The sequence below is a fragment of the Vombatus ursinus genome, unplaced genomic scaffold, assembly GCF_900497805.2.
Source record: "Vombatus ursinus unplaced genomic scaffold, bare-nosed wombat genome assembly UNPS02014784.1, whole genome shotgun sequence".
Lineage (NCBI taxonomy): Eukaryota > Metazoa > Chordata > Mammalia > Diprotodontia > Vombatidae > Vombatus > Vombatus ursinus.
In genome coordinates this window covers 15,296,893-15,368,981 of record NW_020954562.1, presented here as the reverse complement: position 1 = coordinate 15,368,981, position 72,089 = coordinate 15,296,893, and positions in this window count along the sequence as shown.

Genomic DNA, 72,089 nt, shown 5'->3' with positions numbered 1-72,089 from the left:
CCCTGTGATGAAATGTCTGCTGGCAGGCAATGAAAACCAATAACCTTAAGAAGGAAAAAACAAACAAACAAACTTAAATCACTCAGCTGAACTTTTAAACTTTATAAAAATCCTTCTCCTTTGTGAAGCATTGTATTTGCAAAGGGCATAATGGTGCCTCAAGGTCTTTTGATCTATCTTTAGGTAAAGTATGCTGACATCATTTACAAGAAACCAAATTCAAGGTCATTATCTGTATATCCAAAACACCAAAGCCATCCTTAGTAACAGACAGTCACCAAACAATCAATAAAGTCACAGAAATTTAAAGATGTAGGAGACTGCAGAGGTTTATCTGGGCCAAGCCCCACATATTAAAGATGAGGAAAATAAACCCAGAAAGATCAAGTGATTTGTTAAAGATCACCATGGAGTTAGTGGGGGCATCAGAACTAAGTATGAGTTCTACTGATTCCCAATGCAAGTCTTTTTCCATTATGCCATGATCAGAAAAGACAAAGCCCACAGGCCAGGATTAGTGGAAATTCATTCTTTTAACATAAAGGAGTAGACTTTGCAAGTATCCTCTTTGAAATGCGAATGCTCCAAGGTCGGTGATGAGGTGCAATCAGTCATTGATACCTTCTTGTGAATTACTTTATATGACACCTTGTTGAGAGTGAGACAACTTATTTTGAAATTTAAGGAATCACCAAGGAGAACTGCCTAGGATGTTGTAGTTGTCGTAGGAGTAAAAAGCGGTGGTAAGGAAAGGTGAGGTGAAGGTGACTGTCTCATTCATTTATTTATTCAATGAACATTTGTCTAGCATCCGTACCATACAGAACACTGTGTTAGGGATAAAAATAATAATAATTGCTAACATTTATGTAGCTTTCTTACTATGTGGCAGGCACTGTGCTAAGCACTTTACAATTATTATTTTGTTTGATTCTCACAACAATCCTGGAAGGTTGTGCTATTTTTATCCCCATTTTTCTCATGAGGAAACTGAGTCAGACAAAGGTTAAGTGACTTGCCCAGGGTCACACAGCTAGTGAATGTCTGAGGCTGGATTTGCTTTCAGATCTTCCTGATTGTAGGCCCAGTGATCGATCCACTGTGCCATAGAGCTGCCCGTAGGTTGGGGGAAGATAGTTTATAATATAATAGGTTAAGGTAAGACTTGTACACACACAAGTAAAATGAAAATTGGCATTTTATAAGTGTAAAAAGGGCAAAAGGCCTACTTCACAGTTTTGCCTAGGACTAGCGCTACAAAGCAAATTAGGATTTTCATCAATCTGTGTGTAAATATAGTTTGTCAGGCTAGGATAGGGCAGCAAATGAACTCTATGGAAAACGAAATAAACCTCCTTGAAAAAAAAGGGACCAGTGCTGGGTTGTTGGTGATTTTATTGTTTATTTATTTATTTTTTTACACTCACTTGATTGAATGTTCCAGGTGAGCCAGGAAGTAAGCACTGGATGACATTTCACACACATTGGGCTCTTGTCCCTTCTGGTACAGATGCAAATGTAACAACAGCCTCAGACAAAAGGGACAGTTCTTTTTTTTTTTTTTAGGCAATTGGGGTTAGGTGACTTGCCCAAGGTCACGCAGCTAGTAAGTGTCGAGTGTTTTGGTCTGAGGCCAGATTTGAACTCAGGTCCTCCAAACTTCAGGGCTGGTGCTCTATCCACTGCGCCACCTAGCTGCCCCAAAAGGGAGAGTTCTTGAAAGCCCACCAATTCTTGCTGTGCATTTCAAGGCTGAAGGTTCCCTGAAGCGTGAGCTAGCCAAGGTGACTCAGTCTAGGAAAAGAGGTGTGAAACAATAACATGAGTAAGCTGTGACCAACCCCCGGCATTCTTTTTCGGTGGCGGGACTTGTGTTTTTGCATTCTCATGGTCTCAGTGCCTGTACAACCTCAACCCAAATGTTGCATTAACATTATTAACGTAACATTAGCAGAGAAAGACAACAATTGTTTGTCCTGGCAATCGATGTCTTTGGACAATAGTCCCCCAAATGCCTCCATCTTATTGTTTGATACTGACCCATAAAATGTATCACAACGATCCAAAATAAGGGAAAGACATAAAAATAAAACCAGTCGCAAAATCATTTGGAAATGAGGTAGAATCTGGAATGGCTTTAAGTTAACATGCAAAACCTCTGTAAACTCAGGTTGGAGACATGACCCTTCTTCTTTTCATTATTTTTTATGACATCTCTTAAATATGTAAGGACGACAATTGAAGAATGATTGGCTCTGCCAGATCACGAGTCCAAAGCTAAAACATTCCTTTAATGAAGGATCAGAGGGCTGGAAGGGACCTTTCAAAGCTATTCAGTCCATCCTTCCAATAGTGAGAGACTTTCATAAAAATATCATTGGATGCAGGAAGGTCTTCACAATTCTAGAATTCTCAGAGGATCAAACTTTTAGAGCTAAAAAGGACCTGAGAACCCAACTAATCTCACCTCTTCATTTTACAGATGGGGAAACAAAGGCTCACAAAGGCGACATGACATGCCTGAGGTCACAGAGGTAGTAAAAGGCAAAGCTGGGATTTGAACTCAGGCTAATGAGTCAGCTAGCATTTACTATGTGCCAGGCCCTGTGCTAAGAACTGAGGATACAAAGAAAGGCAAAAAACATTCCATGTTCTCAAGGAACTCACAATCTAACAGAGGAGATAACATGCAAACAACTGCATATAAACAAGATGTGTATGAGGCAAATTAGAGAGAGAAAGAATTAGAATGAAAGGAGATTAGAACAGTCTTCTTGCAAAAGGTGAGATTTTTAGCTGGGACTGGAGGGAAATTAGGAAAGCCAGGAGGTGGAGATGAGGAGGGAGAGAATGACAGGCATGGGGAACAGTCAATGCAGATACACAGTTAGGAGATGGAGCATCTTGTGTGAAGAACAGCATGGAGGCCAATGTAACTGGATTGAAGAAGGTGAGATTGGGGGGGCAGGGAGAGCAGCAAGGTGTAAAAAGACTGGAGGGATAGGAAGGGGCCAGATTGTAAAGGTCTTCAAAAGTCAAACAGAGGATTTTATGCTTCAACTAGAAGCCACTGACACTGAGTGGTGGAGTGTGTGTGTGACATGGTCAGTGATGCTTTAGGAGGTTCAGTTTGACAGGTGAATGGGGAGAGACTCAAGGCACAGTGATCAACCAGCAGGCTATCACAAGTATGACATGGTAATGGCCCACACCAGGGTGCTGATAGTGTCAGAGGAGAGAAAGAGAAGTGTGCAAAAGATGCAATGAAGGCAAAATGAACAGGCCATGGCAACAGTTTGGATGTAAGGGTGAGAAATGAAAGGGTTAAGTTTCCACATAAGTAGATAAGAAATCAGCACAGACAAGCTAACTTGTCGGTGGTGATGGTGGTGGTGGGGGTGATAACACAATTCTAGGTACATAATGTATGTTAGGGACGGGGCATATAAGGAAGATTGTAACCCAGAAGGATTAGGACCAATCCTGATCCAGAAGGGAGGAGTTAGGCAATTACTAAATATAAAGCTTGCTCTGAGCTTCTTTTACCTCGTGCATTTCTGTCCTTCCAAGGAGGTGCGCCCGCTTCTCGTTTCTCAAGAGAATTGAAAGGACGCAGTTCAACCTCCTTAATAAAAAGTCTTTGAGACACCAGTCTTCAGAACTGAGTCTGGATTCATCTTTATAACATAAGGGATGAGAGTGAGTAAAGAGCTGAGGATAACACCTAGGTTGTGAAGCTGGGTAACTGGGGAAATAATGATGCCTTCAACCATAATGGGAGGTTCAAAGACATTAGGCCCATAGCATGTAGCATTGGAAAGAACTCTGAGTCTTGAATAAAAGAACCTGAGTTCAAATCCTAGCCCTGTAAATGACTGTCTGTGTGACCCTGAGTAAGCTTTTTAATTCCTCTACAACTCACTTTCCTCACTAGCAAAATGAGCGGATTGATCATGATGAGTGATCTTGAGTGATCTTCCAGCTCTGAATCTATTTTACAAATGACAACACTCATTTAATGAGTTAGTCTGTTTTGGCAACCAAAGTGAGGATGGATACCTGAGGAAGGATGGAATTATTTGGGAGAAGGATCAGATGAGAAAATTTTGTCACTTTGAAGTTTTACCAGTCAATTAATCAAGTCTTTATTGAGCATGATGAAGGAGCTGTCAAGGAATTCACAGTCTAGTCGGAAAGAAAGATTGATCCAAGTCAAGTCAGGTCAATAAGTATTTATTAAGCACCTACCAGGTTCCAGTCATTGTCCTAAGCACTGGGGATACAAAGAAAGGGGGAAAATAGTTTCTGCTCTCAAGAAGTTCACAGTCTAACGTGGAGGATATCCTTGCAAAACAATTATGGAACCATGCCAGACAATGACACATGTAATTAAGTGCTTATCTGGGAGTGATGCTGGAAAAATAATAAGTGTTGTGTGTTTCTCCACTCTTCCTCTTCCCTCCTCCCACTACATGTCCTTTGGTATTATCTGTCAAGTGATCCCACGACCACCAGCCATGAAATTCCTGGGAGACAATGATCTACCACGGAGAGAACGTCTAAGTTCTCACTGGATTGGCTTTGAATGATGTAAGTGGAACCTCTCATTCACTCAGATCTGTGTATTGATATAGCAACATAATACACAGTTTGTATGAGGCTAAACTGAGGTTTGGGTTTGACCTGATTATGGTGCTCTACTGTAATTATGAAAAGACTAGCTGTCCTGTGCAGTGATTCTATTCATCAGACTTTTCATCTAACTCATAGAAAAGGATACTGTTTGTGGTTATGATCTGCAGGACCTATGAGCACCATGAAACAACTGGGGTAGGGGCCTTACCCAATGTCTTGGTTCAGTATGTATTGATGCCATACCGGTTTGTTTCCCTGCCTGGTTTTACAAGTCAGACCTTTGTTGCCCAAGGCCAAGATTTCTATGCTAACTACTCTGGGAGCTGACCCCTCTGACTTCTGGGTCTTCTCCTACCTATCTATCTTGCATCCAGCAAGGCTGGTCTCCCTAAAATAAATACTGTTTCCATTAGGGTTATTCACTGGCTGAAAAATATTCAGTGTCTCCCTAATTCCTGCTGCACTGAATCTAAACACCTTTTTAAGAACTTTACATATAAACTGTCTCCACCTTACTTTCAATTGTTCTTCCCATTGACTCTCCATGGATTTAGGCCCATGCTCTCACTGTCAAGTAGGCTGTGCTCATTCAGGAGAATGTCATCCCTTTGCCCCCTCTGCCTGTGCAAATGCTACCCAAGATAATTCAAACCCCACAACTGCCATGAAGCTTTTCATAACCACCTAGTCCTTAGTATCACCCTCCCTTCCAAAAGCACAGAGTGCTTATACTCTGCCCTTGGATAATATACATGTATATAATATATGCATACAGTTTAGTGCTTAATTATGTGCTGTCTTTCACATGCTTTAGTCTTGTCTCTCTAGCGAGACTGAGATCAGAACCGTATCTTATATTTATTGAATAGCTCCCTGAGTATTTGTCACTGTCCTAGGTCCTCTTTACTCTCTACCTACACTCTCTCTGTGATCTCATGAACTGTGATGGGTTCCACTCTCATTCCTATGCAAATGACTTCCCAATCTACATATTCAGAGTTCATCTCTCTCCCTTTTTCATTCTATCCTTCAAACAACTGCCAGATTGATGTTACTAAAGTACAAGTCTGACCATGTCACTCCTCTGCTCAAGAAACTTCACTGATTCCCTGTTACCTCTAGGATAAAAAACCTTTTCTCTTTGGAATTTAAAGTCAATAGTCAGTAAGTAGTCAATAATCATTAAGTGCCAGGCACTGTGTTAAACCCTGGGGACATAAATTTTTAAAAAAACGATAGTCCTTGCCCTCATGGAGCTTCTAATCTAATGGAGGAAGACAATACATCAAAGGAAGCTGAACAGGGAAGGGGACCACCAAAGTGTACCTGGCTTGGGGATATGTGTAATATGTGCATTCTGCTTGAAACCAAGCAGACTAGCTGATGGAAAATGAAGAGTTACCTGGAAAGTTCTGAGCTTTGGGAGTAGTTTAATTCTCCTCCCTTCCTCCATCCATTAGAGAAGGTGTTGAGCATCAAAGTTGGCTCAATCTCCATGATGATGAGATTTCAGGTGATGAGCTTATCCTGAGGAAGGCTGCAGCTTGTCTTCCCAGTATGATCTTGTGTTCCTCCAGCTCTACCCAATCTAAATTACGTTAACTATAGTGTATTGACCCTTAGGTGATTCTCCTCCCTCTTCAAGGAGTTCAGCACCTGAATCCCTGTTTTCCTCACTTAGCCAACGCTTGCTTTTATACGAGGGGAATTTAATAATAGATGCTCCCTCATGTTCCCTCACCTCTCAATTCCTCAGTCTCCTTAAATCCCATGACCTCCTCTTTCACTACACTTCAATCACACATAGGGATGACCACACTCTGTATCTTCTTATTACCCCATGAGGTACACTTTAGTAATTAGAAATTCCTGCATGCTCTGTCATACAACCTGCTATCACTCTACCTCTCTTCATGCCTTCTACATACACTTGTACACTATTCTTTGCCTTCACTGAGACCTCCATTCTCTCAGGCCATTACTCATGCTCTCACTTCATAGGCCTTTCTCTCCAACCTCAACTCTGTAGTTAGCCATTTCAGCTTCATATGGTCCTCTGCTCTTGAATTTCTTGTCCCCTTGTACTCTCAATGCTCTTCTCTTGCCAAACCTCAGGCTTAGAATGCTTCCACCCTCTGACTCCTCTACTTATTTTCATGAGCTGCTAAATAAAATGGAAGGAAATCCCCAACTGTGCTGACCAAGTGTATTATAAATTCATGCCATCCAACCTCAACTGGGCTCTCACTATAGCAAAGGATTCCTTTTATTCTTCCCTAATTGATTCCCTATCTCACTCCCCACAAAAGTTTTCCAAACCTTCTCTTCCTTTCTCAAATCCCCATTTCTTTCAGTTGAGGAACCTTGCTTTTACTTTACTGAAATAATTGAAGCCATTTGATGTGAATTCCTTCTTCTCCCATCCTCTCCATCTTAAAATCTCTTGATATGTCCCAGTCTTTCCTCCTTTCCTCTAGTCTCTGACAAAGTGACCCTCTTCCTTGCCAACCCCTCTACATGTGCCTTTGATCCCATTCCTTCATATCTGCTGCTTTCTCAAATATCCCCTCACGATCTCAAATCTTTCACCTCTTCCTATCAATAGGTTCTTTCTCTATTGCTTTCAAACATGCCCAAGTTTTTCTCATCCTTAAAAAACCTTCACAAGACTCAACCACCCTCAAGCTATAATCCTTAGTCTTTTCTCCCTTTCTCAGCCACACCCCCTTGAAAAAAAAATACACACCCATAGCCTCCATTACCTTTCCTCTCAACCCTTTGCAATCTGACTTCAGAAGACCTTATTATGAAACTGAAACTGCTTTCTCTCAAGTTGTCAGTGATCTGACAATCTTTCTGTCTTTATCCTTCTGGACCTATCTGCTGCACTTGACATAGCTGACCATCCTCTCTTCTGGAATACTCTCTACTCTCCGGGTTTTCATGAAGTTTCATGAAGTTATTCTATTCTTCTGGTTCTCCTCCTACCTCTCAGATCACTTTCTGGGTACTTTACTTTGCTGACTCATTATCCATAACATACATCCTAACTGTGGGTGTTCTGCAAGGTTCTGTTCTAGGCTTTTTTCTCTTCTCACTCTACATGAAATTCTCTTCTCACTCTATATGAAATTCTCTCTTGATAATTTCCTCAGCTCCCATGGGTTGAACCATCATCTCTCTGCAGATGATTCACAGATATGTAGATGCATGAGAGAGAGGGTTTGTGTGTATACACTTACACATACACACACACACACATCCAGTCTCCATCCCTCTCATTGATCTTCCATCCTACATCACAAATTTCCTATTGGACGTTTTAAATTGGGTGTTCCAGAGACACCTTAAATTCAGCATGTCTAAAATGGAAATTGTTATGTCTATCCCCAAACACTCCTTTATTTTAAACTTCCCTCTTTTTGTTGAAGTCACTATCATCCTTCCTGTGTCCCATATTTGTAACCTCATTGTAACCTAGGCATCATCCTGAATTCTTCCCTCTCACTCACTGCTTATAGCCAATCAGTTACCAAATCTCAGTGTTTTTACCTCTACATTTCTCATCCTCAACCCCTTCTCTCCACTTACATAACTATCCTCCTAAGTTGAGGTCCACATGATTTCTCATCTAGATTGTGACCACAGTCTCCTAATTAATCTCTCTGCCTCAAGTCTCTCTCACTCTAGTCCATTGTACATCCTGCTGCCAAAATAATTTTCCCTAAGTGCAGATCTCACCATGTGACTCCCCTGTTCAATTGGTTCTCCTGGCTTCTTATTCCAGATAAAATATAGACTCTTCTTGTTTAGTTTTTAAAGCCTCACACAAACCTACTCCCAACTATCCTCTCAACTTCAGTGGATATTATGACCTCTCCTACATTCAGAAATCCAGACAAACTGGTGTTCTCTCTATTCTTCACATGCAGCATTCCATATCCCACCTACCTACCTTGGCATTGTCTGTCCTCCATTCCTAAAGCTCACTTTCTATTTATTTCTGCCTCTCAAAGTCTCTTTCATCCTCCAGGAGGCAACTCAAGCACCATCTTCTGTATGAAATCTTTCCTGGTCTGTCCCTTCCCTCCTAGCCCAAGTGGCTTACTGGTTGCTCCATATATGCACAATTCATTCTCAGCCCTTAAGTCTCATTTCCACCTCTGCAATCCCTCCTTTGCTTCAAGGTTCTGCGTAATCACTGCCTCTTCTAACAAGCCTTTCTTTGCTGATTCCCCCAGTGGTCAGTGATCCCCCTCTCACCCTACCCCCAGAAAGAATTTTGTATTTACTTTTTTAATGCAATTACTATTTAGTATATTTGCTGCTTCTTTCATCCCTAGCAGAGTACAACCTTCCTGAATGCAAGGATTATTGATTTTTGTCTCCAGCACCTAAAGAAATTTTAAAAAGTGCCCAGACCTGTGATTTTATTGTAGGGAAATCCTGGTGTGAAAACTCCATCTACCTATCACTGCAGATCAGCAACCACTGTGCAACTTTTGTTCTTAGGGAGTTGCCTGGGGATACTAAGACATTAGGTAACTTGCCTAAAATTAGCAATAAGCCTTCATACATGCTTGTTAAATTGAAATTGAATTTTATTTTGTATCTCTTATTATGTGGAGTTTTACTAATGGGAAGGTTCATATACATACAACATCAGAATGGAAAAGCACTCCATTTAGTCCCTTGATCCTCCTCCTATAGTGAGTAGAATAATAAAATGTCAGAGCTCTGTGAGACCTTCTAGGTCATTGAGTCAAATCATCTCATTTTATAGATGAGCAAATCAAGACTCAAGGATATTAGGTGAGATGGTTAATGGTGAGGCTAGGACTAGCACTTAGTACTCTAGAAAGCTGTGATCATGGCTCTATTTGCACCATATATCCACTGGGCACTGGCCTCAGGGGTCATGCAATCCATCTTTATTAATTTACCAATAAGTCATTTACCTAGAGGTACTGCTACGTGAGACTACTAGGCTTTGCCTCAGGGTCCCTAAATTTATAATGCTCTGAGAGCACTTGTACTTCTTTAAAGATAGAAACAATTGTACTTAGCACCTAAGTTAGCAGGAATAATGACTTAAAAAGAGGAAGAAGAAGAAGAAGAAGAAGAAGATGATGATGATGATGATGATGAGGATGATGATTCTGAAGAAGAAGAAACCACCACCTGGCTTCATTCTGCCCTGGTAGTCTCTGTAGCAGTTGGTTTGAGACATCTCCCTGCCATGGGACAGAGCCCCAGGATCCCTTCTTGTCATGTGGCCTTGTGTCTCAAGGTCTAAGATCTCTGAAGATGCCTCCCTCCCACCTCAAGTGTACATCTTTAAGTTTTGTCCTAAGGGCATATTGTGGTACGAATCCCAGGTGCCAAATTAATAGTTAAGGCTTTGAATTTACCTGCTTATATGTTGACTAAATGGTAGTTCAGTGATCAGCAATGATTTCATGTGGTCACATGTTCTGCTTAAATGTTCTCAATTTTAGATTGTCCACTCTTCAAAGGCAAGGATGTTTAATTCTCAACGAAGAGCAATAGTCATTGTGCTGGGAACACTGGACTTTGAGGCAGGAGGAATGAGTTTGAATCTCAGCCAGCCCTAAAATTCACTGACTGTGTGACCTTGAGAAAATCATTTAACCACTCTGAGTCCACAAACTAGAGGTGTTGTGAGGAAAACACTTTGTAAACCTTAAAAGACTCTAATAAAGCTGCTGAAGAAGAAGGAGGAAGATGCAGAAGAGGAGGAAGAGGAAAATGAAGAGAGAGAAAGAGGAAGAAAAGGAGAAGGAAGAAGGGGATAGAGGGAGGGAAAATGAAAGGGGAAGAATTAAGAAGAAGCAACTTCACCTCCCTTAAATCTTTGGCTCACATTCTTGGGGACTGTGGTTCTTGGGACCTTGCCTCCATGTCCTCATATCCCACCAATGGCTTTGTTCTGGGGGGAATTAGATAACAGCCAGTATTGAAGTAATCAGAAGCCCTCTGGAGAGAGCTCAGAAGTTTGGGGGGAGAGATGTGTGCTTCTTTTCTAGCAATGTGTGACTCAGCAGCCACAAGTTAGCATTTTGAAAATAGTTTTGGCTGATGGGGGAAATCATCCTGAAATGATCGGGATTGTTATCTGTGAGTGGAAATAAAGAGTCATTTGAGTACAGGCTAAGGTAGAGTGGAATGGGCTTGGGTGGGAAGGAGGTATTTAGTACAACATGGGAATGTTTCTTTAACTTCTGCCTGTTTGGAAATCAATATGTATATATCAAGGGATCTCCTTAAAATGGTTACCCCCCCACACACAATGGCAGATTCTTAACCCATTTATTCCTTCTCATCTTGAACAACTCTTGTACATGCCCCCCCCCCAGAGGCCTGACAGAGTGTGCTGGAGGCCTTCTTCAAGGTTTGACAGCACAAGTAGACATAGCCTATCCATCAGATATCCCTTCCTCAGTCCATATGACCAACTGACATCCTTTTCCAGTTACACATCTCTCTGATGATATCATAGATGGACTCTGCCCCAAGCCAATCCAAAAGTCCTCACCATTTGCAACAGTTTCTTTTCTCTTCTAGTCTGGAGAACAGAACCAAATTCAGAGAAAGGAAAATTGGGATTCAGTCTCCTAGGTATTTCAGGGGGAAGTCAGCCCAAGATGGATTGGAAACTCAATCGGAAACAGAAATTATTCCAGATGTGACAGATAGGGAGCTGCCTAAGAGAACAATGTGGGTGCACAGGAAACTCATCCACCAACTCAGATGTTTAATAAGATAGAAGATGGAAGTAAGAGCAAGTAACGGAATGAATAAAAAAGAGTAGCTGATCTTGTAAAAATATTGTCAGGAACACTAAATCTTAGAATGACCTGAGTGTGGCAAGGAATGTCAAGGATAAAGAAAGGGGTTAGTGTTTAGCTATGCTGAACACAAAAGATAGAACAAAAAAAAAATAGGACCAATAGACTCATGAAGATGAGTCTTCCTAGTTCCAAGGCCAGTGCTCTATCCAAGATGGAAAGGGAGATGAGAGTGGGTAAAAGAAATGAGAAAACCAAACTATCTAGCTCACATTCATTCTGTTGTCCCTTCAAGGGAGAATGATCTGTGCATTTTGAATGGCTAACAGAGAGTTAAATCTGCCAGAAAATGAAATCATAAGAAAGAGTAACTGATTATCCTCCATGGGTTGAAGTAACTAAGCCAACTTGAAATTAATCCTAGGACATTACAGGAATGGGCAGATGAAAATGCTGAGCCATAGTTGGTAATCTTTGAAAGATCACAGGGAAATGAAAGAGATGCTCCAGACCTGGGAAGGTCCAACCTTGAAATGTAAACCACCTCACTGCCTTCGCAAATACAGTTATCTTGTACCTATATAAAGACTAGCTATTATTACCTAAACTTTGCGTCTGTCCCAGTGTTCTGCACATAGCTACTATTATTAGCTATTATTAGTGCACTGCAAGCTTAGTATAAGTAGATAATATGATATGGCAGACAAAAAGGGAATGTTCTCATATAATAATTATCCATGGTTGTCTCTATTTTCTTTGAATATTTTTTCTCTTTTATTGTGAACTTGATAACCACCAAATACACAAACATTACAATATACAAAGAACAAGTAAGAAAATCGTATAAGAAATTGTAAGCATCTTTTATGTGAAGTTATATTTTAAAAGGTTATATACCTTAAATTTAACAAGATAGCAACAAAATCATTCTCTTTGTGTACCCTTATGCACCTTCTCTTCTTTTGTACTTTAAAAACGTTTTATAAATACTCTTTTTCCATCTCTATAACTACCCATTGATCTCCCCTCCACCTACCCACTCCCATACATAGAAACCCTCTCTTCTAACAACTAGATAGTCCAGCAAAACAAATGAACAGATTGATTACACCTGAGGTCACATATCTTATTCTACATCTTTAGTCCCTCACTTCTTTGCCAATCTTATCTTTTCCCCCTTCTATTAGGATCATTTGGGCTAAGTGGTGTAGTGGGCTTAGCATCAAGAGGACTCATCTTCATGAGTTCAAATATGGTCTCAGACACTAGCTGTGTGACCATGGGCAAATTATTCAACCCTATTTGCCTCAGTTTCTTCATTTGTAAAATGATCAGGAAAAAGAAATGACAAACCACTCCAGTATCTTTGCCAAGAAAAGCCCAAATGGGATCACAAAGAGTCGGACATGACTAAACAACAACATTAGGTTCATAAGTTCCATGAAAGGAGGAACAGTATACTTGCCCAGGGTCACATGTTTAGTATGTGTAAGAGGAAGCTAGATAGCACAGTGGATACAGTACTGGACCTGGGGTCAGGAATTCCTGAGTTCAAATGCAGTCTCAGACAATTATTAGCTATATGACTCTGGGCAAGTCACTTAACCTCTATCTGCCTCAATTTCCTCATCCATAAAATGGGAAAAATAATATCACCTAGCTCTGAGGGGTCTTAATGAGGATAAAATGAGACAATATTTTATAAGCACAACTTTTGTTGTGTTATGTCTGATTCTTCATGACCCCATTTGGGGTTTAATTGGCAAAGATACTGGAGTAGTTTGCCATTTACTTCTCCAACTCATTTTTCAGATGAGGAACTAAGCCAAACAGGGTTAAGTGATTTGCCTGGGGTCACACAGTTAGTATATGTCTGAGGTCAGATTTGAACTCAGGAAAATGGGTTTTCCTGACTCCAGGCCCAGCCCTCTGTCCACTTCACCACCTCACTGCCTTTGCAAATACAGTTATCTTGAATCTATATAAAGACTAGTTATTATTACCTAGGCTTTGCATCTGTCCCAGTGCTCTGCACATAGGGTTCCCTTAACCTACGATTTTTTGGATTGCATTAAATTGATTTGAACATGAACTGAGGGAGAAAAAAGATCATTTCCAGGAAACCGGTCCTTTCTACTTTCTCCTGAGATGGTGCCACCAGCAGTGAAATGCGGAATGCCTCCTTTGTTAAGTGTGCACAGTTAACCACCTTCCTTCATGTTTCTAGTGAGATCTTTCCAAAATCCACAATTGTAATTTCAAAAAGTTCCAAAGCAGAAAGTTAGCATTGGGGTTATTTTATTAGATGCTTCTTTGGATACATATTTCTCTGTTCTCGTGTTAATTCATTTTAGCATTCCTTGTAGTTCCCCCTCCCTTCCATTGCTTAGCAAACTCTCCCCTTTTGATTTCCTCTCATCCAAAACGTTCCACCCAATTCGAGTCATGGTGGTTATTGTATACTGATTCCCCCAGCATCCTACTTGTCTGAGGTGTGAATGGTGGTGGGTAGTATTCCTTTCAACCAGCAGAGGGCGCTGGCTGGTCAAGCCTGGGTCTGGGTTTGGCCACACCAGGCTGCTACACTGACTCTTCCAGAATTGCTTGTAGAAGAGTTGTTACTTGTTTTGTCTTTGCCTCCCAAGCACCAAGCACAATGCCTGGCACATCTGGTCAAGGATAGCGACTGAAGCTGTGATTTTGTTAGCATGAGGAGCTGCCAATGAGGAAATTCCCTCTTAACAATGCAGGTCGGCTCCTTTTCTAATTATCTTGCCTAGATCACCAAGAAGATATATTACTTGCCCAAGGTCACTCTTCCAGGATGTGTTAGAGGCAAGGCTTTACCTCAGGTCTTCCTGACATTGAAACTAACTTTCTGCCCACTACCATACCATGCTACCTTTCACAACTGTTATAAACATTTCTTCCATCACTTTCTTAAGTCTAGAAAAATCAATAAAACATAAATCACGCCCTTATGTGGAGAGTTTGCTGATTTCTGGGGTGTACATGCACCCATTAAAAATTTAACAATTGCCTCATCAACTGATTTGAGTTGGCTGCAGCACAGCCTTGCCTGTTTCTAACCTAGGGAGGATATATGCTAACTCAAAAGAATGAAAGACAACCTAGTTGTAATCTCCAGGGTGTAAGGAAGAGCCTTAGATTTGGACTCCAAGGATCTGATCCAAATCTCAACTCACCAGCTGTCTGGTCTTGCGTTCTATGGGCCTCTGTTTCCTTATGTGTGAAATGAAGGAGTTGAATCCCTTCTAGAGATAAATCTCTGATCTGTGATCCTTTCTGGAAGAAATAAAGAGAGTTGTTCATCTGAGGTGCTTAACAGATTATTATCATATCTAGATACTGCCCTCTAAACCAGGGAAAAAGCATAATCTCTCTAGGCCATTCACTTTGAATTATTATTTGCTTTTTTCCCAATTTTTATGATTTTCAAGGATCAGCAGCCTAATGCACTAGCTTTTCCAATCTTTCTTTAATTTGAAGATAAGGTCAAGCTCTATCTGTAAGGTCAGAAATTTAGAGCTGGAAGGGACATGAGGGATCATTCTAGTCCATGAATTTCATTTTACAAACAGGGAAACTGAGGCCCATCCAAAGAAGGGAAGTTGTTGTTGAGCCATTCAGTCATGTTTAACTCTTTATGACCCTGCAGACCATACTGTCCATGGGGTTTTCTTGGCAGATATACTGGAGTGATTTGCCATTTCCCTCTGCAGAAACAGAGGTAAACAGGGTTAAGTGTCTTGCCCAAAGTAACACAACTAGTAAGTTTCTGAGACTGGATTTGAACTCAGGCCTTTCTGACTCAAGGTCTGGCATTCTATCCACTGAGCCACCTAGCAGCCTTTCCAAGAAGGGAAATAACTTGTCCAAAGTCACACAATAAGTGGCAAAGCCAGGATTTTCACCTGGGTCCTCATATTTCACTTCTTCTAAAAATGGGGTGAAATATAGTTATAGATAGCACAGCTGATCAGAGGATCTACTTTTTTGTACAAGATCTGCTACTCATTAGCACTGTGACCTTGTACAAATCATTTTGCTTCTCTGGTACTCAGTTTCCCTGTCTGCCAAACAAAGGGGACGGTCTCCAGATGATCCCTAATGTTCATTCTAGCTCTCTCATTCTATGGCTCTCTGATCCTAATCCCATGGCCCCTAATACAAAGAGGTGAGAGGGCAAAGCTTTGTCATTTTTCTTCTCCTCTTCTTCCTTTTCCTCCTCCTTCTTTCTCTTCTTCCTTCTCCTCTTCCTCCTCTTTCCTGTTACTTGTCCATAACCTACTTATTACATTTGGCACATGGCACAAAGTTCCCAGCTGTACTCTTTCCTGAATTTGCTTTGAGTTAATGGATGACAATCCCCAAGCCATGGCTGGGCCAGTCCCAATGAATAGTGCCTTTTTGCAAAGCTGTTTTGTGCTGTGTCCAAAATAACTTTGCATAACTCATTATTTTTCTTTATTGACTCTAAATAAAGAAGCATGTCATCCGATAGTTTATGAAGTAATGCACACATGCTCTTAATATGAGAAGCACCAGCATGGGGCTTGGGAGATTTTAACCATTTGGTCTCTCCCCCTCCCCCTCCAAAAACTTCTCTGAGGCAGAGACTTAATGGGCCACTCTAACAATTTATTAGGCCGGGCTGGGGCTGGCTTTATGTCTTTTGTTTTTTAAAGAGCCATAAGATGGAAACCTTATTTCCATTTTATGGAAGAAAGGTCGTAGTTGGTAGTTGTCAAAGGTGGATGTTCAGGAAATTGGGCCTGTTAAAGATTCAGGGACAGTGCAGAAACCATTTTTTGGTACATTCATGCAATCATACAAAGAGAATGCCCCATTCCAGCAGTTGACTCACACTGAGCATCTCGGCAAACCAAATCCGGAAACCTTAACAACAGCAGTCAAGTCAAGGTGGCTCCAGTGGTTTTGGACATGCACCAACAAGTTATCTTTATTAATGCATTCAGGGGAAAAGTCTCTTTTTTATTACATTGTTTCCTTAATGATAAAGACAGTAATGGCATCGAAGGCAAACCCAGGGAAGAAATTGCAGGCTTTTGGCAGCCAGGTTAATTTCCCTGTGCTTTCCTCATAGGGTCATGACTTGGCACTGTCCAACTCCCTGGCTCCTGCCTTTAAAAAGCAGCGGGGTCCCTTTTTATCCCTTCTTCCTTTTCTTGAGTTCTTTCTCACTCTTACTCTCTCCCTTTCTGCTGCTTCTTGAATGCTTCCTTTGACATTTTCTTGGCTTTCGCTGAAATTTTGACACATAAATCCCACTTGTCAAATGATATTGTAAAACAAGTATCCATGTGTCAGCACATAGCCCAATCATCTGGGGACCAAAGAAGAGAATAAGGAACACCTTTATGAAGTCTTTCATCTACCTCCAGCCATCTGCAAGTAATTGTAAACCAGTTTCAAATGGAGCTTGGTTAGTTGGCCCCATCACACAAACACAGTGAAGCCAGGGGCCAAGAGTCCTCAAAAACTGTTACCTTGGTAATGAGTAGATAAAACTGTATATTTAAAAAATCTTCCATGGTCCAAGTCATTAAGAATTGGTTGGATCTTCAGAAATCTATTTTCAAAGGAACAAGTTCCACCAAAGAACCACAGTCCCTTAAGATGCTGCCATCGACCAAATATGGGGGCCCTTTCTCCCTTACCTTACCTAAATTGCAAGCAGAACTAAAAGAACTGAGGCAAAGATTTGATGACACTTCTTATATTTTTTCAAATATCCTATTAAATATGGATCAAAGATTAAGAGCTAAGAGGGACCATAGGCGTCACTCATTCCAACCTTCTCATGTAATGGATGAGGAAACTGAAGTCCAAGGTTGAAACCACGTAACCAGGGTCACTTAGGTGACATACGTAGCTGGGATTTGATCCCGTGCTTTCTGATTTTCATCTGATAAGTTGAATGATGAACTGGAATAAGAATTCTATAGGATCATGCTTATCAGAGTAGGCTATAGGCAAGGGTGTGACTCCCCCCAAAAAATGTATCATGGCACACTTTAAATTGAATCTGCATTATTAAAATTTTATACATTAATTTCTTAAATCTAGATAACCAACAAAAAATAAATCAAGGCCCAATTTATAGCCTCTGCTGATTTCCAAGAGGTAAATGCTCACACTGAAAAATCAACAATTAATTCTTAAGTACAAGCTGAGCACCCCTGGTCCTAGGCAATGTTTGGAAGCTGGCAAAGTTGATTCTTGGTGTATCTTCTACATCTTTTCTCTGTAGTTCCATTCAGGATTTTTCCATGCCAATACCTTGTACCTTATGTCACCTCACTAAGACCCATGGCATAGAAAATTTTCTGCGTGCTCCCTTATATCAAAACTCATCCAAGTTATAAACTAAGGTAACATATATAATGGAAGGAGTGCTGCCTCTGGAATGAACAGGTAACCACTGGCCACCTGTATGGTCTTGGGCAAGTCACATGACCTTTGCAAGTTTTATTTTCCTCATCCATAAAACAAGGGGATTCTGAGGCCCCTTCCCACTCTAAACCTATGATCCTTGATCTAAAAGCCTGATATAGTTGCTTTTTCTCTGCAAGACAATCATGAGTTATAATGAGTTTATATAATTTGTGCAAACTAAAAATTAAATAAATATTAGGTCAAATAAATTAGATCAAATAAACTAATTGACATGACTAATTCATTCCAATGGGTCATCATCTTGTGGATGTTACTAGTCACACTGTGACCTAAGTTAAAATGCACATGTCTCCAGAATGTTTTTAAAGAGAAACTCTATTAATAAGCATTGTTTTGTTTTGTTTTTGTTAAAGTTTGGGTCTCCCTAGCTTGTCCAGACTAGAAATACAGGGGCTACTCAAGGTTCCACTCTGATTGACTCTGGAACTTTGCCCTGCTCTGTTTCCAACTGGGACCAGTTTGCCGTTCTTTAGGCAAGCTAGTGGACCCCAATCCTGGGTGCTCACCATAATAACGCTCATTTTAGTTTGGACAGTAGATTGGCTTAGCCCACTGTGACTCAAAACTCCTGAGCTCAAGAGATCTGCTAGTCTTATCTTCCTTGGTAGATGGGATTACAGGTATGCACCACCACTCCTAATTCAATGGGCATTTCTTAATGGGGGAGGCCAAATTGACATTAAAACTCTGAACTTAGTCATTGTAAAATAAATTGATGGCCCTGGAGAAGAAAGACCTGGGTTTAAATCTCACATCTGACACTCAATGGTTGATTGATTTGGGTCAAGATAGGTCACCTTTCCTAATTCCATGAACAAGAATTATCCTTCCCCTCAGAGGCCTTTCTTGTCTCTAAAGTGAAAAAAAAAAACAAAACAAAACAACAACAACCAGCAACACATGTATACTACCTACTTCAGAGGTTTGTTTTCCTCCCCATAATTTGATAAATTCTTCATCCTCTTGCCTCTCTCTCCCCCTTGTTATTCTCATTCACTCCTATGGTTTCAGTAACTACTTGTATGCAGTTAATTCTCAAGGCTTTAGCCCCAACCTCTCTTCAGAGCTCTAGACTCTGACTCTAGATGGGCTATCTGCCTGTATCCCCACCTGCCTATAGGATAACTCCACTGGGACACCCCCACAGCACCAAGTAGTCAATAAATTGATTTGGGAGTACTTTTCCAGTGATCCTGCCCACTCCAGGCAAAAAACTAATGATACTTATGACTCCTACAGTATGCACTTCCCTAACTCTTCTCTAACTATGGAAATTCTACAGTTCTCCTCAGTCCCTCTCAAATCTCTTCTCCCAGGGAGCCTTCCTTGACCACACTGTTCCCTAAATTAAAATGTGCATGCCTCCAGAATGCCCTTAAAGAGTGACTCTACTCATAAGCATTTTTGGTTTTTGTTTTGTTGCTAAAGATTGGATCTCCCTAGCTTGCCCAGGCTGGAAATACGTGGGTCTATTCTGTACTGAGGTACTTAATCACTTAACTGTCTGTTGTATGCACTTAACATTTGAGCATTTTCTGCCTGCACACTATTGCCTCTTCTTTTCACTATATACAAGGTGTGATGATAAACTGGTCAGCTTGATTCCACTGGAAAAAGCCCAGCTCATTGCTTAATAGTCACAGTATTACCTGTCATGACCCCACCTTCAATGTAAGCTTCTTAAAGGCAGGTCCCAGGCCCCTTACTTCTCTGTATCCCACACAGTGCTCAGCATGGTGTTGAGGACATAACCAGGAGACACTCAATAAAAGTCTGTTGATTAAAGCTTGACTCATAGATGCCAAATCCAGTTTAATCTGGTAGTGAGACAAAGACTGGAAAAGTGCTAAGCCCTTGCGGTGAGATACTCAGCTATGTGAAAGGGATTGGTATAGCCATGCATGAAGAATCAAAAACTCCAATTCCCTCAATCATGACAAATGACAGGCAACCTGTCGAATTGGTCTGCCATGATGTGTCTCTTGGACAAGTCCTGCAGATGGATTATGAGCTGGGCTCAGAACTAGAAAAAGAGATTGGGCTAGGTTGGGCTTTTATTTGGAAAAGTAATCTAGCCAAGTTGTTTTCTACTGTTTTCTACTACAAAAGTCCATCTCTTTAACACCAGGTATCCCTCAGACTGTAGGACTGAAAACAATAGAATACCACAATCAAAGAGCCTAACTCAAAGGCTATCTCCTCCAGAAAGCTTTCCCTGATCTTCCAGTCAGTAAGATTCTTTCCACAGGATCACATAGCTAGCATGTATCAGAACTAGGTCTCGAACCAAAGATTTCCTGGCTCTATCATACCACACTGCCTTTCACCTAACTAGCCAGAACTGAAATTATAACAATCTCAATAGAAAGAAACATGGTGGTTGTAAACAGTCTGGGTTCAAAGCCCTTTATAATCTAGTTCCCTTCTACTTTTCCAGTCTTCTTATTCCTTATCCAATTATTAGGTTATCTGTGATCTATTAACATTGGCCACCTTGCTATTTCTCACACAAGAGACTCCATCTCCCAACTCTGGACATTTTCATCAGCTTTCTTCCATTCCTGGATTTCTCTTTCTTCTCATCTCTACTTCCAATCCAGGAAACTCTACTTCTTTCACGTTCCAGCTAAAATCTCAATTCAGCAAGAAGCCTTTTCTGATCCTCTTTAATTCAAAGTACCTTCCCTCTACTGATTATCTCCAACTTATCTTGTCTATATCTTGTTTGTATGAATTGTTTGCAGGTTGTTTCCCCTATTAGACAAGGAACAGGATCTGTTTTTGCTTTTCTTTGTGTTATCAGCACTTAGCACAGTGCCTGGAACATTGTAGGCACTTACTAGACACTTGACTTGATTGCAACTTCCAACCCTTGCTCCTGGTTTTGCTTTTGACTTTTGTAGTACTTTACATCTCTCTCAGCTAAGTTACTTCTTAGATTTGGCCCAATGTCCTAATCGGTTGAGATCTTTTTGGATCCTGCCTTTGTCATCTCAACATGCCACCTATCCCTACCAGTTTTATTTCATCTGCAAATTGCATGATTATGCCAACTATACTTTTTTACAGGTCTGTATCACAAATGTTAAATAGCATAGGGCCAGGGGTAGAATCCTGTGGCACTCTGGTAGAGGCCTTCCTTCAAGTTAACGTAACTTCATTAATTATATACTGATTGAGTCTGATCATTCAACTAGTAACTGTGCTTTCATGTAGGGCACTCAGGGAAGACTAGAACCTCTGGTGTGAGGACCACTGAGCACTTTTTGGAACCATTTTTCACCTTGGTGTTCAAACAGCCATACAATTCTCACCTCTGGCTTTAAAAAGCCATAGCATGTATAGTGTCCACACCCTTGCAAACTGTCTTGGGTAGAAGGGGTAAACTATCTCGAGGGTAACCAAGAGGTCTCAAACCCATCAATGAATTTGGGAGGTGAAAGCTTTCCCTGGAAAAATGGGTGGATGAAAACAATTTGTTCCAACAATCTTGAAGGTGGGAGAAGCAGGTGCTGTGAAGTGCTTAAAACTTGATTGGACATTACAAGACATTGCCAGTCATCCAGACTTTTGTCTTGCCACTGGATTTTGATGATTCTGGAAGAAAGAGTGAGGTCAATGACTTTGCACAACTCTGCCTCACAACTCAAATTGACGCTTGAATCAAAAGACATCATCCGTACCATTTTTAACTACCTTAAAATCTTGTGGCAATGGGCAAGTAATGAAGTAACAAGTGTGGATACATTAGGAACTGCAGTCACAATCCTGCATATAGGTGGCCTAGGTCATAGGGTTATCTTCTCACTGGATTGAAGCAGCAGTGGGATTCATCAACCCCCTGGGTGTCTGAGCAGTCTGAGCAGAAAGACCACACTACTTACCTCCTGGCATGAGGAAGGGGCTAGACAAAGTGCCTAAAAATTTTCTGCTTCATCCAACTCTGTCTTGTTTACTGCAGCACACAGAGGTCCTACCCTAAGTCAAACTACAAGAAAATGTATAAAAATTTTTGCAAAGATGATTCTACTAACCATTGATGCATGGAATGTGAGCACACTTATGTACAACACAAAATCCAGTAGACCTGAAAGATGAACAGCTTTTGTTGCAAGTGAACTCAGCAGGTATTGCATCCAAATAGCAGCCCTGAGAGAAAAAAGGCTGACATATGAAAGCCAGCTTTCCAGAGTCAGAGTTGGATACATATTTTCCTGGAGTGACTGGCCACAGGATGGGAGCACCATGAAGCTGAAGTTGGTTTCAAAATCAAAATCAAAAAGAAGTTATCCCTCAGGAGTCAACAAGTTTTTAATGCCTCCCAGAAGGAGTGAATGACAAGCTTATGACAATGCTATTGCCACTTGCAGGAAAGCACCACACTACTATCATCAGTATATATACTCCCACCATGACAAACTCTGATGAAGTTAAAGAAAAATTTTATGAAGACTTGGAGACTTTCATCATCAATGTGCCAAAAGAAGATAAATTTGTAATTCTGGGTGACTTTAATGCTACAGTAGACACAGACTATCATACATGGCAGGGAGTCCTTGGAGGAATGGAGTTGGAAACAGCAATAGCAATGGTCACTTACTACTGAAGACTTGTGCATCTCATGACCTTCTCATCACCAGTACTGTCTTCCATTTACCTAAATGCAATAAAACATTGTGGATGCACTCTTGCAGCAGATATTGGCATTTAATAGACTATGTCATTGTAAGGAAAGGAGACAGACAGGATTTGAGTGTGACAAAGGCCATGTGTGGCAGAGAGTGCTGGACTGATCATAGACTTATCTTCTCCAAGCTAAACATTCACATTCAACAAAAGTGGCAGCCCCAAGGCAAGATGACTACCAGAAGACTTGATGTCAACCGATTAGAGTGCTTCTCCATGCATGAACAATTTGTTACTTACTTGGAGGAATAGCTGAGCCAACGCATGGTTGGCAACAATGGAGCAGAAAAGGAGTATGCAGCATTCAGAGATTTAGTGTACAGCACCACATTTACTTGTCTGGGCCAGAACACTTGTAAACATCAAGATCAATTTGATAAAAATGAAGGAGAAATTCAGAAGCTGTTAAGTGAAAAACAAGAACTCCACAGGGTTTACCAGAAGGATAGTTTGTCCATCTCTAAGAAGGCAGCATGTAAGTCCACCAAAAGTCAAGTGCAAGTTAGGCTTAGAGAGATGCAGAATTCTTGGCTCAGTAAGAAGGCAGATGAAATTCAGTTTTATGCTGATGATAACAATCCATAGCATTTTTATGATGCCCTGAAGGTTATTTATGGGCTAAAGACCTATGGAGTATCTCAACTATTCAGCAATGATGAAACCACATTGCTTAGTCAGTCATAAGGACATGATTCTGGAGAGATGGGCTGAATACTTCCATAGCATTCTCAACAGACCATCATTGACCAATATTGAAGCCATTGACCATATACTTCAGGGTTGAAGTCAATCCCTCTCTAGCTGAACTTCCAACTGAAGAAGAGGTTTTGGATGACATTAGACCCTTCTCATGTGGCAAAGTGCCTGGTGCTGATTCAATTTCACCTGAGATTTATAATTAAATATAAGGCAGGGAGTCCACTGCTCATATAAAAGCTGACTGAAAATTTCTGGGTTATATGGCAAGAAGAGGTTATCTCTCAGGAGTTCAAGGATGCCTCTATTGTCCATCTTTATAAAGGAAAAAGAAATAAATTGTCCTGTGACAATCACACGGAGTGTCTCTCTCTCTTAGTCATTGCTGGCAAGATTCTTGCCAGAGTCCTTCTTAATAGGCTGATCCTTCTCCTGGAAGATGGTCATCTACCTGAGAGTCAGTGTGGCTTCAGAAAGGGTTGAGAAAGGGTTGATATGCTGTTTGCTGCCTGACAACTCCAGGAGAAATGCCAGAAGCAGAACAAAAGTCTATACATAACTTTCATTAATCTGACCAAGGCCTTTGATACTGTCAGTTGTGGGGCTTGTGGAAGATCATGGCAAAATTTGATTGCTTGGAGAAGTATCAGTATTGTATACCAGTTTCAGGAAGGCATGCTTGCATGGGTTCTGGATAATGGACAACTCTCTTGTGCTTTCCTAGTCACCAATGGAGTAAAGTAGTGCTACGTGCTTGCTCTCATACTTTTTAGCATAATGTTTTTAGCAATGTTGTGAGACACCTTCAACAAATACAAAAATGACACCAAAGTAAGCTACCACACTGGTGTTAAATTATTTTACTTGAAAAAGGCTACAAGCCAAGATTAAGTAGAGAGTTGATGTGTGACTTTTTGTTCACTAATGACTGTGCACTCAATGCAGGCTGTGAGGATGAGATTTAACAGAGCATGGATCGATTCCCTGCATCTTGTGCTAATTTTGGCCTGACAATTAACACCAAGACAACAGAGGTTCTCTACCAGCTAGCATCATATCATCCATATGTGGAACCATCAGTTATAGCAAATGAAGAAATACTGAATAATTTGGATAAGTTCACTAACTTTTGCAGTATATTTTCCAGGGATGAAAAGATGATGAGGTTGACCCATGCATTGCCAGAGTTACCTCCTGTGTTTGTGAAGCTCTGAAGGAAAGTGTGGAGAGCTGGAGAGTTTCCTACTAACCAGTAGGTCTATAGAACTGTTATGTTGACCTCATTGTTTTATGCCTGTAAAACCTGGACAGTTTATAATGTCATGCCAGTAAACTGAATCGCCTCCATTTGAATTGTCTTAGGAAGATTCCGAACATCACTTGGCAAGATAAAATACTGGACACTGAGGTCCTTTCTCAAGCTGAACTGCCAAGCATTCAAACTCTACTTCAAGGCGGGCAACTCCAATGGGCTGGGCTGTTCGAATGTGAAACATAAATTTGCCTCAAAGACTATTTTATGAAGAACTTAGATAAAGTAAGTGCCCATATGGAGGTCAGAAGAAGCCATACAAGGATGTTCTAAAGGTATCTCTGAAGAACTTTGGAATTGACTGAGTGACATGAGTGACACTGGCATAGGACTTTGATGTGTGCTCACATCAAAGAAGGAATTGTTCTCTATGAGTGAGGCAGAATTACTGTAGCTCAAAAGAAATGTGAGATAAGCAAATTTAGAGACATCACACTCCAAATGCTCATATGGATTATTTGTGCCCAACCTGTGAAAGAGCCTTCCAAGCTAGTATTGCTTTGATTACCCACAGCGAGATCTACTGTACCTTTACCTCAACATAGTGATGTCATTTTGGTCCTCTTGGAGCACAAAGGACAATAACCACCAACACCACTGACTTTACTTTCATGTAGCCTACATTTCTCCATCTCATCAACAAGTATCTAATGAGATACTCTTTTATCATGTGCTTTTCTGAAATACAAATAAATTAAATCTTCAAGCATTTCTCTAATCCACTAGCTAAATAATCCTGTCAAAAATGAAATGAGGTTACCCTGACATAATCTGTTCTCATTGTAGCCAAGATGACTTTTTATGATTCCTTCATTCCTTTCTAAACGTCCACAGATCACTCCTTTAAAAATACATTCTAGAATTTTGCCAGGAATGAGAGTCAAAGTTATTAGCCCATAGTTTTAAAGTTTCACCCTCTTCCTGTCTTCAAAATTGGGATGCCATTTTCCATTCTCCAGTCTTGTGGCCCCTTTCTTGCCTTCCATGATCTCTCAAAGACCACAGAAAGTGGCTCAGCAATCACATCCATCAGTTCTTTCAGGACTTGGACAAATGTGCACTAATATCCCTTCTAGCTGTAACATTCAATGGGTCTATATTACTGGCTTATTTCTTGAAATTTTGTTAGTGCCTTCAAAGAAATGATTTGTCTCTACTTCTTTAACATCAGCCTAACTAATAAGCTTTGATTTAACAAGTTACAAATGCCTGTTTTTGTTCCTGGTTGGTTGGAGCCTCTAATTGAAAGGTAAGTGAAATTGATTAAATTTGAAAAATCCATTGCCCTACATTGGTATGAAACCAAATTAAAGTTGTTGGAGCAAAAAATACCTAGCTCCTAGTAGCTTTCCAAAACTGGCATGACTTTGCTCTGAACAAAAGTAGGGGGGAAAAGTAAAAGAAACTTTGAGTCCTATACAGTATACAATTTACGTCATTTGCTTTTCCAAGTTGTTGTCCAGGCCAGTGTCAATAAACTGCTGTAAGTGATTTAGTGTGTTTGTTGGCAGCACCTATGCATAATATAAACAACATTTCTCATTCTCTCTTTCCAAACTAGAGAAATTGGCTGCAGTGAAACTACGCTATATATGCTTAATGGGGGACCAATGAAATTTCCCTCACAGAGTTATCAAAAAAGCAAACATTTTTCTAGTGCCAGATTCCACAACTTACTTCCCTACTACTATGGAAGTTTTATATGGAGGATGTCTTAAATTCCAAATTCATCTGACCAAACGTTGATGTTAAATCATGGGATTGTCCTACCTGGATGACTTCATTGTAGAAGATTCCAGTAAGGTGAATGGCAACTGGGTGTCATACGTCAGTCCATTTTTTCACAAGTCCTGCAGAAAATGCTTGCTGGGGGATTAAGTTTGTATAGGGAATTATATAGCACAAGGTGCTATATAGTCAACCACTCATTAAAATGTAAAAACAAAACAAAACAAAAAAAAAACAAACCCACACCAACAACCCCCCCCAAACATTCTACATTGAGGTATTTACATGAGTTTTTATAGGAATATCCACCTTGGTCATATTTTTAAATAGTACAATTAAGTCTCATGAATGAGGCAATGCATTGTACTAAATTTTGGCAGGCGGAAACTCAGGTGGGTCATGAGGCACAAGGCAAACTCATTTTTCAAATTAACCCAAATGAACACTAGGAAATTCACAAAAATGGAATGAAACTCAGGATCAAAGGATGGGATTTTTAACTTCATTGCTTTTAAAAAGGAGTAATAATCAGAGTAAACCACAAGGCCCCAACAGTGAATCCAGGTGGGACATTTAAAAAACAGATTGTTTTCCAGGGAAAAAAATAATTTTAATGATTTTGTTTTTGAAGACCTTAATGTTTTACAATTTTTAAGACCAGTCAAGAAAAGAAAAGGGATTTTATTTTTCCCTTTCAAATGAATACTTCTTTAAGGCCAAGTCTATCATGTCCTTCCAAGCTGGATAAATCAAGAAGAATGCATGTTACCCAGAAGAGGAAGGTCTTTTAAAGGAGTCATTCATCAGCCTAGATTATTTCTCTTTTGTGTAAACATTCAAACTCTTGGAGCTCCACAATACATACCATCATACACCCCAGAAACATTACATTTCACTGTTATCTGGCATAAAAATCATGCCCTTGCTTCTGGGGTTGGGTAGCGTTAGGCCATTAGTTGGGATTAGGCCATCATCCTGGCCCATGTCTCAGAGAGCTTGCCTCATTTTTAAAAGAGAAAATTAGTATTTTTGACAAATCTTCCACCTCCTCTCTGCCCCACCCCAGCCCTCTCCCCAAGCTTTCAATGACGCACTTTTGGCCTGCTATACCAAGGTGGCCTGGCTGTAATTATAAAAGAAGTCTAGTCCCATGCTCATCCAGCTGATATCCAGCCAAGGAAAAACAATTAAGGAAACCACATAGTTTCCCAAATTCTAGTCAGGTTAAAAGAAAAGGCAAAGGAATTTGCTTACAAATGTTTCACCACATGTATGCCTCCATTAATCTTATTTGGTGCCAATGGGTTGGAGAGTTGTTCAGTGCTCCAAGCATGTTATGTTAATGAGGGTGGATGTGAATAAAGGAGATTCATTTAGAATTCGCCTAAATAAAGAAAAATAGAGTGGCTGGGAGAGTTTTAGTAACTGTCAGTCACTATTTCAATTACGGGAGAGATTATGGCCTTCAAGTTAAATCACGTGATTGTCTTAGCTCAATGAGATCAGAGAAGAAACTTTCATTCCCTCACAGGAGTTAGATGGTAGCTGGATGTCACTAAGGTCTTTAATTAATCAAAGCAATTGATCTATTCACCCAATGACAGCATTTAGCTTTGAGTGAAGCCTTGATTTTCTGTCTTATCTATAAAAAGCCTTCCACTCTCAGGACCCTTAGCTTTCTTTAGAGCTGACCCAAGTATCACCTTCTATATGAGACCTTTCCTGGTTCCCCCAGCCGCTAGTGCTGACCCTCAAATTTTCTTGCATTTACTTTGCATGTGTTTTGGAGATATTTATATGTGTATATGTCATTTCCCCTAATAGAATATAAGTTCTCAAGGATGAGGATTATTTCATTTTTAAGATTTGAATCCCCAGTGCCTTACAAAAAGCTTGGCAGATGGTAGTACATACTTGCAGATGGATTGATTCATTGATTTACATCTGTTTATAGCATTGTCCACAGTGCATTGCCAGTAAATATCAGTAGTGACTTGGGAATGCTACAAGTAACCAGAGATCAGTGAGAAGCTTAGACTAGGTTTCTTGGGATGGGGGTAGTGGTGGTGAGGACTTTGGAGAATCTATGATTTCATGAATGTGGGCACTTCTACAGACGAGGACTGTAACCCTTCCACAACCTCTCATTCTATATTAATCTGGTCTGTGTTTTTCTATGCTTTCACTGTGGAAAGTCTATTCAGCTCACTAGATGCCATTTTTTCCATTCTTTTAGTTTTTTGGTGGCATTTATATGACAATTGTTGCCATATATCTGTTGTTTCCATTATTACCACATGACCAGTTCACCTTCTTTCATAGCTATAAGTGAGCTCAATCATTTTTTTTTAATCGAGACTAATTAGGGTCATATGATTTAGTCCTGGAAGGGTGAGGATTGTGATGATGATGGTGGTGGGGGTGATGATATAAAAGTTTCATTAATTTTTTTTTTATTTCTTCATCATTTCTTTTTACTTTGCATCATTATCACTATCCACAATTCCCTCCACTAAATAGAAACTGTCCCCAATTAGGCAAATAGTCAAGTAAAATATATTCATACAGTGACATGTCTCAAAATGTATGCCCCTCCAGATCATTACCTCTCTGCAAAGAAATGGGAGGCCTCCTTCATTACCAGTCTTCTGAACTCATAATTTGTCACAGCATTATTCAAAGTCTATATGTCTTTCAGAGTTTTTTCTTTTGCTTTGAGGTAGTTGATAAGTCAGACAGCGAGGTGACACAGTAGATAGAGCACTGGGCTAGGATTCAGGAAAACTTGCATTCAAATCTAGCCTCAGACCCTCAGACATTTACTACCTGTGTGACTCTGGACAAGTCAGTTAACTCTGTTTGCCTCAGTTTCTCATCTGTAAAAGGAATTGGAGAAGGAAATGGCAAACTCTGGTATCTTTGCCAAGAGAACCTCAAATGGGATCACAAAGAGTCAGACATAACTGAAATGACTGAATATCAAAATATAGAAAGTATCCTGACAAAATCTTCTACAACATTAATGAAACACAAATCCATCACTCTAGGGAAGCTATAGAAAAATTAACATTTTTTTTATATTAAAAAAATTTATAGACAATCTTGAAACATATGACAAATGAGTAAAAAAAAAAACAATTACAGAAATACTTTTCAAACTAAATTCCTTGAGCCATAGTAAGGACTGATAATAGGTTCAATTTGTTGAATGCCACTGGAAGTGGCTTAGCACAAGATGGAGGTTAGGAAACACTTAAGATCTAAGTGGAATAAAAAAGACTTCTATTGGTGACATCTGCATGAACTCTACCAATAATATACAAACAAAGGAGCGTACAACACATGACTGAATCATGCAGATTTGTGTGTGGAAACAGATAGGTTTATGATGGAAAATCAGGACCAGGTTTTGCCACAAGATGTTATAGAAGTTACCCATAAGGAGCCCAGATTTAGTGGTCAATGAAGATTATTCAAAGAAATATTATAAATTGCACAACACATTAATAAAAGATGTAAAATTTTAGTACCTCCCAAATATCTAATAAGACATGATCTTATGGTTCAAACTGTACAGTGTATCAAAGCTTGAAAGTGTCCATGGGTTGAAATGAAAACAACAAATGCACATATCAAAAATAAAGATTTCAAAATAATCTGGAGAACTCAATCAATAAACTATCCTGGAATGGGACCATTATCACAGATGGAACTGCAACCCATAATCATCTAGACATAACTTGGATCCATTAAAATTTAAGAAAAAATGTCTAATAGTTATCACTATTCAAATACTCAGGATCAGAACAGAGATGATTTTTGCACTGATTTGAATGGAGAGTATAATGTTTTTCTAGGCATAGAACAGCATCTCACACTGTATACCAAGATAAGGTCAAAATGGGTACATGAATTAGGCATAAAGGGCAATACCATAAGCAGATTAGGAGACCAAGGAATTGTTTATTTGTCAGATCTATGGAGAACAGAAGAATTTATGACCAAACAAGGGATAGAGAACATTATAAAATGCAAAATGGATAATTTGATTACATTAAACTAAAAAGGTTTTACACAGACAAAACCAATGCAACCAAGATTAGAAGGAAAGCAGAAAACTGGGAAGCAATTTTTACAGCCAGTGTTTCTGATAAAAGCCTCATTTCTCAAATATATAGAGAACTGAGTCGAATTTATAAGAATGCAAGTAATTCCCCAATTGATAAATGGTCAAAGGATATAAACAGGCAGTTTTCAGATGAAGAAATGAAAGCTCTCTATAGTCACATGAAAACATGCTCTAAATCACTATTGATTAGAGAAATGCCAATTAAAATAACTCTGAGTACCACCTCACACCTATCAGATTGGTTAACATGACCGAAAAAGAAAATGATAAATGTTGGAGAAAATGTGGGGACATTGGAACACTAATTCATTGTTGGTGGAGTTGTGAATGGATCCAACCATTCTGGAGAACAATTTGGTACTATGCCCAAAGGGCTATAAAACTGTGCATATCCTTTGATTCAGCAATACTACTGCTAGGTCTGTATTCCAAAGAGATTATTAAAAAGGGGAAAGAACCCACATGTACATAATATTTATAGCAACACTTTTTGTGGTGGCAAAGCACTGGAAATTGAGAGGATGCTCAGCAATTGGGGGATGACTGAACAAGTTGCAGTACATGAATGTAATGGAATATTATTGTGTTGTAAAAATGATAAGCAGGTAGATTTCAGAAAAACCTGGAAAGACTTATATGAACTGATGATAAGTGAAGTGAGCAGAAACAGGAGAACATTATACACAGTAACAGCAACATTATTTGATGATCAGCCACGACAGACTTAGCTCTTCTCAGCAATACAATAATCTAAGACAATTCCGAAAGACTTGTGATAGAAAATACTATCCATATCCAGAGAAAGAACTATGGAGTCTGAATGCAGATAGAAGCATACTATTTTCACTTTCCTTTTTGTTTGTTTGTTTTTCCTTTCTCATAGTTTTTCCTTTTGTTTTGACTCTTCTTTCATAACATGACTAATATGGAAATATGTTTAATAAGATTGTATATCTATAAGCTATATCAGATTGCTGTTTTGGGAAGGGGGGATGGGAGGGAGAAAAATGTGGAACTCAAAATCTCATAAAACTGAATTTTGGAAACTATTTTTACATGTAGTTGGAGAAAAAACCAAAATACTATTAAGTGAAAAAGAAAAAAAACCAACAATAGTAATGACTCAACCAACAATATTTTGAGAAGAAAACAAAACAAAGGGCTGCATCAGAATTTGTTTTCAGAAATGGAGTGGCTTATAAGAGCTTTTTAAGACGAGATCATTGAACATCAGAAATTATAAAGCAATTACTCTTAAGGAGCCAGGACATGCTGATTGATGTAGATTATCCAAGGAACAGTGGAACTTCTCCAATGTTACTGCAAGATGAAAACATTTAAAACCTACTGAATACCTGGATAGACATGATCAAACGACCAGAATTATACACGATAAGTTTGCTGTTGTTCCAAAAGTAGCAGATGGCAAATCTGCATGCTACATATGTACACCGCAAGATATTTTTAAGAATTCAATAAACTATACTGGAAATAAAGGAGGTTATTGTTTATTGTTGGTCAGTCATGTGTAACTCTTTATGACCGCATCCGGGATTTTCTTTGCAAAGATACTGGAGTGGTTTGCTATTTCTTTCTCCAGGTCATTTTACAGATGAGGAAACCAAGGGGTTAAGTGACTTGCCCAGAGTCACACAGCTAGTAAGTATCTGAGTGTCTGAGGCCGAATTTGAACTCAAGTCTTCCTGACTCCAGGCATGGTGCTCTCTCTGTTACGCCACCTCACCTTCCCACTAAAGGAGCATCACAGATGATATTGCCCACAATTGGCCTAACATAACATTGACCCACAAAATTTTAGTAGAGGTTGCCATACTGAACACTCATGATCTCCAAACCCACAGTATGAAATGTTCCCAAAATATAGAAACCTAGCAGAAAAAAATCCAAATCATATGGGAACAAGTAGTACATATAACATTAACCTTTCTGCTACTGGGATTTTCTCAAAATTTTTAGTGAGTCTAAAGATGAGCCTGCACATTATTTAAATATAAAATATTTGAAATATAATTTAAATATAATATATTTAAATATAATAAAATATATTTAAAATAATATAGAAATAAATAATTTTATTCATCTGCATAGTAGTTACCTAAGCAGTAAACTTAAAAGAATAATACCTGTATAGTAACTTGTCCCAGGACTGAGAACTTCATTAAACATACAGATGAGAAGACTGAAATGTTGTCTTGTCTTCTACTCAGGTTGTACTGAGTATACTTTTAGTGAGACAACAAAGGGTGAGGTTGCATCCTTTTATTCAACTATAAAGTTCAGTTAAATAATAATGATTATTACAATTAATAATCATTGCTAATATTTACATATAGCTTCAAGGTATGCAAAGTTCTTTATACACATTATCTCATCTGTCCTCTAAACAATATTCTGAGTACAGTGTGGATAGTAGGCATCCACTTGACGTTTCTTGTGTGGATTATTAAGCTCTTTGATCATGTTTCTCCTATGGATATCATTGTGGAGGACCTGTAACATTTTTTTTATGCAATCAGCACAATATTATTCACAAATAGAAGGATTTGGAGGACCTCATAATCTAAGGGATCTACCTCTTTCATTTCAAGATTCTCCACTAATTGCACTAATTTGGTGACTATGTATCTCCTGTTTTGTGGTGCATGTGATCAAAAGATTACTGAACAAAGGTGCATCTACCAAGCAATCTTGTATGATTTCATCATGGACTAAATGAGATAATAACTGTAAAGCACCTAGCACAGTGTTTGACACTTAGAAAGTGCTATATAAACGTTAGCTGCTGCTGCTGCTGCTGCTGCTGCTGCTGCTATTACTACTACTACTGCAATAATCTAAGTGAGAGATGGTAAAACTAGGGAACATAAAGAAGAAATTATGTTAGAAATGTGATGGAGATGGAATTGAAAAACCTAGTCATTGATTCACTATGGGGATGAAGAAGAGGAGAGTCAAGGACAATGCTGAGGTTACCAATCTGGTTGACAGAAAGCATGCTGATGGCCTTGATAGAAGCAGAGAAGTCTGGGGGAGGGGCAGTGTCCCTGGCCTCAGTTCTTCGACCCTCAGCTTGCAGCACAGCTGACCGCCAGTCACCCATAGGCAATGAGGGCGAGGAGGTTGGGTTCAACTTCACCATTCATTTCTACCTTCTGGAGGAAGTCCTTGAGTTTTCTCTGCATTTCTTTTTGCCATTCAGTCCAATTTCCTGTGTATCGCAGATCTCCTTCAGCTCTTGCATATATAGGTAGAAACTAGCCCTTGATTTCATAGAGAACTCAGTGAGGAAAAGCCCTCTTCTCATGCAGGTGGACACCTTCTCAGCAACTTACATTTTCTCCCCAGGGGGGAGCTTCTGGGGGGGGCACTGAGATATTAAGCGACTCCTCCATCATACCACCTTTAGGATCACAGGTGAGACTTGGACACAGGAGTTCCTGACTCCAAAGTCAGGTCTCTATCTATCACAGAGAGTTCATGCTCCTTCCACTCTATAGATTTTTAAAACATAGGTGCTGTTCAACAATTATCAGTAAATGCATTAGTGACCTCATTTTTTAGAGAGAAAAACTGAGAAATAAGATGTTAAGCAGATGACTAAAATTCACCCAACATGTCACTTGCAGTGAGAAACTATCCAGAGCTCTTGATTCCCTGACCACACTTAAACACTGGACGACTCTGTCAGCACTATATTTCTGTTTCCAGAAGGAAAGATAAATATCTCTCCTGGCTGCCTCAGAGTGCATCTTGGCTCCCTGAATTCTAAAGGGGATTTCTTTGGTTCTAAAAAGGGCTTACTTCATTTTGGCTGTTAAGTTATGAAGGAGAGAAAAAAGCAACAAGATGGAGAAGAAAAGAGGAAAAGGAAACAAGAGAAGTTGATCTACAGGATCAGTGCATTCTCCTTGAATGAGGACTGTAAGTCTGTCAGAGTCGTCAATCCGGGACACTCCCTGGTGGTCAGTCGCCATAAGGTCGATACTTTTTTGGTTATTCATCTGTAACATAACTTGATTTGTACTTGTTGTAAATATAATTCCCTTTCCCCCCATGAGTCTTAATCACTTGCTTCCTGCCTGGCTAATGTGATCATTGAATTCCTGAGAATAATCACAGTGCCCAAACAAGAAGCTGGCAAATAAGAATCATGGGGGAGAGGGAATTATATTTGTAACAATTTTTTAAACAAAATCATTTTAAGTGACTAAATTATTTATCACAAACAGCTATAAACATCAATCAACAAAAATAATCAGTGACTTTTACATAGCACTTTAAAGGTTATAAGATGTTTTACATATTTTTGGCATAGCATCACGGATTGAGGGTCAGCCATGGAATTTGGAAGATGGGTTGAAGCTCCACTTCCGATGCTTCACTAGCCGTGTGATCCTGGGCAAATGATTTAACCTCTTGGAGCCTCAATTTCCTCATCTGTAAAATGAGAGGGTCTGTAAGATTTCTTCCAGCTCAAAAGTCTGTGACCCTCTGAGCCTACATACTAGCTGGGTGACCATAGGCAGTACACTCAGCCTCTCAGAATGCTGAAAACTTTTGAGAAGAGGATTGGGAAGGGTGGTGCAACATACATTGGAAAGGAACTTGTGAATTAGGAAAAATATTTTTTACAGCTAAATCCAGAAAATTTATTGATTTGAGCTCATATTCTAGGTAGTGAGAGGGAAAAATATCTTGGTTCACTTTTTATAACTGACAAATTGTATATCAAATCAAGAGAATTAAAGATGGGATAGGGGAATTTGAACCTTCATTTTATCTAGAACTCATTGTGTGGGATCTTGGGCCACTGATAAAGAAGAATGACTCCATTTTGTCTCTTACACAATGTTAAATAAAGCACTGGGCCTGGAGTCAGAAAGACCAGAATTTAGATCTGTTCTCAGACCCTCACTAGCTGTGTGACCCTGGGCAAGTCACTGTTTACCTCAGTTTTCTCAATTGTAAAATGGGAAATAATAGCGTCTGCCTCACCTTGTGGTGAGAGGAAAATAAGATACTATGTGTAAAGCATTATTCAAACCTTAAAGCACTATATAAATGTGAGCTATTATTATTATCTTCTAGTCTAAGAAAGTTATCTCAAGCACTGATAGATTAAATGAGATATCTGTGCCTATTATATGTCAGAGGCAGGCTTTCAATTTGGTTCTTTTTTACCCCAAAATTAAGACTCCATACACTGCCTCTCAAATCAAGAGATATTATGTGATTACTAAGAGAAGTTATATTTCACTAGGAGTTAGTGGGGGCTAACAAGAGCTAATGAATTAATTTGGTTCTTGGTCAAGAGCTGGACAACCCAAGCAGGACAGTTTTGAAAGCTACAGGTTGTTCTGATTATGAATTTCAAAAGAAAAGCAAACTGTACTTGATAAAGACCTGCGGTTGAGGGACAATCTTCTTTTCTATGTTCTAGTGCATACACACACACACACACACACACACACACACACACACAACACACACACAATATGCAAATGTGTCTCCCATTTGGTGCTTATTAAGTTCAGAATAAAAAGAAAAAATTATATTTTCAAAAAAAAAGTTTGTCAATCCCAGTACATTCAACACTATTTTTTAGGGACTAAGAGGATTTACAAAGAAATGAAAAGACACAATCCCTTACTTCCATCACTATCCCTCTATCTCTACATCACCTCCTACTGCCTCACCAAAATAGCAGGTCCACATCTGGCAGGTTCTCTCTGGTGAAAAAATCCAGGCCCAAAGTGGGCATGATGTTGGTGAGAGAATGAAGGAAATGTACCAGATGAGAGACAATATTATGAGATATTATGAAGCATGGAGTCATTATATTGGTCTGAGTTATTGAATTCTTAGAATTTGGGTTGTCCAGGTTGGCTCTACATTAGAGGGATTGAGACCTGGGGAAACTCAGAGAACTTTCTGTTCTGCATATTTCAGCTGGGTTTTGGTTAAAGAGCATGTTTGTTTCTGTGTTGCACTTCCAAACACTTAATTTCCATTGGGCTTAGTTATTTTTACTACACTACTTCAGAAGATGTATGACTTCTTTTTCATGGTTATTCCCTCCACCAATGAAAATTTCAGCCCCTCTGTGCTTGTGTAGATGGTCTTCATGAGCAGCCACAGAGAAAAAAATTTTTTGTTGTTTTTGTCCTGTAGCCAAACTGGTAGTGAGAAATTTGCTCATTTAGCTGGGTTGGGACTGAAATGACAAACTCATAGTCCTCCACCATGTCCATATTTGAAGCCTCTCTGGCCAAGGAGTTCTTTTATTTTTTTTTTAGGCAATTGGGGTTAAGTGACTTGCCCAGGGTCACACAGCTAGTAAGTGTCAAGTGTTTGGTCTGAGGCCACATTTGAACTGAGGTCCTCCTGACCTCAGGGCCAGTGCTCTATCCACTGCTCTCCTTAGTCAGGGAGTTCTTTCCAGAGATTGGGCTAAAGTGGCATGGTGTTCAGGAACTCAAGGTCGGCTTTACACCATGATGAGATAGTAAAAGAAGATGTCTGGTTGAGTGAATCGTAATAGAACCTTCATTAGATAACAAGGACCAAAGTTTCTCTTGAACCTTGTCAAGTCTTTGAATGATATATTTTTATGATTATTTCTTCTAGATGATTCAGAAACTCAGAGTATTTAGCAGAGAACACATTTGCAGATTCAGAAGATAATTTTTGTTCAGTAAATCAATAACATGGGAAGAAAGGGGTAAAAAACTCTGGAAATACCTAAATCCAAATATAGAAGCATCCAGGCCTGCCATAGTATCCCATCTCAATAAATCATAAACTTGACCATTAGAGATCTAGGTTTTTATACTAACCAAGATAAATAAAACCATATTTAAATATTTTTTCAGAATGTCTGTTAGAAATATAATGTCTGTTAGAAATATACCTGCTGAGTAGAACAAAAAAAAAAACCTGCCTTAAAAATGGAAAATAAAATGTAAGACTATTATTCTTAATAGTTGCTATTGGCAGAGTTTCTAATTGCCTTCTGTATTTCCAAACACTGTTCATGGTTATTTTTCTTTCAAGAGGAAATTCTTTTTCTTAAAACTTTAAGATTTCTAAGTGAAGCTGCTATTGCTGTGCTATCTAATGAAAGGCAGCAATTAAGATATAAAAATTCCTTTACATGTAATAACAAATGCTGTTGGGTACTATATCTGCATTACCCTACTATACCCAGAACACCTTGTCTTTCTGCGTCATTGCTTTTTTGATCAGGGTAAAAGTAATTTTCCTAAATGAACTAACTAATACCTACATCCTCCCTAGGGATTCTATCTGCTGGACTTGGAGGGCTCAATGTGTCTTTCCAAAGTTTGTGATGCCCCATATACAAATACATTAACTACTAATTATATTTTAATATATTTCTACCAGTCTTCTTTTCTTTGTGGTCCCAAATGGTCCTTAGTGACAACTAGTCTCCTTGTTTTGGCTTCTCCCTTCCATTATAGTTCCAGTACTAGATTTGGAATCAAAGGACCTGGGTCCAAATTCTGGCTTTGCTGCTTAATAACTGGGTGATATTGACAAGGTGTTGAAACGATTTGGGCCTCTGATTCCTTGTCAATTAGATAAGGGATTGTACAGGATGAACTTTGAAGCTCTTTCTAGCTCTAAATAGATTATTCTATCTATAGTCCCATGGCTTCTTGCAATTGCAGCTAGCAACACAATGTCACCAGCTCCTCACTTTGAATTAGAAGTCATAGATTTTTAAGGGGAAGGGCTCTTAGAGGATATTTTTAGTCCAACTGGTTTTCAGATCAGGAACATGAAAAGAGAGAGAAACAAAGAGAAAGAGAGAGAGAGAGAGAAAGAGAGAGAGAGAGAGAGAAGGGAGGGAGGAAGAAAAGGAGGGAGCGAGAGAAGAAATGAAAGAAAGAAAGAAAGAAAGAAAGAAAGAAAGTAAGAAAAAGAAAAATGCATTCACACATAAATACTTAAAGAGATCTGTGATCTGGTCAGTTTAAAAGATCCCTCCAGGGACACAGATTATAATCCATCTTTACCTGTCTATCTTGTGTGACTTGTCCAGTGAGGGAAGGTCAAGGGGAGAGGGTGGAGGTATCCATCTATGTGGTCTGATTTAAAGGCGCAGGCAGCACCCAACCTTAAATACCAGCACATTATCCTGTTCTCCCTCCCTTCTCTCCACCTCAAGCTCCTTCTGCTGTTATATTTTCATTCCTTTGGGTTTGGAAGGCTTTTAATAGTCCCCTATTAAAATACAAATACCCCTGGGAGGTGTTAAGCCTTGTCAGCTAACACCTTCCTTATTAGCTAACACCTGAGTTGACAACACAATCCTAAGGGCAACCACACAAGATAGGTACCTGAGTTTTATTTGGGGAGGGGGACTATTTTGAGGAGGAGTGGAAAGGGGAGAAAACCAGGAGGGATAACGAGGCCAAGGTAGGAAGACCCACACGGAAAAGTCACCATTTTCCTAGGGTCTGTCCTGTCAATCTTGCAGATAAACTGAGCTGGAACCAGAATACAGTGGGAAAAAGAGATCAAGTTGAATTCCATTTGGGAAGCCACACAAGTTTTCTGAATACCCTCAGGCATTCACCACAGGGCAAATAAAACAAAGCTTTATCTTTGATACTAGCATTCTCTTGGCTAGCATTCTGTTGGTGATAAATCATGATATACATGCAGATATTATAGGGGCAGCTAGGTGATACAGTGCATAGAGTGCTGGCCTGGAGTCAGGAAGACCTGAGTTCAAATCCAACCTCAGATATTTACCAGCTGTATAACCCTCGACAAGTCACTTTAATGTCAGTTTGCCTCAGTTTTCTCATCTGTAAAATGAGCTGAAGAAGGAAATGGCAAATCACTCTAGCATCTTTGGCAAGAAAACCCTAAATGGGGTCATGGAGAGTCAGACATGACTGAACAAGAACAATATGATATCAGAAGAATTAAAATGACACAGGAATGGCAGAATTGTAATGCTAGAAGGGACCTTAGCTGCCATCTAGTCCAACCTATGTCTAAAAAAGAAATTCCCCCTAAAACATGCTGTACAGCCTTTCCTTAAATCCCTCTAATAAGAACCCTCTGCTCCAGAAGTAACCCAGCCCACTTTTGGAAAATTCTAATTGTTAGAAAGTTTTTCCCCAACATCAAACTTAGATGAACTTCTTGGTAACCTCCATCTTGCCTAGTTCTGCTCTCTGGGACCAAACAGAAGAAGCCTAATCCCTCCTTCCACATGAACATCAGTTAAATACTTGAAGATAGACACCATGCCACCCCAGTCATCTCTTCTCCAAGCTAAATATCCCAATTTCTTTTAACCTTATTTGACATGAACTCAAGGTCCTTCAAGGTCCTGATTATCTTCCTCTGGGATACTGCAAACCCTCAGGGTAGCTATGAACAGAATGCAACATATCACCAATATGACCATGCACTGAGAAATAGCATAAAAGACATTGCTGAGGGCATTTGTGCCTAGAAAAGTAGGCAGGCCACTCATGTAGAGAAAATTTGAGAAAAGATGTGGACAGTCCAAGTGCTATGCTGAGATACCGAGAACAATAAAACATAAGGTCTTTGAGGGACCCTTTTGTTTTATTGCTGTATCCCTAGCACTTCAAATAATTCTTACCCCATAGTAGGCATGTAAAAATGCCTGTTGCATGTACTCTAGGGTACTGAGTGGGAGATCTCTAGAGGGAAAATGAGTAAGACTATCATAAGATAAGAAGATATGGAAGGGTTGAGAACTCTGTTAGTGGTGGTCTAATGAAAGCATGAACCCATCAAGTCACTAAAATCCCAGTCTTGACTGAGGTTATAACCCTGGATTCCTGCATCTAAGAGCAAGAATAGTTGAGAGGTTAGGAAAGGATAGTAGTGGGTGGTATATTTTTCAGGGGAGAGATAAGAAGTAGGGATCAGAGCAGAACAAGGGTTCTGCAGGTCCCTGGTATGTCTCTGGGCATTCCATTAAGCCATAGGGACATAGTAATGGAAATGACAGAGGGATGTTGAGAAAAAAAAAGAAAATTTGATGATTTTAAAAAGTTTTCATGTAGTTTTCCTGAGATTAATCATAAGCAAATTTTGCTCCATATGCAAAAAGACCCACTTCAGTGTACCATGGCTCCAATATTGTATCTAGTTTTCAGTAAATCACCTAGTAACTCATTTTTCACCATAGTCTTCCTTTAACCAACACATACATATTTAACTTCTTTAATTTTTCTTCAGACATCAAAATCTCTACTTCCTGAAAAAAATTTAATATCTCTCTGAATGCCTTCCATTTGTTCTATGTCTTTCTGGTATTGCAATGACTAGATTAATATGTTAAATTTTACCACTTCATACTTATTATTAGGCACCACAGGAGAGCTAAACAACACTATGAATTGAGCAAGACTGTCTGAATATTTTTCAAAAGTTTAGGGTTCAGCAAAACCCAAAATGTATTTTGCCAAAATGCTTTTTTTTTCTCTTCATATTTTTAACCCATCCAGGGAACAGTAATTCCATGTGTTCTTAATTAATTTATACTCAATTCATTAAAACATTGCTCTATACAAATGATTAGATGTCCAAGGCGTCTGGTGAGCCTTTTAAAACCTTTTCCCTTTGAACCAACAAATATATTTGGCCAGCACTGAGCAGAACTTCATCTGGAAGAACTCAAGAGTAGTTCTTTCAACAGAACCCGCAAAGCCCAAGACATCTTACACCTGGCAGGATGTACATTCATCCTTAGGCATTGGAATGATGGCTTTGTATTAAGCTCCAGTATGCAAACAGGAATATAAAGTCTTAGGTGCCCAGTTATTATTCCAGAAAAATACTTTTATTTTTACTACTCGTTGCAGAATTTATGTGGTTGAAAATTCAAATTCCTTCTGCAATTCCCAATAATTCTTGGTATTTTCCGCCCTTGACAATGCTTCTTCCTTAGGTATCAATATTGTGACAAAAGGGTCAATGCATGACCAGAATTACCCTTTTGTTTTCATGGTTAGAGTTTCCATGTACAAGCAAGTAGGTAATGGGCATCATAGTGGGGTACAGTGGAAAGAGTGTGATGAATTTGGAGATAGAGGACTTAGGTTTTAATCCTAGTTTTACCATTTACTCATTATGTGATCTTAGTCAAACCTTTTCATCTCTCTGCAACTCAGTTTACTAACTGATAAATTAAGGGAGTTGGACTAGATGATCTATACTCTCCTTTTTCAGGGAGTAGCCCACAGGCTATATTGCTACACTGAGTAAAGTGCTATCATCCTAGTCCTGCTGTGGAGTACATTTGGGTTAGTGGTCCACTGGATGGCCTCTATCTGATAGAGTACTAAAAACTCATTTTTCATATGTAGCAAAATTTGCTTGTGATTAATCTCAGGAAAACTACATGAAAACTTTTTAAAATCACCAAATTTTCTCTTTTTTCAATATCCCCCTTTCATTTCCATTACTATGTCCCTATGGCTTAATGGAATGCCCAGAGACATACCAGGGACCTGCAGAAACCTTGTTCTGCTCTGGTCCCTACTTCCTATTTCCCCCCTGAAAAATATACCACCCACCAGTATCCTTTCCTACCCTCTCGACCATTCTTGCTCTTAGATGCAGGAATTCAAGATTACAGGAATACAAGGTTTTCATACACTTGTATGAAAAAATGAGTTTCTGGTACTAGTGAGAAATTTTCCAACTATGAAAAGCAAACAGGAGAAAAGTCTAGTGTTGAGTTTAGAAGTATCGTGTTGACTAGTAAACATAGAGAGATTGAAGAACAGCCCTAATATTTTATGGACATTTGAATTTTTAAATTCCCTTGATTTCAGCCCCAAATCCCAGGTTCAGTCTGTCTGTTTCACAAATCCCTACCAATATCATTTGTTTAAAATTGCATTAATTTATTTTTAAAAAATTTTCTGTTCTGAATTCTCCTTTCTCCCTTTCTTCTCCTCAAGAGAAGGCAAAAAATACAATGCCCATTATACATATGAAGTTATGCAAAACATATTTCCATATTAGCCATGTTGTGAAAGAAAAGAAAAAACAAAAAAAAAAGAAAGTAAAAGAAAATATGCTTCAATCTGAATTCAAAGTTCATCAGTTCTCTCTCTGGAGGTAAATAGCTTTTTTCATCATGTATTGATCAGAGTATCCAAGTCTTTCACAATTGATTGTTGCTATAATATCACTGTTACAATGTCCTCCTAATTCTGCTCACTTCACTTTGCATCAGCACATGTAAGTCTTCCCATTTTTTGGAACAATCTACTTCATTATTTCTTGCAGCACAATAGTATTTCATCACAATCATATATACCACAATTTGTTCAGCCATTCCCCAACTGGTGGGCATCCCCTTTGTTTTGAATTCTTTGCCACCACAAAAAAGAACTACCATAAATATTTTTGTACATTTGGGTACTTTCTCCTTTTCCTTTGATCTCTCTGAGTTAATGACATTTTTATGGTATTGCTGGATCAAAAGATATGCACGATTTTATAGCCTTTCAGGTGTGGTTCAAATTGTTCTCCAAAATAGTTGGAATAGTTCATAGCTCTACCAATAGTGCGTTAATGTACCTAATTCCCACATTCCTCTAGAATGTTGTTTCCCCCTCCTGTCATGTTAGCCAGTCTCATCAGTGTGAGGTAGTATTCTAGAGTAGTTTTAATTCACATTTCCCTAATTAGTGATTTAGAGAATTGTTTCATATGAATATTGATTCCTTTGATTTCTTCTTCTGCAAACTGCCTATTCGTATCCTTCAACCATTTATAAAATGGGGAATAGCTTTTTTAAAAAAAATTGACTCAGTTCTCTAAATATTTGAGAAATAAGACCTGTATCAGAGAAACTTGCTGTAAAATTTTCCCCTAATTTCTTGCTTTCTTTCTAATTTTGGCAGCATTGGTTTCATTTGTGCAATTTATTTATTGTCATCCAAATTATCTGTTTTATCTCCTATGATCCTCTCTGTCTCTTGGCTGTTCATGAACTCATCCCTTATCCATTAATCTGACAAGTAATTTTTTTTTCCATGCTCTCCTAATTCGGTTATATCACCATTAATGTCTAAATGATGTAGTCATTTTGATCTTCTCTTAGTACATGGTGTGAAATGCTGGTCTGTATCTAGTTTCTCCCAAACTGCTTTACAGTTTTCCCAGAAATTTTTGTCAAACAATGAGTTCTTATTCCAATAGCTTATACCTTTGAGTTTATCCAACACTCACTGTAGTCATTTAATTTTATATATTGCTTGCCTAATTATTTTGACAATTACAACTTTGTAGTATAGTTTGAAATCTGGTTTTTCTAGACCTTCTTCCTTCATTTTTTTTATTGATTCCCTTGATGGTCTTGATCTTTTCTTCTTCCAGATGAATTATTATTTTTTCAGCCTCTGTAAAAAAATTCTTTGGTAGTTTAATTGGCATGGCAGTGAATGAATAAATTAACTTAGGTAGTATAAATCTCTACCAAATTCAAAGTAGGAAAAAAGAGGGAGAAAGAAAGAAGGAAGGAAACAAAGAAAGACGAGGGAAGCATTTATTAAGCACTTATTGGGTGCAAAGCACTGTGCTAAGTACTGGAGATACAAATAGAAAAGCAAAACCATCCCTGCTCTCAAGTTCAAATTCTAATGCAGGAGACAATATATGTGAAAGGCTTCAACTACAAGTCAGATGGAAAATTATCATGAACCTTAGGGTGCAACAGCAAAGCTTGATGCTTCTTCAATGTCATTTCCACCGATTAAACCATATTAGTTTCTGATATTGTATTATTTTATAGTATCAAGGACTTCAATGGCAAGACCTTTCCTTTCTGGGTCTTCATTAAGTGTGCCTATAGCACTTGTAGGAACTGAATAGAGTTGAAAAGTTCCCTGGGAATCACATCCCTTATGTGATTCTTATGTGATAAGAACTCAGGGAATTCTTATTATCTCCTTTCAGCTTGAACTTTGATTTTGTAGGGCATAAAGACCTAAAAGTTCCTTCCAAGGCCATAAATTTATGGGTAGAAAATAAAAATCACAAACTCTCTCCCCCCTCCTCTTCCCCTTTCTCTTTCCTTTCCCCATTTTCCTTTCTTCCTTTTTCTCTCAAAATCAGATTGAATCTTTTATTTTTACTTATATAGGGAAGGTACATCATCTTCTCTGTTTTTAAACAAGGCAATAAAAACTGAAGGCACATCTTCGCCTTTATGACGATAAATCCAATTAAGTAACAATTCTGTTACTGCCATGATACAGGGCATAACGAGATATTCTTTGACCATATCTCATTTACATTAGTTATATATTACTGTGGAGTATGTGCTTTTACTGCCTCAAGTGACGCTGATGCCTTCCATTAATTTTCTTTTTTTTTCATTCAGTTGCAAATAAGGCCTCGTGGCTAAACTGAAACATGATGTGAATTTGAGTTTTGCCTGGCAGGATTTCTCCTTTTCCTTTTAAGGTTTGAATTTTTTTTTCCATCCAATGAAAACGAGCTTACTCAGTCTCGACTTGAGCTGTGGAACTGAAAGGTTCTAAACAAAGTATCTCCTACTTCCCCATTAATGTTTTCAGAGTTCTTGAAATCAACCACATCTTTTCTGAGATTTTCCAAGCTGGAGCACAGTTTTCCCTGTGGTCTGTCAACGTTTCTGTCCTGAGGTTCCATTTAGGGAAGGATGGAAATGCCAAAGTAGTATCCAAAACACATGAAGTCCACGTGGATTGGATGAAGCTTCTACAAAATGTTTTGGCAGTGCCAGAACCAGTAATTCCAATGCTTGGAACCAGCATCAAGGAAGGGCAAGCAGAGTGCCCTCAAGTCAAATTTGTAACTCATGAATTGTAAACAATGCAAAAAGTAATTAAGACAAATTCAGCTGAGTAGAAGACAGGATTAGTTACTATAATAACTACATATACCCCATACCTTTTAAATTTTGATGCCCTGGAACAAAACCCTTATGACCTCATCTTAGTTATGGCTCCAGTTTGGAATTTTGAAATATCTCGCTTGGGATGACCAAAGGGTAGTTTACCAAGAAGTTGTACTGACATTGGAGGAGGAGAGATGGATGATCTATGAAAAATATACTGAAGATTATTTCTTTCTAAGGGATAAGGAGAGAATCACTATCACCTATTCATCAGATCCTCTCTGCCACTGTAGGGTAGTGGCAACACTGTTCTACCAGCCTTTGCCCACCCTGCTTTCCTCTGCCAGCCTCACATGACCATAACTGCCATTGCTCAGAAGACACCTAACACTTTGTCATTCACATTTGTCTTCATCTCATAACTCTCCTAACTTGGAGGCCCAACAAGGTAGAGTTTGCTTTGGTCAGATATGACACCCTCTCCCGTCCACTTCCGCTAGAGGTGATCATTGCTGCTTTGTCCTCACATTTCCCTTTCATTATTATAGTCAAATATCTTCTTTAAGCAAGCAAACTTCCAACCTATCCCTTTGCAACTCCATCCTACCAATTTTTTCAGCGGATATGATGGCCTAAAGACACATACACGCTCCAATGAATCTGGGATCTTACTGACATAGGATTTGTCTCAGCTGTGCAGAGTCAAACCTATCCATGCCTTCTCTCATGTCTTGTGAGATTCATCCATCTCCTCCCATTAATCCTCTACAGGGGATTCCAGGACAATACAGGGGTTCTTAACCTTCATGGATCACTTTGCCAGTCTGGTGAAGCCTATGGATTGCTCCTATGAATAATGTTTTTAAATTGCAGAGATTTACAAAGGAAACCAATTATATTCAAATAGTTATTTTTTTTTTTTTATGTAAGTTTACAGACTCCAAGTTAAGAACCTCTACTCTATCTAGTAACATGTTGACTTATTGGTTTTTGGATAAGGATTTCATATTTAGAGTATCAATATTTGAGTTAATGTCTGTAGATGGTCATAAAGGTTCATGATTCTTATTAATATCTTCTCTTTTTCAGTCACTTAGCTAATGCCATTGCAAAAGGCCACAGGAGACTGAGGATCATTTTGTATTTTTCTTTGTTTCATGGATAGTCACGGCCAGAGAACTCATCACCTATAGGTAATACTGGTGATGAGCCTCTTTGTATGTAACTGGACTGACAGACCGTCTTGAAGCTTTCCCAGGATGATGGAATATGCCAGAGCCTAAAACCTCAGGTTCATCCCCACACAACAATGGGGTATGAAAGCACGTTTATGTGTATGCATGTACACACACGTAGATATGTAAATATGTGTATATCCATGCATGTGTAACATATATACATATATAGTCTTGAATATGTACATATTATTTGTATGTATGTGTGTGTGTGTGTGTGTATGTAGTCAGGAAGACCTGAGTTTAAATCTAGCCTCAAACACTAGTTTTGCAACCCTGGGCAAATCACTTAACCTCTGTCTGCCTCTAAAACTCTAAAATGGGGATAATAATAGCACCTACCTCCCAGGGTGGTTCTGAGGAACAAAGGAGAGAAGATTTATAAAACACTTAGCATAGTTCCTGGCACATAGTTGGTGCTTAACAAGTTTGTGTTTTCTTCCTTCCATTTCCACATAATTTTGTACTTTTCTAATACTGCAAAGGATCTGTGGCCTCATGGATGTGGGTATTCCCCTCCAATGAAGCAGATTGCACCCCCTCTATGCTGTCCTCCCTATAAGTTTTCACCCTTGATCTCCCAGGCTTTCCACAGGAGACAAATACACTGACATCTTTCTTATCTTTTCTTGATGCTGAAATGGTCCTGATGACATCTGTTGGCTGTCATTGATTTACTCCCACTCCTGCTAGGGTTTGTGCCCATCTTCTTTCTCAGGCACACATTTCATAGAAACATAGATTTAAAGCTAGAAGAGATTTCAGCAGTCAAATAGAATTAACTCATCTGCTCATTTTACAGATAAGAAAAATGGGACTTAAGAAAATTAAGTCCTGTATCATAGAAATAGTAAGTATCAGAGGCAGCTGGGTGCTACTGGGTCTAGAGTCAGGAAGACCTGTGTTCAAATCTGGCCGCAGACACTTACTAACTGTGTGACCCTGAGCAAGTCATTTAACCCTACTTGCCTCAGTTTCCTCATCTGTAAAAATGAGGATAATAATAGCACCTACCTCCCAGGGATGTTGTGAGTATCAAATGAGATAATAATTGCAAAACACTTAGCACAATGCCTAAGTACAATATAAATGCTGGCTGTTATTATTATTTGATGTGGGATTTGAACACCCCACAGCTCTGTTTCCAGAGACAGTTCTTTCTACTCACCTGTGCTGCATCCCTTTCTAATATACTTTAACTTCTTTGATGACTTCCTTTACCCCACTTCTGCACAATTACTCATTTTGTAATGTGTTGCAGGCAGAATACACCCAGCCATGTAATACCGTATCACCCTTGGTTAATCCTCAACTTCAATTCTTCAGAGACTGTGGTATTCCATTACTCAAAATCTTACAATATCACCCATACATACTTTATTTTTTATTTTTTTGGCTAGGTAATGGCTAGGCAATATAGTTCTTACTATATAATAAGCCAGGTGACTTGCCCAGGGTCACACAGCTAGTATGTGTCAAGTGTCTGAGGCTGGATTTGAACTCACATCCTCATGACTCCAGGGCTGGTGCTCTATCCACTGCACCACCTAGCTGCTCCTACATCCTTTTCTTTTAAAAGAATGGGCTGTTGTTTTAGGAAGAAGCTTTGGATCATTAAGAAATTTTTGCAATTCCCAAAGGCAATTCAGTCCATTCTCCCCCTCCTGATCATTTCTGGGTACAGCTCATTGCCCACTTGTAGTAATTGTCCAAAACACAGATGCTGATGGACAACATCTATAGGTTTTCCATCTAGCTGCATGTCATAACTTTTCTTATAGCACTTATATTCACCTTTGCATAATATAAACATCTTATCTCCCAGCTAGATTACAAACTCTTTGAAGACATCTATCAAGTCTTATTCATTTTTTGCATCCTCAGAGTACCTTCCAGAAGGACTTGAACATAGGAGATCAATAGATATTTATCAAATGGATGAATATTCACAACGGCTAAATTGTGTATTATCAATGACAAGAGCTGGAGGAGTTCAAAGAAGGGGCTGAGAGCTTCATGGAGAGGTAACAATTTACCTTGGCCTTGAAAGATTAGTAAGGTTTAAGTAGATTGAGAGGAAGAGGACATTCTAGCCTTATCTCCCACTCATACTTCATGTGGACCCTGTGCCATGTCTATAACCAAACTAGTCACTGAATGCACTCTGATCTTTATGCCTCTGACTCTCTGTCTCTATGGAGTCATCCCTCAAATATCTGCTTGCTGAAATGCTACCTGGCCTTTAAGGCTCAGCTCAAATACCATATCCTTCAAAAAGCTTCCCTGATCACAGGCTCATAGTATTTACATTTGACATCATTTAGTTCAAACCCCTCATTTAACAGATTTAGGAAACTGAAGGAGGCCCAAAGAGATGAGATGATATTCCCAAGGTCACCCAGACAATGCCCTGTCTTGTGTCCCTAGAATTATTTTGTTTGGTTTTGTTTTTCTGTATTTGCAGAGCTCAGGGTTTTCAGTTTTCAGTCATAACTAGATATAGCCTAATTCCCAATTTGTGCTTAATAAGTATGGCCAATGTATGCCTTTATTTGTCATTTGTTGTTCTTGGTCAATTCTTAACACTTGGTCATGCTTGGTCACATGATGGGGCTCTACTGTCTATAAACTATTGATGGAAGATGAGTGCTGATTCTTGTTCTTACTATATAAGAAGCCAGTGTCTTTGGGAAACCTAGCCTATGCCATATTCCTGACTTGGGCCTGGAAATCTCCTAGTTTGGTGAATGTTCAGATGACCTCTGTACCCAGAGCTCAGGAATCCTCAGACCTAAGGATAGTTATTTGCCTGATGTTGCATATAATTCCAGTGCTGAACACATTGTCTGACATAAAGTAGGCACTTAATAAATGTTTATTGATTGATTGACTGATATGTCCTTTGTTTAATAAACTGTTAAATTGGATGTGGCACTCGTAGGTGTGTCTACTATCTTCCTTGGCTCAACTCTGACCCCAGAGGGGTTTCAGCTGCACTGGACAACTAATTCACTAATTCTGACTGTAAGTGATCATCATCATTATCTATAGTATTATTGACAGCTTAGATGCATATTAGGGCCAGCTAGGTGATGCAGTGGATAGAGCAGTGGGCTTGGAATCAGGAAGTCCTGAATTCAAATCAGCATCAGACACTTGCCAGTCATGTGACCTTGGGCATGTCACTTAACTTCTGCTTGTCTCAGTTTCCTCATCTGTAAAATGAGCTAGAGGAGGAAATGGCAAACCATTCCAGTATCTTTGCCAAGAAAACCCTGGATGGAATCATGAAGAGTCAGACACAACTGAAAATGACTAAATAACAAAAGACATTTATATTTATCATGCCAAATGAATTTACCCAGGTCCTGCCTTTCAGGAATTTATACTCTAAGGCAGCCTAGATGTCTGAAGAGAGTAAAGAGCTATGTAAACTCCAGGGATCACTGAAAGCTTGTGTCTCATGAAGCAGCTTTTTGAAATACCAGGTTTGCATTAATTCTGCCCTTGGAAGTGTAGCTATGAAACAGATGAATGGCTGGTGACAATTACCCCATTTAGAGAGGAAAAGATTCCTTAAAAACAAGGTGAGGTTGGGATCCTAGACTTTGCCTAGGAAAAAATCACTCTCTCCTTTATGGCCACCATAGCTGTCCCATACCGCCATGCCTAGAACAATGAGGTGATATGAGCACAGAAGTCAACCAAAGGTACTCATAAGAAATAAAATTAAATCAGATAGATACAGTCTTTAACAGCATAAAACATCATAATTAGAAACAGATGACAGTCAAACCCATACAGGAATAGGTTATTTTTGCTTGTTTTTCTCTCATTGCTTTAGTTACCTGAACAACAGCCTGTGACATACATCTACATGTTCATATATTCCTATACATTTATGTGGAGTCATATAACCATGTATCTCTCCACTTGTCCACGTAGAGTTTATCTTTGATGGTCTCCTTTGGGGGATTTGATTCGAGCAAAGAACTAAAGATGTTGCTGCTCCCGTGGTTGCCCTTTGCCTCCATGCATCAGGGGAAGACCCCAGCAACCTCCCTCTTGTCCTCTCTCTAAAAAGATTCTCCAAAACATTCACTATAGAAGTACAAAACCCCACCCTCCACACCTCAACTCACTTTGGCTTCCTCTCTTTGCAAGCTAAGAAGAAATATAAGTCTGAGGATCTTTAGTACATTATGTATCCTTGCAATAGGCCAGCCAATGCCTTAACTGAGGCTCTAACAGCTTCATGAAGAAATCTTAGGCTAAGAAGGTCCCAGAAATAAGTTGTTGTTTGCCTTCATACTCAAAGAAGACCAATGACACTATGATGTTGGGGTCAAGGTACAGCGTGTTCAACTGTGTCTAATCAGTCTAATACAAACTTGGAAGGCTCTATCCCAAGTTGGCACAAATAGCCTGTTTGAACATTTGGGATGGAGATGTCTCTGGATTTGCACATCACATTTCCTTTGTGCTATTGCAATACTGCTTTGCTCATAGAGCACAGAACCTTCCTTGATGTATGCCTGCTATGGTGGACAGTCTTATGCCACTGTCTCCTATGTCTGACAATCGATACTAAAGTTCTTCACGACATTTAACTGTGGACCACTAGCTATCCCTCTTTCCACTCAATGCCACTGTCTGGCCTGGCCAAACTGTCAGTTAACCTCAGCTCAGACCAGGACCTGTTTTAGTTGTTATATCATTACTGACTGACCTAAGGCTGATGGATGACTCAATATCCTTGTGAAAGTGGGTGGAGAAACTCTAGAGGTCTCATAAGTCCTTATTCTTCTTTCTCCCCTCTACATATTAGAAACCAAATAAGACTGAGAAGGTTGAAGAATCAAAATGTCCACTATTGCCCCAAGGACTACAGGGGACATTACTGAATCCCTAGAGTATTGCTTAGCATCTTCCTCAGAATTAACATATAACTGGATGACATGGGAAAGAAAAAGCTAGGGCTCAGGCATCACAACATGGAGCAGAGTCCCCAGATGGCCAAAAGTGGTTTCAACAGGAGACAGTATATATTTCAGTAGAAAGAGCACATGTTCTGAAATTCAGAGGCTCAGATCTCAAGCCTATCTCTGATGCTATTACTTTTTCACCTGGGCCAAATCACTTAATTTCTTGAATCCCAGTTTTTTATCTGTAAAATGATGGCCTCCAAGGCTCCTACTACCTCTGAATCTATGATCCTTATTCTAAAGTGTTACATTCATAAATGAAAGCATCAAAGCACTTAATATTAAGTGTAAATGGACAATCTGATTATACATTAGGCAATTCATTCTATTAAATTCTTTTTTTTTTTTTTTTGGTTTTTGTTTGTTTTTGCTAGGTAATGGGGTTAAGTGTCAAGTGTCTGAGGCCGGATTTGAACTCAGGTCCTCCTGACCCCAGGGCTGGTGCTCTATCCACTGCAACATCTAGCTGCTTCCATTCTATTAAATTCAACAATTTAATTCAACTCAAATCTTTTTGCTTACAGTGTGCAGAGCACTGTGCTGAGTGATGAAAGAGTCACGGACAGAACTATTGAGTTGAAAGGGGTCTCAGTGACCAGTCCAAGCAGTACCCAACAATGAAGCTCCCTAAAACATACCCAACAAGTGGTCATACATCCTTTGCTCGGATATTTCCTAAGGAATATCATTCAATTTTTCAACAGCTATCATAGTTGGAAAATTGTTCTCCAATATCAACTCTAAATTTGCTTCTTTTCAATTTCCAACGATTCCTCTTGGTTTTTCCCTCTAGGATTAAAAAAAAAAAAAACAAAACCTTAACAAGAAACTCCTCTATTTGACAGTCCTGGAAATACTTGAAGAAAGCTAAACAGCACATCCAAGAGTCTTCCTTTCTTCAGGCTAATCAGCTATCAATTACTCAACAAACATTTGTTAAACATTGAGCTACTTTGAGTTGTTATGGATGATCCTGGCTACTCCCTAGCCTACAATGCCCTTCTTAAATAATGGTACCTAGAACTGAACACGATATTCTATATGTGAAATGACTAGGGCAGAATACTGTGGACCCATCACCAACTTATAACGAAAGTTATGTCTCTCTTAATAGAGTGAAAGATTATATTTGTGGGTTTTTTGGTTGTATTGCAATATCACACCATTGGCTAATGTCAAGCTTGCATACCACTAAAACCTCCAGATCTTTTTCAGATAATCTGATGTATAATCATGACTCATCTTCCTCATCTTGCACTTATCAAGTTCAGTTCTTGCATATAAACATAAGATTTCCCATTTTAGCATGGTGCCATAGAAAGGGCAGTGAATTTGGAGTTAAAGACCTGAGTTCAAATCCCAGGTCATATATGTACCTATGATTTATCCTTATTAAATTTCATCTTATTAGGTTCATATCAATGTTCTAGCCTATTGGGATCTTTTTCAATTCTGACTTTTATCCAACATGTTCTCTTTCCCTCCCAGTATTGAGTTATCTACAAATTTGTTGAACCTGACATGTTTATGCTTTTATCTGTCACTGATAAAAAATATTAGACACAGGGTCAATCAATAAATTTCCTAGATACTATTTTGAGACTTCCTTCTAAATTAATATCTATTTTATTAGTGACCACATTTTTAGTTCAACCAGCTTCAAATTTATCTAATTGTACTGTAATGTATCCCCCATTTCTCCATCATTTACATAAGAAAGAGATACTTTACTAAACACTTTGCTGAGATCTAGAGAAACTAAAGTTATAGCAAAATTTAAGCATGAAGTAACCCTTTCAAAAAGAGAAATGACTCTGGCCTGCCCTCTTCTTGATGAATTCATCCTGGCTCCTTGTGATTTCTAGATATTCATTAACCACAAATTTAATAATTCATCCTAAAATTTTGCCAGGAATTAAAATCAAGATCACTTTACTAGCTGGTAGTTTGCAAAATCTGTTTTATTTTAAAAAATATTTTACAACAATATCTGATCCTCTCTAATCCTTTGTTACTTCTCCATTCTCTGTATTCTTTCAAGTGTCCCTTCCTATGACTCAGAATATTTATTTCCAATTCTTTCAGAACGCAAGGATGGGTCAGAAGAGTTGAATTGATTAAGGGGAGGTAGGTACTATCTTACTATCTCCATATCTTTATACTGTATAAACTCTGTATTTGCATTTTTGTTCTGTCCTGTCCAGCACAAAAACCATTGCTCTTGGCAGAGAAAATAGAAGCAAAATAACACTTGAACACCTCTGCTTCATTATCCATAAAATCAGAGATGTGGACCGGGAAGGTTTCTTAGAGATCATCTAGTTCAATTCCTTCATTTTATAGATGAGAAAACTGAGGCCCAGACTGGTTCACTGACTTGTTCCCTATTGCACAGGTAATAAATGATGGAGTGAGGCTTCCTACTCAGTTACTCTGACTTCAAAGTCAGTGTTCTTCCTACTATACCACACTGCTAGCTATCATTCTGACCATTCCAAGCTGTATTCCCGTCCCTTCCAGACCCACCCTTGTTCTCTATTTTAGCTTTAAAAATAACTGCTCCCACCCCCAAGCCTTTTTGCCAACCTAAGCTTACTTCACTAAACTAAGCATGTTCTGATCTTTAGTATTGTGACAAAATTCTTAAAGGACTAGAACACATTTTTGTCTTCCCTCTCCTGCCAACCCAACCCTGCCCCATTATCTGCCCTTCTGTCCATTTTTTATACACATATTTTAAAAATACAAATTAGTTATATATTCTCTATGTAGCCATATCAGTCTCTTCAGATATTTCCCATTTTCCTCATCATCAACATCATTTTTCTGTGTGTCTTCAGATTTTATTCTTAAGAGATCTATTGCTTTCAGCTTATCAAGAGAGAGCTTGGTGTGGCAGATAAAGAGCTGGCCTGGTAGTGATAAAGAGCTAGGTTCAAAACCTATCTGTGAAAGAAACCAGCTTTGTGATTGTGAGAAGAGTAGAAGAGCCGCTGTTCTACATCAGTGGAGAGAGTTTCCATGCTGGGAATTCTTGCCACTAACGAACTCACAGTTGCAGACCAAAGAAATTACTTTTTATCATTGTCTGGCTCACCCATTTCTTTCAAGAAACCCTTTTAATCATAGTAGTGTAGAGGCAGCTAGGTAGTGCAGTAGATAGACGCCAGAGCAGGAGTCAGGAAGATCTGAGTTCAAATACAGCATCAAAGAGTTACTAGCTGTGTGACCCTTCAACAAGTCACTTAGCCCTGTTTGCCTCATGTTTTTAATCTGTAAAATTCACTGGAGAAGGAAAGGGCAAACCACTCCAGTATCTTTGCCAAGAAAATCCCAAATGGGGTCACGAAGAGTCAGACATGTCTGAAACAACTGAACAACAACAACAATGATGTATCTTGACAGGATCCTACCTATTCTGCCTCTGAACCTTTTGAAATGTGCTCTCAAAAAATCTAGAGTGCATTTTAGAGTAGGTCTGATTTTTCTTTCTTTTTTTATCACAAATTCTAGGAGAAAAGGCTCACTTACCCCAGTATTCTCATTATTTCCCAGAAATCAACCCAGCAGCTAGTTCCTCTTCATTAGTAAGAATAGAATTTTATACAAAATAGAATTTCCCCTTTGGGGGACTCTTCCTTTTGAAGGATGAAATTATCATTAAGACAAGTCAAGAAATGATTAGCTGAATGCTTTTGGAAGAGAAGGAGGCATATAATTGAAGTCCCAAATCACTACTGTATCATGTGTCTGTGACAGGTTTGTGATTTGCCTCCTAAAATCCTCATCTATTTCTTCTTGCCTGTTCAGGTGGCCTATAGGACATAACAATGATAGAATTGCTTCTGTTTCCCTACTCACTGATCTTTGAAGACCAAATGTTCTCCACCACACTTTCATAATTTCCTCATGAGTAAATCTTCTTAATAAGTAATGTTACATAGACCATTCCTGCCTTTAAAGATTCTATTTCTTTTGAGAAAAGGATGCTCATTCAGATCCATAATCTAATCATAGAGACATGTTTTTCAAATTGAAAGGGACCCCAAGAATCCTTATAACCCACCCCACTCCAAATTTATAGATAAGGAAATAATTAAGTGACTTATCCAAGGTCAAATCAATAAGGCTTTGAACTCAGGAGCTCTGACTCAAAATCTTTCCACTGTGGGCTTCCTTTTGCCCATTCTCGGTAATACTTATGATGTCAAACTTTCCTCCCTTGACTGCCTGGAATTTACAATCCATTAGAGAGAGAAGATTCAAACACTAAAACCATGATGCAAAACACACACACACACACACACACACACATACACACACACGGACAAACACACACATACCCACAAACACACACACACAGTACTTTGGACAGCTACAAACAAACTGCTATGTGAGAAGCAAGGAAGGTCAGGGAAGGTTCCATGGAGGAGGTAGCATTTAACAGGATAGGAAGGAATTAAGTCAGAGAAAAGTGGGAGAAAAGACATCCCTGTCACCAGAAATAGAGTAAGAGCTTCAGGACATTGAAAGTGTTCAGGATTCAAAGGTAAACAAAGGGAGTTATCTTTGATTTGATATCACTGGATAGTTGGGCATGGTCTACGTGGGGGTAGCATTCTCCATTAAGCCAGAAAAATCTGCTTCCACTCCAGTCATTTCATTATCTCTCTAGTTCTTATTTCTAAAGCTGCAAAAGTTATTACAGATTAATGACAAATGTATGTCTAATCTTTGGCCTCTTTCACTCTAGCTAGAATACTTTACTTTGTTCAATTTCTAAAGCATGTCCAACAGAATCCTACCTTGACACCCAACTTCTTCCCCTATTCTTTATGACTGCAATTCATTCCCAACCCTTCTCTCCATGTTCTAAATTCTACTCACCCTGTAATGTTTACTTCAAGCCTTGTTTCTTCCATGAAACCTTTCTGATGTCATAAGCCCTTAAGGATCTTTCCTGCTTTGGAAAGCCTAGTACTTATTGTCAATATTATATAATTTGGGGAGCTAGAAGTGGAATAATGATGGTACTTTGTTCAAGAAAGAAGCCTAAGGTTGTAAATAACATGGGAAATGAGAAGCATTGTGGCTCTAGAACCAGAAGACCTGGGTTTGAATCCAGCTTGTGACAGCTAGTATCAGGTGATCTTGGTCAAATCATTTAACATCCCTAGGCTTTAGCTTCCTTAATTATAAAATGAGGACGTTGGTCTAAATAGCTTCTGAGGTTCCGTCTATTTCTACATCTATGATCCTATGATTCCCTTATATAGTCTTAGTGAAAGTCAAGTCAGTAAGCATTTGTGTGTTAGGACCATGTGCCAGGACCTATACCAAGCACTGAGAATATAAATGCAGGTGAAAAAGCAAGGGGTCCTTGCCCATAAGTAGCTTACATTCTAATTGGAGGAAGCCATATGAGAAAGATGCTAAAAGGGATGGTTGGGGGAGAAAGAAAGGGAGAAAGAGAGAAATATTAGGAAGACGGGGGGAGAGAGACACACACACACAGAGACAGAGACAGATACAGAGTGAGAGAGTGTGAGACAGAGAGTTCTTCCATGGAGATGTGATGGAGAAAGAATTTCAGAGTCGGGATCAGTAAGAGAAATGAAGGAGTGAACTTGGCTAACTTAGGCACTTTCCTTCAGATCTTCAAATTGAGGTTCTAAGGGGGAACTGGCCAGTCAGAGAAAGGGGCCACATTGGTGGAATAATCTTCCAGGTTGAAAAAGGAGGAATAAGCTGTGGTGTATCCAAATTCATGTAATATGGAGCCATGTTATAGCAGATTTCTATGGTATCATTTTTAATATTTCAGGTAGGATGAGTCATCTAAGACAGATAATAGATACTTTCCAGGAGCCATCTCTTCCATCTAATACTGGTCTTCAATAATCACAAAATCACAGAATTTCAGAGTTGGAAAGGCCCCCAGCGGCCATTGAGTCTCACCCACACATGGAAAGAATCCCCTCTGTAGCCAACATGCCCAACAAATGGTCATGGAGCATCTGCTCAAAAACCTCTAAAGAGGAGGAACCCACCTGAGGCTGCCCATTTTCTCTTTTGGATAACTCTAATTGTTAGGAAATGTCCTCTTGTATCAAACTGAAACCTGTCTCTCTGCAATATTCACTTACTGGTTTGATTATGTAATTATGTTTCAATCATCACTGCAAAGGGAAGAAGAAAGGGAAACCAAGGGAAAGTAGAAGGGAATGGATGGTGAGGAGGAAGCTGAGGTGGCCTACAGAGTCAGAACAGATGGCCAGGCCACAGGGAGCTCTCCCACTTTCCCTGAGGCAAAGTCCAACACTTATTTGCAAGTGCTTACTTGAGGGTGGTCCTGTCAGGGATGCTTCCACCCTCACTCAATTCCCTCAAAAATGTTTTGCTCCAGAAATTCAAATGTGGTTTGTGAGGTCCTAGCTGCACATAAATCACCCAAGGAGCATGGCCTGAAAATAATAAGGAAACCAAGAGCCACTTAAAGCTTCCTCTTTTCAAAGCAGTGGCTACTTCCAAAAAAAAAATTCCAGTATTTTCACCACATAAAAGTGGGCCCCCAGCCCCCTATAAGTATTTTCATATAAAGCTTTCCCATTTTTGCCTGGATGAGAAAAACATCTTTAATCGAGTCGTACAAATGTGATTTCCTCACTGGTGAATATCACATTTTTGTGGGTTCACAAAAAATCAGCCATCCTTTCCTTTGGCTGGGCATTGCTCTGGAGAACAGAAAGCATTTGCTGATACTTCTGTCCCCAGGCTACTGCTGATTTTTCTGGTGGTGAAAAAGCTTCCTCTCTCTTTCTCTCTCTCTCTCTCTCTCACACACACACACACACACATACACACACAAACACACAATATATATTTTCACCTGCAGCTAAATTTGGTTTCATTTGCTTTTGGCCACTTCTTACTGTAAAAACCCTCCCTTTCTGTGTGTACTGGTAAATTTTCATACCTGGACCAAAATCACTAAAGCTTATGGGCCTATTTGAGAGCCCCAGGAGCCAATAATTGCAGCCAGGCATGGCTCTGTCCCAAATGAGGTAGAAATCATTCATATTCTTGGCAGTTGTCTTGACAATAATCTGGTTCTCTCTGAGGCTCTCTTTGGTAGCCGTTAGGAGTTTCCATGTTGAAATCACAAAGCTACCATTCAGATCATTGCTTTCTCTGCATCTGCTTGTCCTAAATATATCATAGGTCACAGAGGCATAGATTTAGACATAGAAGGGAGCTCAGAGACCATCTAATCCAATATTCTCATTATACAGATGAGGAAACTGAGCCCCAAAGAGGCCCACGCCCAGCCAGCCATGTTCACTCCTTCATTCCTCTCAGTGGTCTATTCCTGACTCTCTGCAATGCTTTCTCCATCAGGTTCCCATGGTGAATACCAGAGGCAGTATTCAAACCCAAGCCTGCCTGGGCAAGCACACCATCACCCTTTTTGACTATCAAAGGTTTACTTGGGCTCAACACTTTTAAGCTCCCAAACCCATCAGATTCTCAAGTGAGCTTGAGAAGTATTTCATTTCTTATTTAGGGCAAATTCTGCATTTTGATGCATCCTTTCATTTGGTCATAGATTTGCTAAGCCCTTTACATTTCCTTTCTGATTTCTGGCTTTTTAGCCAGAATCTGGCTTTTTTTGCTAATGAGCACCTCTCTGGAGGAAAGCATTTAGACAAGAGAAAACTCAGTGATAGGATTTAGAGAACTAGGGCGGGTGGACCAGAATTTGCCCTCAAGGCACTAAAATTTAGAGGCATCAGAAATGTAACACATGCACTCCTTCAGTATCAGGAAGCCACTATACTCACAAGTTCTTCTTCCCCTTTAACTGAATTCATTTTAATTCTTGTATTAGTTTCACATTGTGAGTTATAAAACCGAATTGAAGGCATGTTTTGAAGGTTTGCCTTAGGCATCATCAGGCCAGAATTATTGAATCACAGATCCATAGAGGTTAAGAGCTAGAGATCGATCATTCAACCATTTCGTTTTACAGTTGAGGAAACTAAGACAAGAAGTGGCCAAGTGACTTTCCTAAGGGAAATCAGAGGCAGAGCTGGGCCTACATCCAATCTCTACTTACTGCAAATGTGAAGGAACAGCCTTCTTTCTTATTGTTGTTGGAAAATTTTCTGTTTGTTAATTATTACTGGTGGCATGAAGCAAGGTTCTACACATTCTACACACTAGGTGACCATGGTGCCTTAATCATGCTACGTAATATTTTCCTCACAATCTTACCTAGAGCTGATCAGGTAACAGTCAAAGTTAATTAATACTTGCTACCCTCACTGCAGACCTACCCGTGGTCACTAGAAGTTATAGCCATCGGAAGGAGAGGAGTCTCTCTTCCAACTGGTAAAAATTACTGTGAGTAATGGAGCTCCCTCTATAACCTGTACCTGGTTGAAGATTTACATTAAACCCAGTGCTTTCCATTTCTCTCACCTCTGTAGTCAGAGCCAACCAGCAGAAAGTGAGGCTTTACTCTGAAAGGGAAGGAGTGATGGTTGCTATCTCTGCAATTGTTCAGTTATTTTTCAATTGTGTCTGAATCTTCATAACCCCATGTTAGGTTTTCTTGGCAAAGATACTAGAGTGGTTTGCCATTTCCTTCTCCAACTTATTTTACAGATGAGAAAACTGAGGTAAACAGGGTTAAGTGATTTGCCCAGTGTCACACAGCTAGTAGGTGTCTGAGGCTGAATTTGAACTCAGGTCTTCCTGATGCCTAGCTGTTATTTGCCTTTATTTAATCCAATTAAAATTATTTCTGAGTCGCATTTGAGATTAAAATGAAACGTATCCCTAGATATGCTAGATAAAGACTCAGGAAGATTATGTGGTAGAGCAGATAAAGTGTTGAATTGACACCAACCCTTTGTCCATGGTCCTAACTACGGATATCTTTCTTGTTTTCAAACTGTTGCAATTATCACATCTCTATTGGGAGTAAGGAGTATGTCCTAATTGTCTTTGCAGTTCGCTTGGCACCAAGCAGGTGCTTTACACCTCACAAGTCCTTGGTAAATGTCTGATGAGTGAATAAATAAATATTGCCTCCTTTATCCCTATTATCAATAATTTGCACCCCAGGCCCAAATCTTTTCTATTTCTATCCACTTTGTCCCTAATCCCACACCAAGTTCATGATACATAGTTCACCCTTCTACTGGTATCTTCCACTGCGTTCTCTTTCAGCCAAAGGCATCACTATCTTTACAGTCACTTAGGTTCCCAACTAGGAGTCAATTTCAACTCTTTATACTTTCACCCTCCATTCTGATCAGTTATAAGTCTTATCTATTCTTCTTTCTTAACATCTCTTGCATCCACCTCCTCCTCTCTGTTCACTCCATGACCACCACAGTTCCAATCATCATTACTTCTCAGACTATTGCCAAAACCTTCTAATTAGTCTCTCTTCCTTTTCCCCCAGGCTACGCTACATAGAGCTGCCCAATTGATACAAGTTTGACTGTGTCATTCCCTACTCAAGAGGCGTCACTGGCTCCCCATTGCCTTTAAGTAAAAATATAAACTCTGGCATTTAAAGCCCTTCATAATCTGATTCTAGCCAATCTTTCCAGGCTAATATTTATCTTATTCTACCTCTCCCATTTAACATTCTGGTCAAACTGCCTACTCATAATTCCCTGTACATGACATTCCAGTTTCCTCCTAAATGTCTTTGCACTGGCTGCTCCCATGCCTAAAATGCTTCTTTTCAAGGCTTAGCTAAAGTACCAGTTCAAGAGGTATTTCTTAATTATCTCTTTGGTTAACTCCAGAAATTGATTTTTAGTTGTTTTTAAAGTAGCTGGTAATTATTTATCTGTAAACATCCCTCCTTCATTCCCACTCCTTCCCACTGCTGTCATCCCCAATACAATTTCAACTCTTTATAGAAAGGAAAGATACCACTTTTGTATTTTTATCCCTAGCAAAGTGTCTAGCACACTGACTGAGTGACCTTGAGCAAGTCACTTTTCAGCACCCCAGGGAACTTTTTTTGGGGGGGGAAGGCAATTGGGGTTAAATGACTTGCCCAGAGTCATACAGCTGGTCAGTGTTATATGTTTGAGGCTGGATATGAACTCAGATCTTCCTGACTCCAGGGATGGTGCTCTATCCACTGTGTCACCCAACTGCCCCTGCCACGGAACTTTTTAAGACTACCAATTGCAAAGCAGATACTGATCTGCATTGGTAGAAGGATTTTCCTTACTGGGAGTTACCAGTGAAACCACAGGTCCATCAAAATACACACACACAAGTCAAAACTTAACACATATATTATATATAGATATACATATGCATGTGCATTTATACATGCATACATACATACAGAGAAAGAGAGAGAGAGAGAGAGAGAGAGAGAGAGAGAGAGAGAGAACCAGATAAAAAACTAATCAATTTGCAAAGTTTTGGCCTAAAATTCTTTAAAAAAATTTCAGAAATTAAGAATCTCCAAATTGTCAGTTGTGTGTATTGTGCCTTTCATTTTAACATGGATGGGAAAGTTCTTTCTATTCTCTGGTTGTGTTGAAGTAAAACAAACGTTAACCATGGGATTTAGGGCAAAACTGAAATGATATTGGATTCTTAGAAGCTAAGAAAATGCATATCCTATGGATTCCTAAATACATTTCATTGTTAGGAGCTGCCACAATTGTCATAATTTCCTTCTGAATTTTAAAAAGTGGGGAAGGGTATCACCTTTGGGAACTTCAAGATTAGATATCCCTGTTCCACCTGCCAGGGGTCAGTCCTCAGCTGGTATTAAGAAATATCTAACTTTGTTCAGTCTCTTCTGTCCCTAGTGTTTCTTTGAAACCTGCATTATAAAGATAAGCTTTTTTCAAATGAATGAGACTTTGTGCTTCCATTGAAAGCTCCTTGGCCTGGAAGGGATAGCCCTTATCCCTAATCATCAGGCATTGTGATGCTTGCTCCGGGGCTGATAGAAAATTTGTATTTCTTTTATTTTTTTCTAATAATTGCCCACCCCTTCAACCCCCAAGCCAGCCTCTCCTCCCTTCCCACCCGGGTATTCAAGCTGTCTGAATCCTCCCATTATACAAGGTGACAGTGATGGATCACAGAGATGGCCTAGAGATTCAGAACAACAGGAGGCTTCCCCACCATCCTAGTAATAGCATGGTTCAAAGCAAAACCCATCTGTCTTTCCCATTACCTATTTTTATTTCACAAGGGTCCCAGGGCAAAATGTGTTTATGTGTAAATGTGATTTAAACTTTATCTGTAAAAGCAATAACATAATTGGATTGCTAGAGTGTTCTATTCTTTTTAAAAATCCCAATGTATGTACAGTATGGTAGGTTTCCCAAGATCATTTTCAGTTGTTCTGTTCTCTGAAAAGCACTGAGGCTAAATGGGAAAGTGAAAACTCCTTCAAGGTAGAATAGTGTGTAGGTAGAGGTCACAACTTGCCTGCATGGCTTCAATGGGGAAAATCTCCCAAGCCTACCTCTAAAATATCTCTCCAATTTGTCCATTAGAAGCTCTCCTTAAGGACAATATTGTATAACGTGACTTCTCTGACTGTCACACATGGAGGGAAATTTCCTTTGGTAATGAAACACAGGGATTCAATTCATAGGAAGAGGGATGCTCAACATTGGAAGGGACCTTAGGCACCACCTGGTCCAATTGGCACTTACCCGCAAATTTCTTCTATGACATCTCCAAGATGTTCTCAAACAATCAAACAGCCTTCATTTGATAATCTCTAGTGATCTCTTCCTAAGGTAGCCCATTACACACACACACACACACACACACACACACACACACACACACCCTAAGTCTTCCCTTTTCAGGCTCCATCTTCAATTCCTCCAACTTCTCATATGGAATCATCTTAGTGTGGTTTTTGATATATTGGGCACCTTCCTTCTTGACATTCTCCAGCTTATCAATGTTCTTTCTAAACAATGGCCCCAAGAACCAAACATACCATTTTCTATAAACTACAGATATTGTTAAACCAAGACATATAATAGCAGCACTATAAGCTCATTATTCCTGAATATTAGACTTCTTGTAATGCAGCCTAAGGTCACTTTAAAGTTTTCGGCTGCTCCACCACAGTGTGATTCCTGTTGACCCTGAAGTCTACTAAGAGCCTCAGATCTTATTAAGATAACTGGTGTCTAACAGAGTTTCCCTCATCTTTTACTTGTATTTTTTTTTATGAAACCTGGAAAGGTTTGAACTGATGCAAAGTGAAATGAGCAGAACTAGGAGAACTTTGTACACAGTAATAGCAATATTGTAAGATGATCAGCCGTGAATGAGTTAGTTATTCTCAGCAATACAGTGATCTAAGACAATTCCTAAAGGATTCATGATGAAAAATGCTGTTCATCTCCAGAGAAATAGCTATTGGAGTCTAAATGTAAATAGAAGGACACTTTTTCTTTACTTTCTTTACTTTTCTTGTTTTTTTTTTTGGTTTGTGTTTTTTTTCACAACTTGAATAATATGGAAATATGTTTTGTATGACTACACATGCATAACTTACATCAAATTGTTTGTCTTTTCAATGGGGGGGTAGAATTTGAAACTCAAAAATTTTTTAAATGTTAAAGATTTTTTTTGCATTGTAATTGGGGGGGAAATTAAATATTAATCATTAAAAAATTATTTTTCTGAACCCAAGTGTAAACTTTTATCATCCCTACTAAATTTGATTTGATCCAATGAGATAATATTTGGGGGGAAAAAAGCACTTAGCCTGGAGCATATTAGTCACTATGTATATATATATATTATATATATATATATGCTTATTCCCTTCTCCTTCTTTTTAGATTCAGCACATTACAGGCTAGAGCCTGTAAATTTCTTGTGGACAGGGATGGTATTTTATGTATCTATCACATGTATGGTCTAGCATACTAGTTTGCCCATTTTGTATTTTGGAGTTTGTGTTGAGGGATAGTGAATGAGGAAGAGAGGCTAGATTTATAATTTCCTTGATATAGGGAGCTCTTAGGAAGAAAACTATACCAATAAAGATGAATAACTGTGCTTAGAGAGTTGCCTGAGGCACTGCCCTCAAGTTTACCTTTTACTTTCTTAATATATGTTGAATTAAATAATGAATGAATGAATGAATTGCTTTTAGGGCTTTGATTCTAGAAATGAGATGCAGAGGGTTATGTTAGAGTCAGGGAAATTACACATGATTACATAGCCATTGGGAGTCAGAGGGAAGACTTGAACCTAGGTTTTTGTCTCAATATTCTATAGCAATGGTTCTTAACCTGGCATCCCTATAGGGTTGTTTTTATATACATACATACATACACAGACACACAGACACACACACACACACATATATATACACATACACATATACATTACACACATATATCTCCATAATACATATATATATAGATAATCACATTTCAATATTATTGTTTTCCTTTGTAATATTACATACACTTTAAAACATGATTCTGAGAAAGAATCCATAGGTTTACCAGACTGACAAAGGGGTCCATGACAAAAAAAAAAAGCTTAAAAATCCCTGCTCTATACTGTGCTGTTGCTTACATTGCCCATAGTAAGAAAATACTGTTGAATGAATGCTGAAGATGCTTAATAAAATTAAGGTGCATTGTTCACTGGCCAAACTAGCAACCCCAAATTCTACAGAGTCAATTATATATAGTCAAAATATTCTGCACTCAGTGGAGCTTACATTTGACATTCTTTATTTTAAATGATTTTCTTTCAATTAAGAAACATTTATTTTCAATCACTCACCACTCCCTCTACCAATTGAGAAAGAAAAAAAAAACTTTTATCACAAATAAGCATAGTAAAGAAAAACAGGTGACCACATTGACCACATCCAAAAAATGTATTTCTCATTCTACATGTTGAGTATATCTTAATAAATGGTTTTTAATGAAAGAGTGAATTAATAAACATGTACAATGGTATAGCTAATAGGGACTGGACCTATGATTTCATTGATATTGGGAACTTTAGGATAAGGAAAGTTGCCTAGAACATGGAGAAGTTATATGACTCGTCCAGGGTCACAAACCCAATATGTGTCAAGGAGGGAAGGACTTGAACTCAGGTCTTCCTGACTTCAAAGCCAACTTTCCATACATTTTGCCATTCTTCCTTTCTCCATACACTCGCTAAGTGAACTCCTCCATGGCCAATCCATGATCTTTGCCTAGCGGTGTTTTATGGTATATTTTATGCCTCTTGTCCCAGCTGCTTTGTGTGTATTTTCTCAGGATCCAAAATTACTAACTACAGTTTTGGAGGAATGTTTTGACCCTAGTCCTTTCAAGCATATTCACATAGATCTGCCTAAGGACCCTCTCTACAGCCCTTAACAGTCTTAGGCAATCTCTTAATATAATGTCCCTCCTCAAATACCATTATCAGTGTCATGGCATTTTGGTGTTAGAAAAAATGACAAAGACAGTCCATGTGGCAAATCAAGCCTTCTAAGAAAAAATCTCAATTTACATTTTCCCAAACTTTGCCAAGTCTCTATTTAAAAAACAAAGCAAAACAAAACAAGACTAGACATTTCTCAAGGGAGAACATTCCTCAGTCACAATAGAAACATTGGAAATGTTTCTAATCCTTAGCCCAAATGTATTTTTATTACTTTAAAGTCTCAGGGGTTAACCTTCCTGAACATGTACCTGTCAAATAAAATGAAATGTACATTTCCTCCACATTTCTAAATCCCCACATTTCTACATTTCCACCTCAGAGGAGGATGTTGACTGCTCTGAGGAAGATGCCTTACACAGCTTTTCCATTTTTAGTTGGACCAGACCTTTTCTACTCATAAATTTCAAACCCCATTAGTTTATTATTGCTGGCAGTTCTTCCTATGCTGCTGCAAACACTGTGCGTGATCCAATTCTATGTGCCACGCGAACAAAGACACTTTATAAAATAAGATGGAAATCAGGTTAAATCATGGTGATGAGCCTCCACATGAAGAAACTGGGTCCTTGCATTGAGAAGAATTAGAAGCACCATGAAGATGGATCACACAATGCCGTCACATCCTCCCAATCTAATTTCTGTGGTTAAAAATGTAAATCTTTCTGTCTCTGAGCAAAACTAATCTTACACCCTCTCCTTACTTCATGGCTTGTTCACATCCTCACCCCTAACCACACCCCCATTAAAATTCAGCCCATGTCTGGAGTGCTCATTAAATCAAAAGCCATAGCAAAGGAAATAGTGTGTTGTCTGTGTTTGAAGAGAGGACTTTTTCACAGTCATTGATACCTTAATTTCTTAATTTCTTGGAGAATTTACCTATTCTTGGTCACAACTCTTTAAGATATGGACCAATCTTGCCATGTTATTCTCTGGGGTAACCATTTTTCCTATGAGGTTTGCATTTAACAAATAACATTTAAATTAAACCATCATATGGGAAGCTGAAAGGAGAGAAAATGTGTATGTTTCTCCCATAAATGTAATTTTGTCCAGACACACAATCTGATGCACAAGCCATCACTGCCTGAATCAATACCTCAATAAAAAGCAATGGAAATAGGAAGCTGTTAGAATGGGGGCAACATTGGAAAATACCAAATGTTCCCAGGAAAGCAAAAATAGAAGGCAATATTTCTAAAAGCTTTGTGGAAGTTCACTTTCTCATTCTGGGGCATTATCAATGTGATAAAAATGAATCCAATCAGACCTTTTAAACACCATCATCTTTGGTTCACATGACAGAATCAGGTTGAATGGGAACTGGTGCCCAGTTTTCACCATTCTCATGGTGAAACATAAGCTATAGAATTTGTGGTCCAACAACCCATTCCCCTGTGTTAGACTAAACAATCTCATCTAGAGGTTATCTAGTCCAATATCCTCATTTTACAGATGAGGAAACTGAGGCCCCTGTAGATTAAATGATGTGGTCAAAGTCACACATGGAGGAAGGATAAAAAGTAGGAACTTCTATTTCCTCCTTCTTCATTGTTTCAAGGGTCTCTGATGAGAAAAGTAGAATAAGGCAAGGTGGTCCATTGAAACTAGTACTGAGCTTGGCATCACTGGACCTGAGTTCATGTCCTCGCTATGCTACTTAATATCTGTGTGACTTTGGTTAAGTCACTTTACTGAGCCTCAGTTACCATATCTCTAAAGTTAGAAGGTTGGAATAGATTATTGAACCTCTAAGTTCCATAGATATATCTACATGTACATTTAGGTGACTCTGAAAGTTGGAAAGGTTCCTAGTGCATGTTCAGTCCACCCTGCAAAGCAGAATTAATCATCTTTCCAATTTCACACCTGTCCAGCTATGCTTCAGCCTCTGCTTGCAGACTTTTGGTGAGGAGGAGTTGATGACCAAGGCCTGAGGAAGCCCACTCACTAATTGTTAGAAAAACTTTTCTTTGCATCCATCCTAACTGTGTCTCTTTGCAAGTTCTATTTACCGCTCCTAGTTCTGCTCTCTGGGGCCATGCAGTCAGTCAATCAGAAAACAAGCATTTATTAAGCACTTACTCAGTGCCAGGTACTGTGCAAAGCACTGGGGACACAAAGAAAGGCAAAAACCCTGACTCTTCTCTCAAGAAGTAATGCTTACAGCCTAATAGTGGAGATGACATACAAACAATTATATACATAAATATATGTGGGTGTGGGTGTGTATACACACATATACATATTATATATTTATATGTATGTTGTTGTTTAGTCATTTTTCAATTGTATACAACTCTTTCTGACCCCTTTGGGGGTTTTCTTGGCAAAGATACTTGAGTGGTTAGTCATTTCGTTCTCCAACTCATTTACAGATGAAAAACTGAGGCAAACAGGGTTAAGTGACTTGCCCAGGGTCACACAGTTAGTAAGTGTCTGAGGCTGCATTTGAACTCAGGTCTTCCTGACTCCAAGCCCAGCACTCTTTCCACTGCTCCACCTAGCTGCCTGAGGAGAGAGCTTAGGGCTAGACAAATGGATTTGAGAATCATCAGCATAAAGATTATAGTTGAACTCGTGATAGCTGATGAGGCCAAGTGAAATAGTAGTATAGAGGGAGAAGAAACATGCTCCAGGGACCCTTACAACTTTCAGAGTCACTTATAATTATAAGTAGATATATCCATATCTATAAAATTTATATATGATATCTTTTTGGATATCATATATAAATACAGATATATCTATCTACACATAGATATATCTATACCTAGGTTATCTATAGAGAGATATGATTTCTATTTATAGAGATATAAATGCAGATATATCTAAATATGAATCTATCTCTCTAACTGCAAATATGTATCTATAGATATAGATAAAAGCTATCTATATACAGACAAATAACTGCTACATATATAACTATATTTCTATATAGATAGATATCATATATGCAGATATATAGGTGCAGATATTTATAGATATTGACTATATCTAAATACAGCTATACAGATATCTGTAGATATCTATCTAAACAGATATACATGTATATCTCTATAGAGAGAGAAAGATATACATGTTTATCTCTCTATATACATATTTATATAGAGGTCTCATATAGATATAGCAGATATAGATAAAGACATAGATAAGTACATGTTCATTCACATATATCCATATTGAATCAGTGGCCAAATATTGACATTTCTACCTCTCTAATGTCTTTTCCAATATCTCCTCTCCACTTACATAGCCACTCATCTAATTTAGGCCCTCATAACCTCACTTCTAGATTATTGAAATAGCCTTTTGGTTAGTTTCACTGCCTCAAGTCTCTCCCATTTCTAATTACTTCTCCATACAGTTGCCAAAGTGAGTTTCTAAAACACAGTCTGATCATGTTATTTCCTTACTCAAAAAATTCCAGTGTTCCCCTACTAGAATGAAATATAAATTCCTCCATTTTGTATTCAAGGTTCTTTACAACCTGACCCCAAGTTACCTTTTTTAGACTTCGTTCCTTCCCTCCCTCCCTCCTTTTTTTCTTTCTTTTTTCTTTCTTTCTTCCTTCCTTCCTTTGTTTCTTTTTCTTTTTTTCCTTCTTTTCTTCCTTCCTTCCTTCCTTCTTTCTTTCCTTCCTTCCTTCCTTTTTTTTCCTTTCTGTCTGTTTCTGTCTTTTTCTTTTCCTCTTCCCTTCCATGCACTCTACAGTGTAGGCAAGCTTGCCTTATTGTTCCTCATATCTGATGCTCAGACTCCTGCCTGAAATGCACTCCCTTCTCACAATTGCCTCTTAGAATTCCTAGTTTCCTTAAGACTCAGCTCAAACATCATCTCCTACATGAGACATTTTCTGAACCACACAGGTGCCGGTGCCCTCTCCCTGTACCTATTTTGTATATACCTCTACATACGTGCATATCTATCCCCCTCCTAATAGAATGTAAGCTCCTTGAGTATAGGAACTATTTCTCTTTTGTCTTTGTATCCTTAAGACCAAGTGTGGCCCATAGTAGGAACTTAATCAATACTTGTTGATTAATTTATGTATATATTCCCTTCACTAGTGACACCCTCTGATTCCTCATTATGGAATGGAGATCACTTTGTATTTTTGAAGGTTCTGCCTGCCAACCACAATTTCTGGCTGGAAAATTTTCAAGTCCCAGCCTGGTGACAGACCATTTTATCTGTCATCTAAAGACCAGTGAGCTAACTGTTGGGAAATTTCTTTCTAGGTTAGCCACAGACTGATGATTGTTTTAAGGTTCAACAACTCTCTAAGACCATCACTTAAGTTGGAGAAAGGCTGCAAACTGCATTGATGGGGGGAAGATGCTTATAACAAAATTGTATATCCTTGATATATTAAAGTATGACTGTATATATGTATGTGCACACAATCACTAAAATTTCATGTTCACATTTTATGAAAAATAACCCTTGATTAACCTTGAATGTTACAGTGCCATATTTTTCTGAAGCATTGGTTCCATCAAACTCAGATCTGCTCAAAGCAGACAATAATGCAACTTCAATCTGAGATCTGTCACTCACCTCTCATGTAGAGAATTCGCCTGTCAATAACTACTCACTAAGTTCTGAGCAAATTCCATATACCTAGATCTGTTCCTGGGAAAGGGACAATTGTCCATTACCTGTAGGGACTCTGGGTGAATATTCTTCGCAAATAGAGGATTAGTGCAGGGATGCCATTCACTGGATGATGGCCCCAATCTCTGTTCTTAATGAAATTTAACATTAGTCCAACTCCTCTGGCTAAACATGACATTAGACTAGATCTGGACTTTGCATGGACATTGTATGCAGTTCAATTCCATCTAATTCAGCACACTTTTATTAACACCTCTTATGTAACAGGTACCTGGGAAACATGAAAACAATTTTTGTCCTCAAAGACTTTATATTTTACCAGGCTTATATTTCACTCCTGAAAATCATTTCTGATCCATGTAATAACGATTATTCTTATCATTAATTTTTCTAGCAAACATTTTTAAACTATCTAGCTAAATGCTGAGGGAGATCAAAATGTAAGTACAACTCTGAGTTGACGATCTAGTAGCACCTATACCATGCTTTAACATTTGCAAAGAAAGTACAAAAAATCAGGGAGAAAATAAGAGAAGAAGCCAATTGATAAAATTCCTCTTCTTTGGTTTCTTTTCTTTTTTCATTAAAATCTTATATAATCTATGTGGTTATTCTAAAGATATTTTGTATCTTCTTAGCCTAGTGATAGAAAAAATGTTAAAATTAGTTTATTGGAAGACATGTTATTGTTTATTAATTGATTGGAAAAACCTCGTCTCTCTCATCCACCATGGGCAAATCCTACCTATTGTTCAGGCCCCAAATCAAGTCCCATGAGACCTTCTGTGACCATCCAATCCATTATGATACCTCCTGTGAATTCATAGCACTTATAGTTTTTGTCACTCAATCACTCTAACAACAACCATTTATTGAGCACTTACTATGTGTCTGATATTATGTTAAGGGTGAAAAATAAAACAATTCCTACTTTCAAGGAGCTTGCATTCTACAAATATGCATATAAATTATACAGACAAATAAAAAGAAAATGCAAGGTAATTAAGTACTGAAGAGATTGGAAAAGCAGACACTAATAGTTTGCAGATCAGGAAAAAATTTCATATAGAAAGTGGAAATTAAGCTGTGTCTTGAAGGAAGAGATGGTTTCTATGAAATAAGGGAGTGCATTCCAGGCCTAGGGAATAGCCATTGCAATGGCACATAGATGAAAGATTGAGTGTTATATGTGAGAAAAGGAGTAATGCATAATGAAGCTGAAAAAATAGTACTTATTAATACATTTTCTCTCATATATGTGCTCATATACATCCATCTTGTCTTTAAAACTAAACTGAAAGATCCTTCAATATGAATTTCACAGTTTACAG